The sequence below is a fragment of the Manihot esculenta genome, chromosome 2 (genome assembly GCF_001659605.2).
Source record: "Manihot esculenta cultivar AM560-2 chromosome 2, M.esculenta_v8, whole genome shotgun sequence".
NCBI lineage: Eukaryota > Viridiplantae > Streptophyta > Magnoliopsida > Malpighiales > Euphorbiaceae > Manihot > Manihot esculenta.
The window spans coordinates 14,404,480-14,473,549 of NC_035162.2; the positions used below are offsets into that span (position 1 = coordinate 14,404,480).

Genomic DNA, 69,070 nt, shown 5'->3' on the forward strand with positions numbered 1-69,070 from the left:
AAATTCGATAAATTTATTTTTCAAAAAAAAATTTATCTTTCAAAACCAAATATTTAGTCTATTAACCCATTAATTCTTCTATTTACTATCCAATGAACCAATCTCGATCTATTAATTTTCTCAAGATCTTCGGTTTAACTGTTTGAATCTGATATATCCACCGAATTTTGGTTCATCAAATAATAATAATAATAATAATAATAATAATAATAATAATAAATAGTCAAAATATGAATTGTGCCTTGGACTCCTATCAAACTATAAATAGCGTAACACAAAGTCTTTCAAAATTCACCTAGAACCTTTTGTCATTCTCATAAGATCTTAACTATGGCGGAAGAGAAGCACCAGCAACTGTGTCACTGCAGCCAAAAAGGCGAGAAAGTTGATGATTATAAGGGAGCAGAAGCTGATGTTGGCACCTGCGTCTTGGTATTCTTGAATTCTTCATCATTTTATTATAATATTAATTTTTTGGATTATATATTAAGAGAATAGATTTATTTAATTTGCTTGTCAACAGGAGAAGCACGTCGACATCCGTAAGGTACAAATGGAGATAACTGCGCAGGCTGCAATAGGAATTAAGGGATTTGCCTTCCAAAAGCATCATAAACAGAAAGAAGTCAAGAAAGAGGATGAAAAGAAGCACCAACACCTCTTTTTCCACAAGGAAAGTAGGGAAGCTATTGATTCCAAGCAGGAGAAGCACCCCAAGTATCTTGAGCACTTGGGTAAACTAGGCATTGATATTACTGGTGCTTGCGCCTTGGTATTCTTCAACTCTAGATCATCTTATAATATCCTTTTTTTTTAATTTTATATTATAAAATAACATTTATTTAATTTGCTTGTGTTAGAATGAGAAGTATAAGGAAAAGATAGGCTTAGCTCATGCCCATATCCACAATGTAAAAGCACAAATAGGTGAAGCAGCTGTGCGAGGAGCTGAGGAATTTATCTTCCAAAAGCATCTTGGGAAGAAAGAAGCCAAGAAAAATAAAGAATTGCATGAAAAGAAGCACCACCACCTCTTTTACCCCCACAAGAAAAGTCAAGAAGCTATTGACTACAAGGAGGAAGAGAAGAAGCACCACGAGCATCTTGAGTGCTTTGTTAAACTAGGTGCTGGTATTACTGGCACTTCTGCCTTGGTAATTTTGAACTCTTTGATCATCTTATAATAATAGTAATTAATACTTTTGAACTCTTGATCATCTTATAATAATGGTAATTATCTTTTTTGGATTGTATATTATAAAAATAACTTTATTTAATTTGCTTATATCAGAATGAGAAGCATAAGGAAGAGAAAGACTTAGAGCATGTCCAGATTCACAAGGCAAAAGTAGAGATAGCCGCAGCAACTGCTAAAGAAGTTGAGGCATTTACTTTCCAAGAGCATCATGAGGAGAAAGAAGCCAAGAAAAAGGATGAAGAAGTGCATGAAAAGAAGCACTGCCACCTCCTTTACCACGAGAAGGAAAGTGAGGAAAATATTGACTACAATGAGGAAGAGAAGCACCAAAAGCATCTTGAGGACTTGAGTAAACTAGATGTTGGAAATACTGGCGCTTGCACACTGGTATTGTCGAACTAATAATGATAATAATTGTTTTCTTTTGGATTCTATATTAAAAAAATAGTTTTTTTTTTAATTTACTTATGTCAACATGAGAAGCACGAGGAAAAGAAAATTTCAGAGAATGCCCACAGTCACAAGGTAAAAGCAGAGGTAGAAGCAGGAGCTGCAGCAGGAGCTACAGGATTTGCTTTTCATGAGCATCATGACAAAAAAGAAGCTAAGAAAGAGGATGAAGTATTGCTTGAAAAGAATCACTACTACCACTTGTATCACCACAAAGAAAGCGAGAATGTTGTTGATTACAAGGAGGAGGAGAAATACTACAAGCATTCTGAGAACTTGGGTAGGCTAGATGTTGCTGCTACTGGCGCTCACGCCTTGGTACTCTTAAATTCTTGATCATTTTATAAATATTTTTTTTGGATTACACATTATGAATATAAATTTAAATAATTGACCTATGTAAGCATGAGAAGCGCGAGGAAAGAAAAGACTCAGAGAGTGCCTATAGCCACAAGATAAAAGAGGAGATAGATGCAGCAGCTGCAATAGGAGCTGAGGGATTTGCCATCCACGAGCAGTATGAGAAGAAAGGAGGCGAGGATGTTATTGATTACAAGGAGAAGGAGCACTACAAGTATTTTGAGCAGTTGGGTGAAATGGATGCCAGTACTGCTAGAGCTCATGCCTTGGTACTCTTGTATTTTTGTCATCTTGTAATAATAATTTATTATTTTTCTATTACAGATTATCAAAATAGATTCGTTAATATGCTTATTTTATGTCAGCATGAGAAGCGTGAAGCAGAAAAAGCCCAAGAGCATGCTTATAACTGTGAGGGAAACGAGAAGATAGTTGCAATGTCTGCTATTGAAGCTAAGGGATTTACCTTCCATGAGCATCATGAAAAAAAAGAAGCCAAGAAAAAGGATGAAGAAGAGCATGAAAAGAATCATCGCCACCTCTTTTACCACCAGAAGGAAAGCAAGGAAAATATTGACTATAAAGAGGAAGAGAAACACCACAAGCTTCTTGAGCACTTGAGTAAACTAAGTGCTGGTGTTACCGGTGATTATGCATTGGTATTCTTGAACTCTTGATCATCTACTGATAGTAATAATTGTTTTTTGGATTATATATTAGAGAAATAATTTTATTAAATTTGCTTATACTAGCATGAGAAGAAAACGGAAAAGAAAGATTTAGAGCATGCCCACAATCATGAGATAAAAGCAGAGACAGTTGCAGTAGCTATAACAGAAGCTGAGGGATGTGCCTTCCATGAGCATCATAAGAAAAAAGAGGCCAAGAAAGAGGATGAAGTAGCCTATGAAAAGAAGCACTACTACCACAAAGAAGGCGAGATTGTTGTTGATTATGGGGAGGATAAGCACCACAAGTATTCTGAGAACTTGAGTAGGCCAGATGTTATTGCTGCTAGCGTTTATGCTTTGGTATTCTTGAATTCCTGATCATTTTATGATAATAACTATTTTCTTTGGATTGCACATTACAAATATAAATTTAATTAATTTACTTATTTTAGTATGAGAAGGGCAAGGAAAAGAAAGACTTAGAGCATGCCCACTGCCACAAGATACAAGAGAAGAAAACTGCAACAACTGTAGGAGGAGTTGAGGAATTTGCCCTTCATAAGCATCATGAGAAAAAGGAAGGTGAGGATGTTGTTGATTATGAGAAGGGGAAGAAGCACCACAAGCATTTTGAGCACTTGAGCGAAATGGGTTTCGTTTCTGCTAGCACTTATGCCTTGGTACCCTTGTATTTTTAATCATTTTATAATAATAATATATTATTATTTTTCTATTACATATAATCAAATTGAATTTCATTAATTTGCTTATTTTATGTCAGCATGATAAGAATGAAGCAAAAAAAGACCAAGAGCATGCTTCTAGCTATGAGGGAAAAGAGGAGACAGCTGCAATGTCTGCGGTTGGAGCTGAGAGATTTGCCTTCAATGAGTATCATGAAAAGAAAGAAGCCAAGAAAGAGATTGAAGAAATCCATGGAAAAAAGCCCCACTACCTCCTTTACCATTACAAGGAAAGCAATGAAGCTATTGATTACAAGGAAGAGGAGAAGCGCCTGAAGCATCTTGAGCATTTGGGTAAATTAGGGGTTAGTGCCGGTGTTGTTGTTGCTGGTGCTCATTCCTTGGTATTCTTGAATTTCTTGATCATCTTATAATAATAATTATTTTTGGTTATATATTTTGAAGAATAATTTTATATACTTTGCTTATGTCGACATGGGAAGCATGAGGAAAATAAGGACTTAGAGCATGCCCAGAGCCACAAGGTAAAAGTGAACATAGGTGCAGCAAGTGGTGAGAGATTTGCCTTTCTTGAGCATCATAAGCTAAAAGGAGCCAATCAAGAGAATAAAGAAGCACATGGAGAGAAGCATTACCGCCAGCTTTTCTACCGCAAGGAAGGCAATGATGTTGTTGATTACAAAGAAGAAGAGAAGCACAAGTATTTTTGAGCACTTCGGTAAGCTGGTGTTGTTGCCTTGGACTTGAATTTTTTTATTATATAATAACACATTATCAAAATATATTCATTAATTTGGTTATTTTTTGTCAGCATAAGAAGTATGAGGCAAAAAGAAACTAATTAAAGTTATAGTTACAAGGAAAAATAGGAGATAGCTACAGCAACTGCGATCGGAGCTAAGAGTTTTGCCAGACTTGAACATCATCAAAAGGAATAAACCAAGAGAAAATAGGATAAACAAACTCAGAGAAAGAAACTCCACCATCTTTATGTTTTTATGTATTTGTGAATGTTTTCATAAGTATTATATATATCCACAAGTTGGATCGAGTTTGGTGTCAAATTAAGCTTTTCAATTGTATTTCTCTTAATTTTGTACGCATTATTCGTGAATTCAGTCTATTATAAATTTAATAGATATTAAAGTAGATTTTATCTATTTATTTTATATAAAATCTATAAAAAAATTTAATACATGATAAATCAAATTCAGATAAATATTTCATATAATTTGATCATATCATAATCATATATTAAAAAAAATAAATTTAAAATAATTTATCTCTGAGAATTTCTATCCACCAATGTGGGTGGCGATATAGAAATTTTATTTAAGGTTCATTTAAAAAAAATTAAGGCATATTTTATTAATTAAGTAAAAATTTAAATATAATCATATCATAATTTATTGGTAAACTTTTTAATCTAAAATTGTAACGGATTGAAAATTTTTTATTTTATAATTCAATATTTGAAGTTTTTACTGCGAACATGAATTAACATAAAAATTAGACTTTTTTTCATCCAATGTAATGTTTAAAAATTATATATACTCTTAAAGGTAAAAATAAAAGGTCTTTCAGAATTTGTATTAAATTAAAAATAGTTAAATTATTATAAAAAAAAATAGAAATTATTGTGAAAATTTCTTTTGTTTTTATATTGATAAATCTGCTTATCAATTAAAATTGTGAGTATTAATATTTGTTTCAATTATTTTAAATTTAATATTAAAAAAATTAAAAGAAATATAGAAACAATATATCCAAATATATTAATTTTTTATTAACTCATTAATTAAATTATTAAATTTAGTAAATATTATAATGATTAAATAAGAGTGTATGCATCAAAATTGAGATTTTCTTATTCATTTGCCAAAAAAAAAAATCTAAGCTTTAAATTGAAATTTATAGCTCTCATGTATTACTCTATCATATGATTAGTGAAAATTTTTTTTTTTCAAATGAAAATTGGAGAATAGAATTTGAAATCTCTTAGATTTATTTAAATATATTTATTATTAAATTAAATCTGTACCATATGTGAGTACAGTCGAATATTAACTTTAAAAATAAATTTTTTTAATTTTTTAGTGTAAATTAAAAAATTAGTCAGAAGTGATAAAATTGAAAAAAGTTAGTTGTTATTTTTAATTAAAGTTAATTAATTTCTTACATGATATTATAATTACATGTCTACCTATAACTTCGATATCATCTTTCTTCAATTTGACCATATTTATATTTTTAAATATAAATTGTCGAAGCTCCTTAATTAAGATTTGATTAATAGGAGTTACCCACTTTCCTTGATTGATTAGTTAAAATGTTTTTTCTTCACTGTTATGGAAAATTCCAGCTAATATCCAAGATATAAATTAATTTTATGTCTAATCAATAATTTTTTAAAATAAATTAAGTTTTGTAATGGCCATATTCATATTTTAAACTAAATTAATAATATTATTATTATTTTAATCATGTGTCAATAATTAATTGAATGGATGTAACACATTCTGGTAAAAACAATAATTATATCAAAAATTGTATTTTTTTTATTTTATCATACATATTGCTTTAATTTTTTTTAAAGGTAAATTAGAAAAAGTGGGATTGATTTTAAATGAATCTTGATATTAAAAAAAATTATTTTTTAGTGGTGTAATGTAACTGGAAATAGATCAATATATAAAATAGAATACCTAATATATAAAATAGAATACGTGAGATAGTTGATGTTTATAAATAACAATTTTAATACTTAGATCAATCAAGTGAGAGAATAATTAATTATTTAGCATTTAGAATGAATGTAAATATATATATATATATTAATTTTTTATATATTAATTTTTATATTGTAAAAAGATAAGAGTTAATTATCGAATCTCTTAAAAATTCGATTAATATCGATTAGTGAATAAAAGTCTGTGATTATAAGAATATATTGAATTGTATCTAATAGTAATTTTTTATAAAATTACTTTCGATTCAAGACAAGACAAGTTTTAAAAAAAGTTATATATTATGAAATTTGAATCTTTCTTTTTATACAAATGTGACTCCATATTAAAACAACAACTTGTAATTTTTTCGATGATCATCACCGCCACATTAATATTAATTTTACTCGATCAGCATTATTAATACAAAAATTTTAATAATTTCTCTTTATTTTTTTATTTAGTTTTAAATATTAATAAATATAAATTTTTTAATGGAGAATTGATATGTGTGGAGCAAAGTTAGATTAAACAATAATAAATATGAATATATGTGATGAATAAAAGAAATGCATGCAGTTGCCAGATGTCCAAATGACAGAGGGAATTTGAATTTTTTTAATTTTTTTTTTTTTTGGCTTTTTGAACAAAACAAGCTTTTGATACTAACTATTATTAGTAGGTGCAACTGTGTTAAGTTCTCATTTCATTATCACTTGTATACTAAGTGATTTGACGTAAGGGGTAAACCAATCCAATTATTTAATATTTAATTTCATAAAATCTCGATTGAATTCGTTTCATTGATTAAATGTTTTAAATTTAAATTTAATTTTTAAATTTATTTATTAAATAAATTAAATAATATTTAATTTGTTAAAAATTACAAATTCAATTATTTTTAAAAATTACAAGAGATTTGAAGAGAACTCTTTCCTTTGCGGCTTTACCACCTCATTATTTTTAATCTTTATTTTATGAAATTGTAGTGAAACACACATTTTCATTATTGAATGCACGTGCGGAACACAAAATGGGCTGCCATGCCTATTATTAGATCCACTTAATTTTCTACCATTTCCTTTCAAATTAAATAAAGTCTCTTTTTTTTAAAAAAAAAAATATTTTATTTTCTCTCAAAGTCTATTAAACACTAATGCATTATGTAACAAATTTTAATTTAAGTAGACAAAAGACAGAAGTATGGCTTACATTCGGGTACCAGTATTCGGTTCAAATCGAAAAAATCGATCGAATTAAATTGATTTAAAATTTTAGTTCGATTTTTTATATATTTCGGTTCGATTCAGTTTTTAATTTTAGAAATTTTAGTTATTTCAGTTTGATTTAATTTTGATCAGAAAAAAAATTGAAAAAACTGAATCGATTAGTGATAATAATATATTTTTTCAATAATATAGAGAAATTAAATCATATTAAAATTAAAATATTTTAATTAAATTTTAAAATATTAAAAATAAAGTGTAAAAAATAAAAAAAATTATTAAAAATCGAAATCGATCAAACCGAATCGAATCAGACCGATTCGGTTCAGTTCGATTTCTAATCAAAATCAGTTCGGTTCGGTTTTTATAAATACTAAAATTTCAATTTATTCGGTTCGATTTGATTTTAAACCAAACCGACCGAATGCTCACCCCTAACTCCAATGGCTTTATCGCCGTCTGCAGTGGGACTTCATGGAGGAGATGGCAGCGTTAACTGTCTATTCTTTGTTTATCTAATCGGAGAGTTGGGTTTTCGGGTTTTGTACTGCAGTTTTCTCTTTCTGTTGGGTCCTAAAATATAATTATAACAAATTTTTAATATCAAGTTAATTTTTTATATAATATTTCATTAGTTATTATTTTTTTAAAATATTTAGTAAAATTTAATATTTTTATGACAGATATAATTAAAAAGTTAATAAAAAATTTTATTTTTTAATATGTGTGAAAAAAATAAAATTGAAAAAATATATATATAAAATGAGGAGAATAATATATATTAAATTTATTTTATTATATAAAATTTTATAATTAATAAATACTAAATAAATAATATAATTTAAATAAAAAATAATATTTTACTAATTATTTATTGTTAGAACTGATCGAAAAAGCCACTTATAAAATATTTATTGGCTACTTATTTAAATGACTTATCAATTATGAGAAAAATAAACCAATCACCCTCTTGCACTCTGTGTGGATAAAATGAAGGAGGGGAAGGAAAATAAAGGAGAGAATTTTATTTTCTTTACTTTCCCACTTTACTTTTTATCTTTTTAGTGAAAAATAAAAGAAAGCGAAAAAAAAATTAACTTGTTTGGAAAGAAGTCAATAAGTGAAAAATGTATGGAAATATCAAATTGTTATTTTTTATAAATTATATTTTACATAATATATCTAAAAAATTTTAAATATAACTAAATCAAATCATAGTTAATTTTTCTTGGAATTATTTTTTATTTTATAATAAATTAAAAAAGTATATTTTAATTTATATTAATTATAACTAAAAGATGATTAAATTATTTAATACACCTTCCACTTTTCCTTCAGAATTGTCCAATTTCTCTCCGTTTTGGAGGGATAAGTTTAAAGAGAAAATAACTATTTAAATTTTCTTTCCATTATCCAAACAGAAGAAAATATATTCCTATTATTTTCCTTTTTTTTCCTTATCCAAACACTGCATTAATGTTTGAAAAAGATATTGATATTGGTTGCTTAAATTTGCCCGCCACTTTTTCCCGCCATTTGTCTCGCACTCAATTTCTGTATAAAATCCCTCACCCTCACCGACCTTTTGGTCCCGAGAAACGTCTCCACTCCCAAAAAAACTCCATTTTCTAATAAAAATGCTCATTTTTAACTTTAATGACGTCATCTACTGAACCACAAATTTGGGGCAACTAGAGAACAACTCACACCCAGGCTAACCATTGTGAGCTTTAAAAAGTTAACTGCGTGGCTTTGTGTCTGCCAATAGATTAAATCACACCCAATCACCTCATGTCAATGATGTACACAATAGCCTCTTACTTTCGCAGCTGCCCTTGTCTTGGTTATATGACGTGGATCGCTTTCAACAGACCGGAACTAGTAAGTATTAGCAGCTGTATCTAACACGTGGAAGGCAAAGCATGTGGGACCGTGGCTTACGTGTATTACTGTCGTGGCATGTTTTCAGTACGATGATAAAAATTATTTGTCATAATTGCGTGATTAGTGTAAGTATTAATGCCATTTATCAAATCTAATCTACTTTATCTATCTATCTATCTATATATATATATATATATATATATATATATATATATATATATAAAAGATAGAATAGTTAAAATATTAATATTTTTCCCTTTGAAATTGTCATTTGATTATTGAATTAGTAATTAAACACCCGTCGGTCTTTGTTTTTGATCCGCGAAACAGTGGCCTTCGAGTTCTCACCATCCGCATGTTCTTTATTTGTATTTCTTCTATTTGTTCCTTTTTTTGTTAGTGCTTAGGTTTGAATTTTATTTTTTAATTTTCCTGTATCAATTTTTTAAGGATTTTGTGTATTGAGCTTTCTGTCTTCTTCTGAGGAGGGTATACTAACGTTTGACATTTTGAGACTACACCTTCTTTTTTGATCTGACAATTGTCCTTCTTAGAAATTTAAGTTCTTTGCTACAATTTGATTTGTTAGTTGTTGCATAAGTTCGACTATAACTAAATTTACTTCTGCTTGGTTTAGTTGTTCGTTTATTTGTAATATGCATGTTGTGCTTGCTCCTTTTGTGCTGTGATACTCTTTTTTTATTGCTTTTCTGGCTCAGTTCTAGTTGATTTTTTTCATTTGTTTCAGACTGTGGTGTCGATGGTCTGATTGGTGGTAGCGATGATCGATGGTTGAATTGAGTTAGATTGTTTTTCTGTTTGGGCTTGGGTTGAATTTTTTAGATAGACCTGTATCTTATATTGATCCACTGAAACTTGTAATGCATACGAATGCATGTTAAAAAAAAAATCAATGATGCAATTAAGATAGATAAACTAACTAAGAAGATATATATGCATTTGTTTTCCTTCATTTAAAAAATTGAAAAAATTACTATTAGTCTCTATATAATATGGTGTAACTCACTAGTTAGTGCCTCCATTTTAAAAAATGCATTAAAATATAAGTCTATTAATTTATTATTCCATCAATTTTTTTATTAAATATTTTACTATTTAATTCTTATAGTTTTGAAAAACTTATTATTTAGTCCCTCATATTTGTTTACTAATTAGTCCATTCGTATTATAGATATTTTAGACTTATTTATAATATTTAACAAGCGAAAAAGACTAATTAGTAGACTTTTTAAAACGTCAAAAATGTTTTAATATATTTATCAAAATCGGTAACCAACTAATAAGTTTATCCATACTATAATGACTAAATAGTAATTCTCCAAATATATATATATATATATATATATATATATATATATATATATATATATATATATATATATATATATATATATATATATATATATATATATATATATATATATATATAAAGAAAATAAGGAATTTTTGTTTTGCCAAACATAAAATTTCATTGCACAAAAAACAAATTATAGCAATAGAGAGAAGGACACTACATAGGCCCTAAAAATACCCGTTCTAAGATATACCCTTCTAATTCTAAGCTTTTTTAAGCCCGAACATAAACAAATCTAGCAACTAAAGCACTTATCGTATGAAGACCTACATATAAGAGAGCAAATCAACGGAGCAAGCGAGTCTTAATAAACTGGACCGACTAACCGATCTGAAACGTCTGAATTTTCTTTTATCTTGATGGAACCAAGAATCATTTAATCATACTTTTGTCATGTGGTATTTTTCTTTAAGTGTTAGTATATAACTTTATTTGAACGATTATTATGTAATATCAAAAATCTAATTACTTTGCTGATTTTGTTTTCGAATGTCAATATATAACTTTATTTGAACGGTTATTATGTAATATCAAATATTTAATAAATTTGCTTTTTTTTCCATGGCGGGGAACTCTTTTCCCCTTGAAGTATAAACTACTCTATACTCAAAGAAAAAATGTCAATCTGACTTTCGAAAGAAATGGGGCAATTATTTAGTGTTATTAACTTGTGAGTATTAAAATAAATTGATTAATATATTTTTTTCATAATTTTAGCATTTTTTTATTTGGTAATTTAAGTCTACATTTATTTGTAAAAAATAATTTGTATTACAGAAAATATTTTACATGAAAAATATTTTTAGTGAAATAATTTATTTTTATTATTTAATTTTAATTTAAAAAATAAAATTTATATATAGAAATATACCAAGAAAAGTAAGTGTTTTTCCTAAAATCACTTATTTTTTTATTAGAAAAATAGTTTTTATTGACTAAATGTTTGAAGTGTTCCAAACGACGCAAAAAATATTTTTCTGAAAATATTTTTTATAAAATAAATAGAGTCTAAATATTTTAACAGTTAGCAATTATTGTAGTCGTAGTTGACTAAATATTATAATTAAGAGAAGTTACATTTAGTCTCAATAGTATGATAAAATTCATTATTTAATTTTTTTATTAAAAAAAGATATATTAAAATATTTTTAAAGTTTTAAAACGTATATTAATGAGTCTCTCCATTAATATTTATTTTTAAATATTATAAAAAAATTTAAAATATACTTAATACGAAAAAATTAATTAATAAACTTTTTAAAAACTCGAAAGATAAACTAATAAATATTTTAAAAATATAAAAATTAAACAGTAAAATATTTAATGATTAAAATTAATAAAAAAATTAATTAATAAACTTTTTAAAATATCAAAAATATTTTAATATATTTTTTAAAATAAAATAATCAACTAATAAATTTTATCATATTACAGAAATTAAATAATCATTTTATCTGTAATTAATAACTTTTCATAATTCACTCATTAAATATTTAAAATATTAATATTTTAGTTGAATTAAAAATATTTAATTTTACTATAAATTTATTGCGGAACAAAAAATTGATTTATTTGTTAGATATTTATTTGATTCAATAATTAGTAAGTTTTCAAATCACAAATTAAATTCTTTAATTATGCTAATCAATTTAAATTTTAATAAATAATTATTAAATAACATAACTTTTTATAATCACATTATTATCTTATAAAGTGTACTTAGTAAAAAGATTTTGATTATTGTTCAATAATTGAATGTATAATAGTAATATCATATTAAGTTTATTAACAGCAATATTAAATAGGCTTTTTGAGTTTAAGTAAAAATATAATTTTATTTTATTTTTATTTTTATTTTATTATTGAGATGGTGCATTTTTATAAATTAATTAAATCATTCATTTTTCAAAAATGTACTTTGGACCCGTTTGTCAATGATTTCTTTATTGCGGGTTGAATGATCACGGGATGTAAAAGTCCCATGTGATATTGTAAGTGAAAAAACAAAAGTAAAAAAAAAAAGCATGGAGAATTTTTTGAGTTAATAATTATATTTAAATAATAAAATTATTATTTTTTTTTAAAAGAAGTTTTAAAGATTATCAATATAGGTAAGCAGTATTCGGTTCAAATCGAAAAAATCGATCAAATCGAATTAATTTAAAAATTTGATTCGATTTTTTATACATTTTGATTTGGTTCAGTTTTTAATTTCAAAAATTTTGATTATTTCGGTTCGGTTTTGATCAGAAAAAAACCGAAAAAACCGAACCGAACCGATTAGTGATAATAATATATTTTTTCAATAATATAGAGAAATTAAATTATATTAAGATTAAAATATTTTAATTAAATTTTAAAATATTAAAAATAAAGTGTAAAAAATAAAAAAATTATTAAAAATCGAAACCGATCAAACCGAACCGAATCGAACTGAATCAGACCGGTTCGGTTCGATTCGGTTTCTGATCAAAATCGATTCGGTTCGGTTTTCATAAACACTAAAATTTTGATTTTTGGTTTATTCGGTTCGGTTCGGTTTTAAACCGAACCGACCGAATGCTCACCCCTAACTATCATATGTTGGAGTAGACAGACGCCACATATCTAAGATGGTGCGTAAATTATAAAATATTTTATTTTATTTAAAAAAAAATTTTCAAAATTATATTTTTAAATATTTAATAAAATTTAATATCTTTAAAATTAATATAATTAAAAAGTTAATAAAAGTATTTTTTTAATACATATAAAAACAACATATATAATATATAAATATAAAAATGAAGTAACTAAAATGTCTAATGGAATGAAAACTTTAAAACTTTTTGGGTAATTTACGATTTAGTCCCTGGATATTACCATTATTAACAAGTCAGTCTCTGTATTTTTAGAAACCTATTAAAACGTCTTTATGTTTTATTTCCGTCAACGAAATAGTCATTCCGTCATATTTTCCGTTAAAATTAGATAAAGGAGAAGAGAGAAAATTTTTAAAATCCAATTTTACCCTCAAATAATAGTCCTTGTATATTACAATTATTAATAAGTTAGTCCTTACATTTTCAAAAATCTATTAAAATATTTTTATCTTTTTTCATATCTATTAAAACGTCCTTATCATTTTTTTATGTCAACTAAATAGTCCCTATCTTTTCTCAGATCTATTAAAACGTCCTTATCGTTTCTTTTTGTCAACGAAATAGTCCCTGTCTTTTCTTTCGTCGTCCTCCTCCTCCTCCTCCGAAAAAGAAGAAGAAGAAAAAGAAGAAGAAGAAAAAGAAGAAGAAGAAGAAGAGAAAGAAGAAGAAGAAGAAGAAGAAGAAGAAGGAGAAGAAGAAGAAGAAGAAGAAGAAGAAGAAGAAGAAGAGAAAGAAGAAGAAGAAGAAGAAGAAGAAGAAGAAGAAGAGAAAGAAGAAGAAGAAGAAGAAGAAGAAGAAGAGAAAGAAGAAAAAGAAGAAGAAGAAGAATGAGAAGAAGAAGAAGAAGAGAAAGAAGAAAAAGAAGCAAAAGAAGAAGAAGGAGAAGAAGCAGAAGAAGAAGGAGAAGAAGAATAATTGATGAAGAAGAAAATGAAGGAGGAGGAAAAGGAGAAAAATAATGGGGGGTAATATAGTCTTTTACTATATTTTTAACGGCAAAAATAGACAGAAGGACTATTTTGTTGACGGAGATAAAACATAAGAACGTTTTAATAGGTTTCTAAAAATATAGGGACTGACTTGTTAATAATGGTAATACTCAGGGACTAAATCGTAAATTACCCAAACTTTTTAACCAATTTATAAAAATATAAAAAAATAATTTATTAATAATAGTAAACTTAAAAATAAAATTATAATTCACCCGAGAAAAAAGACCATAGGTATAGAGAAGTATAGGAGAAGCTGAACTACAAATAATAAAAAAAAAAAATTACAATTTTATTAAAAACTCTAGAATATGACCAAAATTAAAACTTAAAAAAAAAGGGCAATTTAACCCAATCTATTAGACTAAAGACCCAATTATGAAATTTATATAATATACATAGTCCACCATCACATGGACGCGTAATTTATATGTTGGGGCGCTAAAATATTTAGCTAATAGTAAAATTAATATGTTAATTTTTTGCTGAAAATTTAAGAGGCTAAAGATATATAATAGTTTATTAAAAATAAATTCATATTCATCAATAAATATTAGATGGAGTGGTTTGGCATAGTTTTTTTTAAGTAAGATTTTAAAGTACTGAAATCATATTCAGTTTGAATGTGCAAAATGTGGATAGTGATTCTATTTCTGGTATATTTGGGTGTATCTTCCTTTAGGGAATAACAACTACTTGGAGTTGCCATCCCTATATTTTCTCTTTCATTAAGGATAAGGTTTCAAAATAATTGAATAGTTGAAACAACAGTTTTCTAACTATTGCAGGTAGAGAGATTTTGATTAAAGCTTTTTTTTTTTCAGGCTATACATATGTACTATATGAATGTGTTTTTGCTCCCTGTTGTTGCTTGTCATGAAATAAGTGATGATGAATAAATATTGGTGGGACGAAGGTAAAAAAAATTGCAGAGGCATTAACTGACTCTCGTGGGATCGCATGTGTTGTGTTAAAAATGATAGTGGTAGGGTTTTAGAGACTTGTAGAGTTTCAACACAGTTTTATTGGGGAAAAAAGATTGGAGACTTATGGTTACCAATAATACTCTTCTTTATCAGGTACTCAAAGCAAAATATTTCCCTAGGAAGGGCTTATTATCTGCTGAGTTGGGTTCCAATTATAGTTTTGTTTATAAGAGTATTATATCCTCAAAACAGTTGTTGTTACAGGGTGCAAGGGTGATGATAGAAATATTTATGTGAATAGGGACCATGGATCCCAAATGATGTTGGTTTCTTACCTGATGAAGGCCCTTCAGATTTAATGGTACTATGCGTGTTTGTGATTTATTTGTATTTGGAAAACGGCGGTAGCACGTGAATAAATTGATGCATTTATTAGTGTCAATGATTTGAGAGCCATTTTTCGAATTCCTTTGAGTTTGGTGGCTAAATCGAATGTCTTATTGTGGCAAATGACAGACATGGTTTATATACTATGAAATCTGCTTATCATGTCGCATTAAATTTATATAGAGGACAACAGACCTTGAATGGTTCTGTGGGTTGGAAATGGATTTAGAATTTGGATGTGCTCTCCAAGATTGAGGATTTTATTTAGAGAACTTGACGATGTGTCATACCATCTAAAGATAATCTAGTTAGGAGGGGGCGAATATGGATTCTAAGTGCTTGTTTTGTGATGAGAACGAAAATATTAATCATATTTTGCTAGATTATGTTTTTGCAAAGGAGTTATGGAGGTTGGCCGGTATTATTTCGCCTAACAATATTTCTTCATTTCAGGGCCTTTTTAATGATGTTTATGAGGGCTTGGGACGTGATAGAACTACACATATCTCTGTGCATACATGGAAATTATGGCAAGTCATAAATGATCTCTTATGGTCAAATGTTTTCTCTAATCGGCAGCAAGTTCATATTGTAACAAATAGATATTATCGTGAATACAAATAGTTCAAGCAAACTTGCCGAAATGTTGTCCAGTCTACTCTTTTGGTATCCAACAATCTAGCTATAACTTTAGTTACATCACCATCAACGAAATGGTTTGCATTTGCATATGGATTATTTTTGCATAATAAGTTTTTTTCTGGTTTGGGGTGCTGTTTAAGGATGTGGAGGGTGCTTTTACAAGGGCTATAATATGTTTTATAAAAGATGCTGGCAATCTGGCCATTTTGGAAGCGATGGCATTCAACAATGTCTTAATTATGCTAAAGATTGCTTTTCCTTACCTGGTTGTGTTTTCATTGACAACCAAACTCTTCTTTTTGCTTTAAATTCGAAACAATTAGATAATTTTGAATTTGGCGGGATTGTGTTTGATTATAAAGATTCTTTTAATGTAAGAACCGATATTATTTTGTATTGAATTAGACGTTTCAAGTAAAGTCAGTGTTAATTTGTTAGTTAGAGTATCAATTTATCATCAACGTTTTCAAATGTGGAGTAAGTTTTCTGGTCTGGTACTTGATTATTACTCTTTGAATATAATAAATTGTCTCTCAATTAAAAAAAAAAAAGTTAAATTCATGGCAAAACCCACACATACCATGTGCTCCAATACAACAATACCACACATACTTTTCTTCCCCATCAAGTAAACACATACAACAAGTAAAAAGCTAAGCAGCCTAACTCTGCTTTTTTACTATTTTTTTCTTTAAAAAATCCTTAGCTTTATTATTATTATTATTATTATTATCATTATTAAAGGAATCCACATAATAAGGTAGGTATAATTAATTTTTGGTCAATAAAGTGAGGGTTAGGTTTAAAGCATTTGTAAATTATGTTCAACATCATTCTCGACCGTTGCAAACCAAATTAACGTATACACCAAAAATAATGTGCAGAAACGTCTCCCATAAGTCTATAATGCTTATCCTTTTTTGGGTGATAATTAATGTTAAGGTAATTTATAGTATAGTTTTTAAAATTTGATCAAATTTATGTATTTTTACTTGTTTTAAAGTAAATAATTTTTATTTTTAAAATTTTATTTTATTACTAAAATAATAATTATATTAAATTTATCGCTAGTCAATTATAATTTAAAAATGTTAATTTAAATTAAAGAATTAAATTGTTACAAATATATTATAAAAATAAATTATTATACATATTAAAATTAAAGAATTTAAATTATTATAAAAACTAAATTGAATGATTAAATTATTGTAGTGTTATAGTGAGTTGTAATAAAAAGAACTATTTTGTTATCAGATTAAAATTTTAACATTAAATTGTATCTAAAAAAATAAAGTAAATTTTGTGAATTTTATCAAATTTATAGAATATTATAAATTACTCTTATATAAAATTAATAATTAATGGGTTTGTTATGGAGTAATAATTAATCTCTAAATAAATTTTATCTTATGATATTTATTAATATCGAAAATGAGATTAATTATTAATATCTTTTATATTTGATACAATAAAATAAAAAATAAAAAATTTAACTTATTTAACCTAATACAATGAATATTCAGTAATATATTCACCTCATGTTATAGGACTTTAGATTTTTTCATTTTCTATATCTCGTGATATTTGAAATTATCGGTTATCACTCTACTACCAAATATCGTTAAGGTAACTTTTTATATTTATATTCTAATTTTAAAATATTGAATAATAAAATTAATCATAATCTTAAAATTTTCATATTTGTTTTAATTTTAATAATTTATTTTAATTAATTTTGATAAAGAATTTATAGTGCATTCCATACAGATTTTGTCGGTGGTAAGTACATATAAATAAATTTGAGAGATTTCAGGTTCTACTCTCTTAATTCTCGATACCCATTATAAAAAAATCTAAATATTTACATTATTTTATATTTATATTTAAAATTTTAAATTTTAGATAATAAAATTAAACTTTTTTTAATTTATTATGATTATAACTAAAATAATTAAATTGAATCCGAGAAAATTAATGATAAATTATAATATAATCTCTAAGATTTTATATTAATAAATATATTATTTTTTAATTTAAATTTATATTTAAAATACATTTATTTTATATTTATCGTATATAATATTAAATAAATATTTATTATAAATAAATTTTTTATTATATAAAATATTACATATATTAAAGTATTTCATTAAAAATTTATACTCATCATTATAAATTATTATATATATATTTTTAATATATAAAAAATATATTTTATATTAATAATATAAAATAAAATAAAATATTATATGTTTTAGCATATAAAATTATTTCCATGTGATTTTTATAAAAATTTAAATATATTAATAACATCTATTATAAATTATTTAAAATATTCAATATTTTTATTTTGTTGATTTATATAGTAAATAAATTTATGATTTATATTAATTTATTGACTGATCCGATAAAAAATTATATTTTATATCAACATTTTATATTATAATTTTTTTATATTTTAAATTTTTATTAAATTATAATTTGTGTGTAAAAATAAAAATGAAAAATAAATAATGAAATTAATAAAAAAGGTATTATTGAAATAAAAATATATATTTTAAGTACTAGTTTACTAGTTAAATAAATTTTTAAGGATTATATTATAATTTTTAATAATTTTTCAGATTCAATTAAGTGCTTTAAATTATAATTAGATAAAATAAAAAAAATTTTAATTTTATATTTAAAATTTAAAATTTTGAATATAAATATAAATTAACATAAAATTTATTAGAAATATTTTTTTAAATTAGTCAAAAGAAAATATTTCTCTAATGAGAAATAATCTCTATTCAAAGGAGAAATTATTTTTCATACTTTTTAAAAATTTTATTAAAATTTTTTTATATATACTTATTAATATATTTTATATTTTAAATTAAAATAAAATAATGATAAATAAATTAAGCGGTTGAATTTTTCAAATAAATATTTTTTATAAAAAATATTTTATAAATAAATTATTTTCTGCAATAAATAAAATCTATTTTTTTAATATAAATCAAAGACAAAGTGCATCTGGGTTGGATTATAATTTGGATGAATTTGAATCAAATTCGTCATGGAGATAAACTTGATTAAGAGTATTAAATTATGGTTTCTCACAATTTCAATTTACTTTTGATTTTATTTTAAGAATCTTTCTAATTTTAATTTCCATTTTAGCCGGTTATAGTTCCCATCCAAATTGAATAATTCTAATAAATGAAATAATTTTGATTAAAAAAAAATAAATGAAATAATTATTATTTTTAATTTAGTAAGTTAATCTGATTTAAGAGGGAAGGAATTAAGACTGTCCATTTTATTTTTTTTAATTTTATTAAATCTGATTTAGTATTATAAATTTTGTTTAATATGTTTTAAATTTTTATAAATTAATAAATTTAAATGAGAATAATTTTATTATTTTATAAAAAATCGAGATGTAATCAATAAAATATAGTATTGATTTAGAGTAAAAGCAATTAGTGAAATTATTTTTTATTTTTTAAATAATCAATATGTACTTAATTTGTTATGAATTTTATAAATTTAAGTATTTAATAAATTATAATTATAATTAAATTGTTTAATATATTAATTTCATGAAAATATGTATTTAGCAAGTGTGTGTGCGAGTACACATGGAGATCAATGACACCGAGGTAACGCCACAGTCCTCTGATCTCTTCTCTTGTCCTTGTCTCAATCTCGTCTGTTCAGTGTTCATTTGAATTTTCTCAGATGCTCTCATTCTCTTCTTATTAAAATGAAAAACAGAAAAAGCTCTCTCTCTTATAAACAAAAATGTCTCTTCAATTTTCTGTTTTGACAGTCTCAAGTGGTGTCACAGATCGAGACAAACAGAGAAAGCCCCCCTCGTAGAAAGTTGGGACTTGGAAGAAAAGAATCAATCACCAATAAACACCAACAAAGACCCTTCCTTTTTGTAAAAAAACAAAAATTGTTTTTTTTTTTTTGGGTTTAATTTCCCTTCTTTATTATTATTTTATTGATCCTTCCATGTTTCTGCGTTTCTCTCTCTTTCTATGTCGCTGTCATTAACTCTATAATGTGATGTGACGTTGGTGGGTGTTTCTAGTAACAAGAGCCTGCAAGAGAGAGAGAGAGAGAGAGAGCGCTGCGGGCTTCAGGAGTAGGCTTTCATGGAAACCAGAGGAAGATAGGCTGATAGTATGAGCTGAGTTTCAAGGCTTTTGGTGTAAGCTTTCATGGAAACCAAAGGAAGACTCGTTGCTGGCTCTCACAAGAGAAATGAGTTTGTTCTCATCAATGCTGAGGACATTGCGAGAGTAAGTGGTTCTCGAATTTCTGCCTTCTTACTGTTTCGTGGCTTTTTAGATTTTCTTTGGATTCCACTTCTGCTGTTTTGAAGATAACCCGTTTCTCTCAGTCCTCAGTTGTTTATAAAGTGATAGCTGATTTTGTATGAAGTTCATTGATACCAGTTGATATCAAGTTTGCAATTACTGATTTTGATTTTTTTTAGAAAAAAAAACTACTTTTGCCCCATTAATCCAATGCCTTTTCAGATTATTTCTAAGTTTACTGCTTGTTCATAATTAGTGGTTTTCTTTTTATTTGGTAAACGATCACATTAATGCAAAATGCTGGTTAACTTTTGGAGTTTTGGTTATCCTTCTTGCCTTGATGTATTTTTCTCTACAGTTATCATCAATTAGTCCTTTTTCTTTTCTCCATCACCTATTAGTTTCTAGATTTCAGAGCCTGTCAATACAACTATTGCATGAAAGTTTGCAACTTTGATTCTGCATGAATAATCCGACTGCCAATCCTTGAGTGAAAGGAATAGTTAAATCCGCAAAAGCTTCAATTTTCTTCTATATGTTTTAGATTTTCTTATGCTTTTATAATATATGGCTGTAACCAATCCCAGGTGACTTCTGTTAAAGAACTGAGTGGGCAAATTTGCAAGATTTGTGGGGATGAAATAGAGGTTACAGTAGATAGGGAGCTATTTGTTGCTTGCAATGAATGTGCATTTCCAGTTTGTAGACCCTGCTATGAGTATGAAAGAAGAGAGGGAAACCAAGCCTGCCCACGATGCAAAACCAGATATAAGCGTATCAAAGGTTCGCCTCTTAACTACATCTGAGTAATTCTTTAAAGTAACTAAGAAATCTGAGCTATTGCAGGGAGCCCTAGAGTTGAAGGGGATGAGGAAGAGGAGGATACAGATGATTTAGAGAATGAGTTTGATATTTCTCATCATGACGGAAGTGACCCTCGGAACGTTGCTGAGGCTATGCTCTCTGCTCGCCTTAACATTGGCCTGGGTTCTCAAGCTAATGTTTCAGGGTTTGTTACACCATTTGAGTTGGATTCTGTTTCTGCAGCTCATGAGATTCCTCTCTTGACATATCATGAAGAGGTTAATTGATTTTGTGGAAACTTTTTTCCATTTTTGCTTCAGGCATTGAATATATTATAACTTCATGTTCATTTGTTGTTTTATTGTGGCTCTTTTGGAGTAGGATGTTGGGATTTCCTGTGATAAGCATGCTCTTATTATACCTCCATTTCGTGGAAAGCGGATTCACCCAATGCCATATTTTGACTCTTTAACGAATTGTAAGTTTGGATCTTAAGGAACGAAGTATTTCTGGAATTTGTTTATCTTAACATATGTTTATGACTTGGTGTGTGGTTATTTTGTGTTGATTCAGTACAACCAAGAGCAATGGATCCTAAGAAAGACTTGGCAGTGTATGGGTATGGAACAATTGCATGGAAGGAGAGAATGAAGGAGTGGAAGAAAAAGCAGAGTGAAAAACTTCAAATGGTTAAGCACCAAGGGGAAAAGGATGGCGGAGATGATGATAGAGATGAGTTTGATGATCCTGATTTGCCTATGTAAGTTCATTTTTTCAGCATTCTTATCTAAAAATCATATTGCATTGTCCTTCCTTGTTTACCGAATTACTTTTTTCCCCTCTTTAAAACAAGGAGTACACAAAGACTGTTCCTTGATATACATTAGGACTTGGCTGCTTGTAATAGTCCGATCTGGTAAATGTTGCCATGAACACTACTTTTATAATAATTTTTTATTATTAAAGTTTTTTTATAGTTGTCATCAACTTGGGGCTCGAAACCAGCCAACTGAGTAAGAAACTAGCCTCCAAAATAGTGGTTTATGATGGCATTCATGACAAGCAATCACTACTTTTTAGCCTATTTGGAAAAGAGGGTTGCTTTAAGTCAAAGTAGAACATTTATCACTATCAGTGGTATGATTTATGCATAATTGGACAAAATATCAATAGAAAAATTAATTAAAAGAAAGTGAAGCACTGGATGTAACCTGATGCCATTTGCTTTACTTATGTAACATCTGGGTATTGTGACTCAAGTAACAAGAGAATTATGATAAAATCATTAACGATTATAAAATCTTGGTTATATTATAGTATGATAATATTCTTATTGTAACTGCAACCAAAACTGAAGTGGAGTTACTGATTGAAATTTTTTAAGACTGGCTAAAGACCCTGAAAATGCCATATGAAGGTTACTCTGTAGTGTTTTTAATATCCCATTTCAACATATCAACATCAACAGGTAGCTTCATGTTATTTTCATAATTGCTTGGCAGAGACAAGATTGGAATTAACTAGTTTTAAATTTTGCAATCTGGAAGCAAATAAGAAAAAAAAATCTAAATAATAAGCTGCCCTGTGCACAAAGTTTTTTGTACATTTTGAATTTACCAGTTAACGTTATTTAATAGGCTTGCAGGAATCAATCCTGCATGCATTGTAGCTTCTTAAAGATTTATATATTTTTTCCCTCTAAAGCATACAATCAAGAAACATTTAATCTTTGTTAAGTAGCTTGAAATCTATGCAATATAAGCTATGCTCTATTGGCACAATGGTATAGCTTAAGATATTTGTGGTGAAGTGGTAATGTACTTGCAATGGTACTGGTAAAATAAAAGTATTTCCTTATGGCAAAGATTGCAATATTTTGTGTTCTGTAATACAGTTTCATTAAAAATGTCTGTTCTTGGACGTTTGTTATGAAGACATTTTAGGCATCAAATAAGTTCAATTAGACATGTGCTTTGGTATGTCTATGCAGGATTTCTAGCTTAAAGTCAATCAAAGTGTTTTACCTATCATAAGAAGCAATATACTCTATAGCCTGCATTGATGTTTTAATCTTTATTTTTGGTTAATTCTACCATCCCCTGTTTTGGTAGGATGGATGAAGGGAGGCAGCCTCTTTCTAGGAAGTTACCAATTCCTTCAAGCAGGATAAATCCATACAGATTGATAATTTTACTCCGGCTTGTGATTCTTGGCCTCTTTTTTCACTATAGAATTCTCCATCCTGTCAATGATGCTTATGGATTGTGGTTAACATCAATAATCTGTGAAATATGGTTTGCTGTATCATGGATATTTGATCAATTTCCAAAATGGTACCCAATTGAGCGTGAAACATATCTTGATCGATTATCACTGAGGTATACTCTCCCTTTTCTCTCTCTCATGGAAGTTATTAGCCTCGGAGATTTCACGTTTAATTTCTTCAACTTTGTTTATAGGTATGAGAAAGAGGGGAAGGCACCTGAGTTAGCTGCTGTAGACATATTTGTTAGTACAGTTGATCCATCGAAAGAACCTCCACTTATCACAGCAAACACAGTTCTTTCCATCCTTGCTGTAGATTATCCAGTTGACAAAGTTGCATGCTACGTCTCAGATGATGGTGCTGCCATGCTTACTTTTGAAGCACTATCTGAAACATCTGAATTTGCAAGAAAGTGGGTCCCTTTCTGCAAAAAGTTCAAAATTGAACCCCGGGCTCCAGAGTGGTACTTTGCCCAGAAGATTGACTATTTGAAAGATAAAGTAGATCCAGCATTTGTTAGGGAACGCCGGGCCATGAAGGTTCATAGCTTTTCCCATTAGTCTTTCTGTTATTTATTAAATCACTCTCCTGAGTTCTGATATCTGGAAGAAAGGGTGGCTTTGCTACTGCACAAAATATGACAGGTGTAGAAGCTTAGCTTGCAATTGGTTATTCGGACTTAGGGAGCTAAACTTGTTTGTTGTATTATAACCATCACAATGATTTACTGACCTTTCATGGTAGACAAGTTTTGGGTTGCTTCCCAATGATGTCATACTTAGGTTTCTTTTTCTTTCCCTTTTCTTTCTTTTTCATGTTGATACAGAGAGAATATGAAGAGTACAAAGTTAGAATAAATGGGCTGGTTGCAATGGCACAGAAGGTTCCTGAGGACGGTTGGACAATGCAGGATGGGACCCCATGGCCAGGGAATAATGTCAGCGATCATCCTGGAATGATTCAGGTAAGAAAAGTTACTTGTATAAATTAATGAGTATCATGCATGTCTCATGAGCATCCAGTCTTTTACTAAGCTGGTGACATTTGAGTAATCCGAAGCTCATTATCATAATCTTCCTTCAGGTTTTCTTGGGTCATAATGGTGTTCATGATATTGAAGGAAATGAATTGCCTCTTCTAGTTTATGTGTCTCGTGAGAAGAGACTAGGATTTGAGCACCACAAAAAGGCTGGGGCAATGAATGCTTTGGTAGAGATCTCTAACTTCTCTGGCATTTCTTATTGTGTTCCCTATCTAACTGTTTTGTTTTGGATGATTAATGAAGGTGAGGGTGTCTGCAATCATAACAAATGCCCCATATATATTGAATGTTGATTGTGATCACTATATAAACAACAGCAAGGCACTTCGTGAAGCCATGTGCTTCATGATGGATCCAATATCTGGAAAAAAAGTCTGTTATGTACAATTTCCTCAAAGGTTTGATGGGATTGATCATCATGATAGGTACTCCAATCGCAATGTTGTATTCTTTGATGTAAGGAAACTTCTCTGTATTTTGATGTGATAAGCAAGAGCACGCTTTTACTTGTTTTGAAAAAAAAAAAGTTGATTCCATTTTCTGTCTTTTCAGATCAACATGAAAGGATTGGATGGAATCCAAGGACCTATATATGTCGGTACTGGATGTGTCTTCAGGAGGCAGGCACTTTATGGATATGATGCTCCTGTCAAGAAGAAGCCACCGGGGAAGACATGTAATTGCTTGCCAAAATGGTTATTCTGGTGCTGCTGCAGATCTAGAAAGAAGAATAAGAAAGCAAAATCAAATGGGAAAAAGAAGAAGAAGGAAGCTTCCAAGCAAATTCATGCATTGGAAAATATTGAGGAGGGTATTGAAGGCAAGGACAACTCTAAGCTGACTGATGGAATTATTATGTCTGACATCTTAATTAACCTGACATAGTCACAAATAATCTCCTCTTCATACTTCTGCACCCTGTGAATTCTTGAATTTTCTTGACAGAATCACAACATTTAGTAGGTTATTACAGGCTCAGTTTTCTCTGCGGGTTTTTTTGCTTGTTTTCTTGCATGGAATTGTATGAAATCTGGATCATTTATGTAATTACTTCACTGTAAATGCAGGAATAGATAACTACAAATTGGAATCGATGACCCAAATAAAATTTGAGAAAAAATTTGGTCAGTCACCTGTTTTTATAGCTTCAACACTCGTGGAAGAGGGTGGACTTCCAAAAGAAGCAACTTCTGCATCACTTTTGAAAGAAGCCATTCATGTCATCAGCTGTGGTTATGAAGACAAAACTGAATGGGGGAAAGAGGTACACATGCCAGTATTCCACTTTCCAAACTAGACGTGTCATTTCCCCACAGTTCTTTTTTTTTTTTTTGCTTTTTGAAATGGCATCTCAGGCCTCTTATATAAATTTCAATTGTGTTCTAGGTTGGATGGATATATGGCTCTGTCACTGAGGATATATTGACTGGCTTTAAGATGCATTGTCATGGTTGGCGATCAGTTTATTGCATACCGAGCAGACCTGCATTTAAGGGTTCAGCTCCAATAAACCTTTCAGATCGTCTACACCAGGTTCTCCGTTGGGCCCTGGGATCCGTTGAGATTTTGTTGAGTAGACACTGTCCAATATGGTATGGGTACGGGTGTGGATTGAAACCATTGGAGCGATTTTCATATATAAACTCAGTTGTTTATCCATTGACATCCCTTCCCCTGGTTGCCTACTGTACCTTGCCAGCTATTTGTCTCCTCACGGGGAAATTCATTGTTCCTGAGGTATTCCCTTTGCACATTTTGTTCTGAAACAAGATTTAGTCTCAGTACGATCCTAATACAATTGTCAAAATCTACGTACAATTTTCCGTTGGTTGAGTTTTCTCACAATCTTTTCTACATATGATTACAGATCAGTAACTATGCAAGTCTCATTTTCATGGCGCTCTTCATATCCATAGCTGCAACCGGTGTCCTTGAAATGCAATGGGGAGGAGTTGGCACACACGACTGGTGGAGAAATGAGCAGTTTTGGGTGATCGGTGGCACCTCATCTCACCTGTTTGCTCTTTTCCAAGGTCTGCTCAAGGTATTAGCTGGTGTTAACACTAATTTCACAGTTACTTCCAAAGGAGGAGACGATGGAGAATTTTCAGAGCTCTACCTCTTCAAATGGACATCTTTATTGATCCCTCCCATGACCTTGCTCATCATAAACATAATTGGAATCATAGTTGGAGTTGCAGATGCCATCAATAATGGCTATGATTCATGGGGTCCACTCTTCGGTAAGCTATTCTTTGCGGTCTGGGTCATTGTCCATCTTTACCCATTCCTCAAGGGTTTAATGGCCAAACAAGACAGGCTTCCTACCATAATTGTTGTCTGGTCGATACTTATAGCTTCAGTTTTCTCACTGGTATGGGTACGAATCAACCCGTTTGTGTCAAGAGGGGGTATTGTGTTAGAAATTTGTGGGTTGGATTGTGATTGAAGGCAAATGACACAGAATGCTAATTTGGGTTAGATATAGAAAAGTACATTCTAGGAAATGCATTAGCAAGATTTTTTTTTAAACTGAAGATGATGACATCTCGTTGGACAAGAACGATTCTTCTGAATAAGTTCTGGAGGAGTACTATGATGGGGGTGTGTGTAGAATGTAAATATTAAGGGGTTTGACATATTGTCATCTGTTTTTGGCTAGTTTCTGAAGATTCTTTTGATACATGAGGAGTTCTTTGTTAGTTATTAGGTCTGTTTTGTACTCTGAAAGAACAAGCTTTATTAAATTATGTATTCCCTTCTCAATGAAGGACAATGCAAAAGTGCTTTTCATTATGGGAATTTTCCATTAAGAACTAGACTGGATTTTATATTTGCTCTAATTTATGCTCTGTTGTGCAGCCACACTTGCAATCTTCAGTTGCAAATACAATCAACATTAACAATTATTGCCAAGTATCAAATACAATCAACATAATCATAAACTTCTCAAGCATCATGAAATATGAACTTGAATAAATAAGTGGACTTGTTAAAATACTTAATAAATTAGCAATTCCAGTCATTTCACTACCCTAAAGATCCAATCATCTATTGCTTCTTCAGATCCTCTAGAGGACGTCTCTTTGGCAACGTTTTTGGGGCTGTCACTTCACCAACTCGCTGCCTCTTGGTGCTTGGGGCATTCTCTTTCATAACATTGGCGTCCAGAGCTTTTTGTGGTGTCCCTTGAATCAAACTAATTATGTTACTCTTCCTTGTCATCATTAATCGAACGCCATACACGTTAAGTTCATCTTCTTTTTCAGGATGCGAACTTGGCTTTAACGGTACTTGCAATTTCCTTTGAAGGCCATGGCCATCTACAGCAGTAATGTCTGCCACACAATGGAAATGAAGTCAAGAAAGTGTCTATGTGAACAGTCTCTCCTACCTAAATAAAAGTGCAAAAAAAAGAAATCACAATCTTTGGGTAATGCTTTATACCTTGACCAACCCCAGAAGTGGTGAATCCAGGAGATTTGTCTAGTGCTTCACCCATTTTTGGCATATCCTTGGTCGACTCTTTTGCCTCTCCCACATCTTCAACATTGAGATTGCCAATATTATCTGGTTTTAAGTTGCATGGATCAGACTTTAATGTTTGCTCCATTGTAGCAGCATCACAAAAAGCGGTTGCCTTAGCATCTTGCACGAAGATCTCATTTTGTGAGAAAACGTTAAAATGCTCAACATTCACAGATTCATTCTCTTGAAACTTACAAACAATGGAACCTTGGGTATCATCAGTCTTGGCAGGCATATTATCCTGCACCTTTGACTCTTCAGCAACCTCACTTGTCATTACCAAGGCTTCACTTTCTGTCATTTCAGGGGGTGGTAATTGTTAAAGATAGCAAACACAACAATTAACAACGTTAAATTCTCAACCTTTTCAATCCAGAATGACTTTAGCACCTACCATGATAAGGAGAAGAACAAACAGCAGAAATAGTTGAGCAATTAATTAGTAGCTCACTTTTGAATGCAGGAAGAGCGACAAGGTTTTCAAAGTCGACTGTTGTTTTAGGTTCAACAACACTGGGAACCTCATCATCAAGCTTGTGCAAGTGACGAGCTTCCCCAGCCTCTGAGGAATGGATCTTACTTTCATTTTCGCAGGAACGTTTGTTGAGAGTTGCATAATCAACATCATTCATGAAGTCTGATTCATTTACTGAATCATGAGGCACATTAAGTTGATCTTTAGCAACCTCCTGAGGGCAGCTTGATCTGTTTCCTAGACTTGAACCATCTATAGGATCATTTAGATCTCTACCAGACCTCTGAGCTGTGCCATATTCTCCTATTATGGTGTCATCTTTCTCCTTGACTTGTTCTTTGAACTCTTCTGTATACAGAAGATAGAGTCTGCTATAATGCCAAGTAATAATTCTAGTAGATGAAACACTATATCAACATCTCTAGCCTACTATTAATAAGACAGGCTTTTCTAGATAGATTTCAGCAAAATGTAACATATCTGATGTTGTGTGGTGAGAAATAACTTACCAGAAGATGCTTCTGCAATTGCATTCTGCTGTGTGAAAGAACTGCCCGAAGCAAATTCAGGTTTACCAAAACATGTATCAGCAAATAACAAATTTTCTGCAGGTTGGTAGTCTTCCCAGTTGCTGCAATTTGATATTATCGTTTGTAGCTCGCTCCTTGCCATTTCATGTGATTTTTTATCTGGACAATCTGATAGAACAGTCTCTCCAACTGCCACCTCTTTGGGTATGTCAATCTTCCCAGTGGTTGGTGTGCAAACTTCTTCGTCTTCTGCACATGCTCTATTTTCTGTATCTCCTTCAGAGCCAGAGTAGGAGATATTATTCTCAGGAGCACGATTTGCATTGCACTTAACTAAATCATCTCCTTTACCACTAACAGTAGCTTCTTCTGCCCAAACCTCCTCCTGTGCAGAAATCGAAAAATTCTCGACCTTCTCATCCTCACAGTTCTGGATATCAATAATCTCTTGGTTGATGAAAGATGCTTGATCAAGACCAAGGTCAACTGTGGGCTCTTTTCTGACAGAAGGGAGAGCCTCACTAAAATGCATTTCAGCAAATTGTGCAAGTTTTTGAATATTAGTAACATCTTTTATAAGCACAGTATGGCCAGAATCCTCATTAACCAAACTGTCTTCCGTAACTTCTTCAGATTTTTCAACTTGAGCTTCTTCTGCATGCATTACATGCCCGGAATCCTTGATCATGGAATTATTGTCCAAGAGATCCTCATCAGATATTATTTCTCGATTTTGTTCTCCATTCCCTTGAATCAAATTCACCTCCCAGTTAGTGACAATGGCAGATTCAACCTGAATATTTAAGGATGCAGTCTCTGTCAATTCAGAAAATGCAAATATTAGTTAGTACCCAGTTGAGAATATACAATGATTCTCTTGCTTAACATTATGAGAATAAACGAACACATGAAAGGGTAAGCAAATAACATGGATGTGCATCACTGAATTAGGGTATCAGAAATTCAATCATTTCAATGCAAACTAAACTGTTTCCATCAACATGTACGTGCGTCCGGAGTTCCAATCTAGCAACCACCCGAGAAGTTAATCATCTAGTTTTTCAAAAACTTCCTTGAATCCTATAATTTTGCATATGCAGTTCTTTTCTTATAAAAATACAAAGCCTAAATCATAAACATTATATTTAAATTGCCAAATCAAATATTAAAATTCCTGCAATTCTACTGTATGGAAAACAATGAAAAATCCAACTCTTTTAAAACCATAGAGAACCCAAGATCTTCAAAAAGACTGCAAGGACAAAAAGCTTCATTGACGCTAAAGGTTGAAAGGTTCGTTAAGTCCTATAACTGCTTCTTCGTAATAGTTTGAGGTCCAAGTATCCTGAATCTCTAAACAAGTCATAAAACAATTGACACAAGGAAAAGGAACTTCTTCTGGTAGCCGTAGATGAATCCTTCGCTGATTCCATGTCTCAACTCTAAAATAGTATCAAAGACAAGCACGCTAAGTGTTTAACACGTGAAAGGCGACAAGAAGGATGCGCAATTATACTGTATAACAACGATACGCAGTCTATGTAAGGGCTAATTGCACTCGGCACATGCTAATCCTTAGGTTCTAATATAAGCATCTCAGTTTTTTGTACCAAATAAAGTGCATTCATTTGAAAAGTAAACAACAAGTGTTACCATCACAAATTCACAGTTGTTAAGACAAGATGTTTGTATAAATAAAAAAATAAAAAACAGTCAATTGTTTTCAACTAAGTGGAGTATTAATGATATCAACAGAGTAATAATGATGATCTATTGAGAAATTTTATAACACTATGTCGTATGTATATAATAGCCATTGTTTATGGTGTAAATCTCATTAATGGTCAATATACAATCATTATATGTTGCATTGAATAATTTTTACTTTTTACGGCGTTTCAGTTGCCTTAGCTTTATGCAGTTTATTGAACACATTTAGATAAAGAGAGCAAGTAAAACAAAGGAACATTTTGAAGTTCAACCCTAGTCCTAAGTTTATAGTTTTAATATCGCAAAACACGGCCACAGAGAGAGGGTGGGATGGGGGAATATCTATTGTTTTTTAACCTATTCAGTATTCATAGCGCCATCATGTAACCAAAAGTCGTTCGTTTCCTTCTTTCTCAATCTCATTCATTTATCCAAAAATAAAAAGAACAAGATAAACTGCTAATTATTTCTGAACACCAAGTTTCAGGTAAAACGGGAATTTTTCTGACAAGATAAAAAAAAAATTAAATCTTTCAGACTTCTTAAGTAAAGATTCTAACCATGGGATGAGAAGACAATGTTGTCAGATTCCTGCTCAGCCTCACTATTGAAATCCTTGCCTTTCAAATTTCCATCCATGTTTTCAACTTTTTCATTTGCTTCAGCAGCTTTGACGTCTATGCCAAAGGCTATATGATCACTTATGTCCAACTCCGACCCACACTTCTCTTCGAGATTTTCAAGCTCAACAGCCTTTACTGTGGCCCCATCAGGCCTCTTATCAAGGCCTCCAAAATCAGTCGAGGCAACCTCAGACAAAGCAATTGCACCAGCATCATTAACTTTTAATAACTCATCTTCACAATCTAAAATTTCTTTGCCAGGCTCCATAGTCTCATTTTTCTGTAAAATCCCTCCACTCGGTGCCTCCTGCATCTCTATTGTCATCATGCACGTTTCGCTGGCATTTATTTCAGCATTTTCATAAATTATATCATGCACATCTGCAGCCTCGTCATCCATGTGATAACCATTAATTGTCACAGTAGTGTCAACAATGGAGTCACTCACTTTACATTTTACTTCTTTCTTCTCCATCCCGTCAACCCCTGTGATGCACTCGGGAAACTGGGATACATTCTCTCCTCCAAAATATTCCCTTTCTCGAAAAATGCTCTTAGTCAAACTTTCACTAAAATTGTCATTAACCTTGGTAGGAACTTCCTCCCCATCACCATTGTCAGAAAGCTTATCTACCCAAGCACCCTCTACATTACCCTCCCTTACAACCTGATCGCACTGTGCTGCATTCAACGGTTCCTCCACAAACTTACCATTGACCAGGTCCTCAGAATCCTTGGACTTCTTGTCATGCTGTTCAACCTCTGGCTTAGGCTCTCCATCCATACTTTGGTTACCTACCATATTTATAACTGCATCCCAATACTTGGTCATAGGCACATCCGTGACAGCATCAACACCGCAGTTGCTCTCTATAACCATCTCTTCATAATGGCGAAATTCATTAGAAGGCAGTTTTAGGACATCTAATGTTGATGGTGCTTCCGAAAAAAATGGTTTGCCACCATTACTATCAAAACTAGCTCCTTTCCCAGCCATGCAATCCCCAAAATTTTGCTCACGTAAAACTTCGTCATTGAAGTTCTTTGTCGTTGCAGGATTGCTCATGTTTCCCTCTTCCAGATTTTCAAAATAAAGTTTTGGCAAAGCATCGGGTACCATTCTTTCCAAAATACTCTTTGCATCCTCACAATTAGAATTAGGCGTTACTGTTTCATTACTTTCCTGGTACACATTTTTTATGCTCTTGGTAGCAATCTCTGCTCTGACTGCTGGTAACGATCTCCCAGTACCATCTCTTATATCATCCTGCTCTGTCCTTTCTAGACCAGAGACTCCATCCTCCTGAATAGCTATCCTATCAACTTCAGTTGAATTGCCACTGACACCATCACTATCATAGCATGCATCCTTGCTTGTTGACATTTGTTCTCTTGCCAGCCCTTTCTTCAATCCTGAGGTCTTGGATCTTTCACCTGCATCTAATTAAGAAGATAGAGTAAGTAAAAACAAAAAGCACTAAAAAGTTGTTCTTTAGTAGAAACTTAATCACCTTTAAAAGCATATTGATTTGATGATGAGAAGCCAACATATGGAGAAGTTACGTCACAAGCTATTGTTTTTACCAATTTAAGTGCAGTTGAATTATGATTATCTAAACTTGCCCAGATCTCCAGGGGCACTGATTGACATGATTGATCATCTATACCTCCCTTAGTATTTGAGAACAATTTCCCCAGGTCATGTGCCATAATAACGTTGTTATCATTAATAGCCTCAGGCTTCCTTACAGCCTTTGATGCTTCTACGTCTGTAGCAGCACTTGCCAACAGGAGTGGTGTTGAAGCCAAATTCTTCCTTAATTTTGATGCATTATCTCTCTCTTCCCCAATGCCAGAACGCAAAGCGAAAACATCCTCAGCTGGCTTACTTCTTTTTCCTCTAGTTTTAAATTTGGATTCCCCTTCCTTCTCAAAGCTTTTAAAAGCAACTTCTGGCATAGTCAATCCATTTTCTTCACTTAGTGGATTCTTGATATGCTTTGTTTCTTTCCCCTCAACAGATTTGCAAGGTGTAGAAAGCCCAACCGAATCACTTTCTAAGGCTTCTAATGTAGATCTTCTTGGAGGTTCTCTAACCAAGGATCCATCCAGAGAGGCTTCTGTCTCCCTAACTGCTTCATGTTTTCGTAACACTTCATCATTGGAGTTCTTTAGCATTGCAGTGTTGCTCATATTTCGATCTTCCAGATTCTCAAAATAAAATTGAGGCAAAGCATACGGTACCATTCGTACCAAAGCATTCTTTCCATCCCCACAATCAGAATTAGGCATTATTGTTTTATTACTTTCCAGGCACACATTATTGGTGCTCTTCGTAACAATCTCTGTACTGACAGCTGGTAACCATCTCCTGTTATAGGGAACCACATTGTGCTTAATCTCATCTTTTATACCATCCTGCTCAGTCCCTTGTAGACCACAAACTCCATTCTTTCCATCCCCACAATCAGAATTAGGAGTTACTGTTTTATTACTTTCCAGGCACACATTATTGGTGCTCTTCGTAACAATCTCTGCACTGACAGCTGGTAACCATTCCCTATTAGAGGGAACCACATTGTGCTTAATCTCATCTTTTATACCATCCTGCTCAGTCCCTTCTAGACCACAAACTCCATCCTTCTGAACAGATATCCCATCAACTTCAATTGAATTATTGCTGATACCATCACTAACAGCGCATGCATCCTTGTCTGTTGACATTTGTTCTCTTGCCAGTCCTTTCTCCAATCCTGAAAGATTGCAGCTTTCACCTGCATATGATTTAGCAGATTGTAAGTAAACAGAAAAAGAACTACACATGGTCCTCCAATGGAAACTCAGTTACCTGCCAAAGCAAATTGATTTGCAGATGAGAAGCCACCAGATGGAGAAGCCACATCACAAGCTTTTTCTTGAAATTTTGCCAACTCAAGTTCAGTTGAATTATCACTAGCTAAATTTGCGTAGATCTCCAAGGACTGACATGATTGGTCGTCTACACCTCCCTTGGTATCTGAGACCAGTTTCCCTATGTCATTTACCAGAACAACGTTGTTAGCATTAATAGCCTGAGAGTTCCCTACAACCAGTGACGCTTCTTCTGTATAAGAACTTGTTAACACAAGTGGTGTTGAAGCCAAATTCTCCTCTAAACTTGTCGCACTATCTATCTCTTCCCCAGTGCCAGAATACAAAGTCGAAACATCCAAAGTTGCAATGCTTCTTTTTCCTCTGGTTTTGATTTTGGATTCTCCTCTCTTCTCAAAAGATTTAAAAGCAGCTTCTGGCACAGTCAATCCATTGTCTTCACTTGGTGAAATATTAATGCAGTTGGCATTCTCGATATGCTCTGTTGCTTTTTCCTCAACAGATATGCAAGGTTCAGAAAGTCCAACAAAGCCACTTTCTGAGACTTGTGTAGACCCGCTTGGAGGTTCTCCATCTAAGGATCCATCTAGATAGGCTTTTGTCCCTTTAACTGCATCACGTTTTCGTTTCAGTTGCCCAACCTTTCCATTACTATCAGCAATTTCATTCATTTCATTAAAGGTAGGTACCAAAATTTGTCTAGAAGCATTCCCGGTAGAACTCTGCAGTTTATTAGACACTTCGGCATCTTTTCCTGAAACATTTTCAATTGATGATGCTTGTTCTGTAGCAGCACTTGCCAGCAAAACTGGTGTTGAAGCCAAATTCTTCTCAAACTTTGTTGCAGAATGCAAAGCCGAGACACCCACAGTAGCAATACATGTTTTTCCTCTGGCTTTGCTTTTGGATACTTTTCTCTTCTCAAAGGTTTTAAAGCCGGATTCTCCCGTGGTCAATCCATCCACTTCACTAAGCTGTGAAATAGTAATGTCATTGGCATTCTTCATATTCTCTGTTGCTTTCTCCTCAACAGATTTACAAGCTGCAGAAAGTCCAACCAAGCCACTCTTTAAGGCTTCTAGTGCAGATCTTCTTGGGGGTTCCCCAACCAAGGATCCATCCAGTGTGGCTTCTGTCTCCTTAATTGCTTCTCGTTTGCGTTTCAGTTGCCCAATATTTCCAACACTATCAGCGATTTCATTCATTTTATTGAAGTTAGCCACCGAACATTGTCTAGAAGCATTCCTGGTAGACCTCCGTAGTTCATTGGACACTTTGGCATCTTCACGTAAGACATTTTCATTTGATTTCTTAACCTTTCCAATAGATTCTCCGATTCCATGTTCATCAATGGCAGCAGTAGAGTTCACCACAGCAGCTTTGCGCCTGGACCTCCGTTGACCAGCAGCGGTTATAGAGACCTTCTCCGTGCGTTCTGTAGATGCTAAAGAAGCATTAACTTCATTAACATTTGCAAAATTTAAATTCATTGATTTCTTTCTGGCCTCCTTTAACACCTCCTGACCATAACTTTCTACCTCATCATTATGTTGTGCAACAGATTTCCGTCTAGAACCATTTCTACTTAAACCCTCTGATAATTTTTTAATCCGAACGGCCCCTTCACATTCTTTCGCAACGCCAAAAACTTCATTTTCACCTTTACCACCAACTGTAGAAGAATTCCCCGCAAACTGAGCTCCAGACCTTGTGATCCTACTAACCACATCAACTTTCATTATTTCCGAGTCTGTACATTTGGCCATATTTCTTTTTGATCTCCTGAAACCCTTTCTAGCTTCAACGCTATCCCTGGCAATGTTTTTGCTTGCTTCTCCCTCTTGAGATGCTCTAGATTTCTGCAACACAGAAAAGGTCTCATTATCAACCCTAGCCCGTGACCGAGTGATCCTACAATCACTTTCAATCTTCTCACTGCCCCTCTCCCTCTTCTTTCTAACAACATTCTCAGAAAGATTGCTTTGTCCCAATTCCTTGGACACAGGATTAACCAAAGTTGCCCTCCTTCTTCTCCCTTCTGGCTTTCGATATGCCGAAGGCACATATTCCCGGGTTTCGTTATCAGGTCTGAACCTAACTTTCTTCAACTTCTTCGGTGCATCCTTAGAATTTTTCTCATTACCTTCTTCAGAAGTGGCAATTCCATTTACCTAAGAACAATTTAGAAAGAGGAAAAAAAACCTACATTATAAATCTCTTTGCACTAAAATAAAGCATTGTTGGTTCGAGGCAAAATCTGCATACATAATTGCCATTGAATTTTGAAATATATATTAATGAAACCTACAATCTACTCGGCTTCTTAAAGAATATTGGAATTTAATTATGAATTCTGAGGTTTCCACCATTTACACCCTACTATCCAGATCCGTAACCAAATTATTTAAGAATATGACAACAAGAACAACAAACTCGTTAAACCAAAACTTCCAATCCTATTATCACTTCCATTTTCTAAGTGAACAAACAGAAAACAACACAACAGACAACATTACACTCAAAAAATTCCTGAATCTGCAAAAATCTTATATCCAGCGATAAAGCATAAAACATATACGTAAATGACAAGCATGAGAGAAAAACTGATAAAACCTTGAGCGAGGCAGTCAAACGCTCAGCCATTTCGAGGTTTGTTGTATTTGCAGGAATGCCATGCTTCTTGCAGAGGGCTTGGAGTTGCTTTCTTTTCAAGGAATAAAAATCCATCTCTGCTGCAACATCAGTCCATGAAGTTTCTTTAGAGTGAGGGAAGATGGATAGGCTTTTATTAGGAATTTGAATGTTGGTCTGTCGATTTAAATTCGAAACGGGTATTTTTCCCGCTTCTGGGCTTCGACGCTTACTTCAAGTGGATAAACCGCATTTTGATTGGTTGCCTTTATCCACCACGTGTCGGGGAATTTTCTTTATTTCCCCAACTAAACTTTTTAGGTTGACTACTATACTGAGCATTTTTTTTTTTTTAAATAAATACCGAGCAAGTTTTACTTCCTTGCGAAAAATTATTTTTAAATAAAAAATTACTTTCATTTTTCATATATATAATTTTTTTGACAATATAAAAAATAATTTATAATATATTCATAAAATTTAATCAAATCCACAACTTAATTACTTACTGTTATTTTAATGATACTCAATTTAATTCATAAAATTTTATTTTATTAATAAAATAATTTTTTAAATATCATGTTTAACTATCAATAAAGTATTTCAAATTTAATTTTTTATAATAATTTTATCCCTTCAGTTTTAATAATTTATATTTAATTTTATTTTTAATATTTATAATAATTTAATCTTTTTAATTTAAATTGATTTTATTAATTTACAATTAATTAATAATATATCTAATAAAATTAAAATTTAAAGATTAAATTATTTATTTTAAAAAATAAAAATAAAATTGTAAATTTTAATATTATAAATTACTTTGAAATAAATTATTTATTAAAGTAGATCCTTCTTTTGGAGGAAGTTTAATTCATTAATTACGAGAATAATAACATAAATTATTTAATTTTAATAAATTATTAGTAAAACAATATGTTAGAAATGGAAAAAAAAATAATAAATGACGAATCGGTGCCGATAGGATCAGGTTTCTTTGCCTTTGAGTGGAGGAGCCTTTCCTATTTGGTTTGTATAGTTTATTTTGTTTTTTATCTTTTATTTTCTTTGGTTTTTGTGTTTTAGTTGTTTGTTGCTCAATTTTGTTGGGTTTTTTTATGAACGATCGTGTTGATTGTTGGTGAGGAAGATGGCCGGTAATCTACTAGGCGCTGAAGTATTTTAGCTTCATTTGACTGCTTTATGATTATCTGAAGCTGAAGGTGTCATGAGCCGATTTATCTTTTCAGTAAACTGTGGCGATGTCCCTTGGAACTTATTATGGGCATTTGATGATAATTTCTGTGTATTTTTTATTGTTGATTAGGGTACCAAGGTTGTTCCATCTGTCCTTGTGTGCTGTTGTTTTTTATTTCTTTTTTGCTTTTCCTGCAGGTAAGGTGAATCTTGTTGTTGCACTTCTGGTTATCCTGGGGTTGTTTGCTCTCGGCTAGCGGTGTTGCAGTTCTGGTTTGTCAGCAATCTTGTCGATGAACGGTGGATGGTCTTTGCACAGCATCTGAATTGCACATGGGCTTGTTGGGCTTTCTGCTTGCAAGCTCTTTTCCCATGTGGATTAGACCATCTGTTTATTTATTTGTTTTTATGAATTATATACTGTATCCCATTGAACTTTTTAATGTAATTACATATGCATGATAAAAAAAAATTATCACTTTTAATTATAATATTTTTTAATTTAATTAAAAATACAATTAATAATAATAATTTAATTATGATAATAATAATAATTTATAATAGATGTATGTTAAGCAGCTAAATTAGTAGCAAAACCTTTTTTAAAGATAATTATTTTTAATAATATATTTAAATAAAAATTTTATTCACATGTCCAAAAGTATAGCTTAACAATAGCAGTATCTATATAATTTAGCATTTGGAGTTGAAGATATATGGAGTGATTTGGTTAATTCGGTTTAAAATTAAATTAAATTGAATAAATTAAAAATTAAAATTTTGATATTTATGAAAATTGAATTGATTTTAATTAGAAATTAAATCGAACCGAACTGATTTAATTTGATTTGATTTAATTCAATTTGATCAGTTTGAATTTTTAATAAATTTTTATTATTTTATCCTTTATTTTTAGTATTTTAAAATTTAGTTTGAATATTTTAACTTTAATATGATATAATCTCTCAATGTTATTAAAAATAATATACTATTATAACTCATCGGTTCGATTCAGTTTTTTCATTTTTTTCTGATCACAGTCAAATCGAATCAAAATAATCAAAAATTTTTAAATTAAAAATCAAATTGAACTTAAATGAATAAAAAATAAAACTAAAATTTCAAATTAATTCGGTTCGATCGATTTTTTCAATTTGAACTGAGTATTGTTCATTCATATTCACATCTTGATGCATACGTTAATAAACCCTTACTTAGCGACTTGAATTTTAAAATCTAAATTAGTTCAAATTAATAAATTAATATTCATCTTACCTCTCTTCTTTTATTTTTAAATATCATTCTTTGATATGTCCATCTATATATTAGAATTTTAATTTTTAATTTATTTAATTTAATTTAATTTTAAACTGAATTTATCAAATATGAGCTAAAATCGGTGCAATAATAAATAAAAAAAAGGTTTAGAAGTGTAAAGCCTGAAAACTTACAACTCAGGCAACCCAAACCCACCCGAAGATGCTCTACAGGCCCAGCCCAATCCATCCCATATTGGAAGCATTTGGACATCTCCACCTAGAAATTGTAGCACAGTTGTCATCGCCTGTCCGGACATCGCCAATCACCACCTATTACCCAACCCTAAGAAGCAAGTTAGGAAAGAAAGAGCACCTATAGAAAATGCACAAACTCCTCCAAAGAAGCACTAGAGGCACCACAAAACAGAGGAAGCCTACTTATCCTATGATTTAAAAATCTACAGAAGTACCAGTAAAAGAGCTTCGCTGGGATGATTGGGTCAAGCTCACTAACACTTTCTAAAAGCACGAGGGAAGCCAAATACTAACAGGTCTTATTTGGAAGAAAAACCTCCTACCATTTTTCTTTTGATCATACTTATAACAATTGAAATCTCTTACAAGGATAACCACTAGAGGAAAGGGGAGTGTGTGGCTTGATTACGGTCCTTGAATAAGATATAGAAATATTGTAGCTCCTAATTTTTTTTATATATAAAAAGCTAAATTTATCATTGGATTTTATAAAGAGGGCCAAAAATACCTAATTTTATTTTTTAATTTAAATTTATTTTAAATTATTATTAGAAAATCAAATAAATTTAAATAAATTCAAATAAATTGAGTAGACTCTAATTTATACCCTAAAATTTTAATTAGTGATGGTATTAATGTAAAGATAAATTTAGATGAAAACTAAAATTTAAAATTTTTATTTTTATTCTATAATTTAATAGTAAATTTAAGAGTTAATTGTTAAAAAAATTATATTTTTGATTTTGTTGGAATTATATGGTATACTTTTTTATCAATTAAGTAATGATCTTTTAAATTTAATTTAATTATATTCTATTGTTATCTATATCATTAAAAATTAATGAAATTATTATGTAACTTACCATGTTAATATCAGTATGTCATTTTAGTAAATTTTATAGTAAAATTGATAATTATTTAAAAATTTAGACTATAATTATAATAAAATTAAAAATATAGGATTATTTTGATAATTATCTATTTTATTAATAATTTTTTAAGAGATAGAGAAATGTAAACTGAATTTATAATTTCATATAAATTATTTTCAGCCACTTAACTAAATCAAATTAGATAATTAAATATCTAATTTATATATTATTAATTTTTTTAAAATTTATTCTAAATAATAATATAATTTAGAGAAAAATTGGTGGATTAACGTTATACTTAGACATAAAAAAATAATTTAAAAATATCCTAAAAAATTATTTTATTATTTTTATATTTTTAAATTAAATCATATTAAATATTATTTTAAATTATTTTTAATATTTTATTACTAATATATTTAATAAAATTATTTTTTTAATAATAATTTTAAAAGTAATGCTAAATAATAATTAATAAGCATATTAAACAATTAAAAAAATGGATCAATAATAATTTTAATTAAAATGAGATTAAAATAAATTATTATTATAAAATTATTAATAAAAATAAAAAATTGAATAATACTATAAATAATAATTTTTAAATATATTTAATAATAAAAAAGGCAAATTAATAAATTTATAATTCTTTAATTATATAAGCAAGCATTTAATTATATATATTAAAAGGATAGGATTTAATTAATAAAAAATAAAAATATAAAGTAAAATTATAATAAAAAAAATATATAATTTTTTTCCAGTTAATTCTAAACTTTATTGATGGGTGGTAATATAGTGTTTACATGGTCGTTGAACAACACAGTGTTTACATGATCGCTGAACAATATAATAATTTCATTAATTTTTTAATTATATAAAAAATGACAGATAATGGTGTTGGATTGGATGTAATTTTAAAAAATTAAAATTTAATTAAAAAAATATAAGATATAATTATAATATAATAAAAAATATAATTTTTTTTAAAATTAACTCTAAATTTAACATTTTTCATTTTCTTAGTCCGAACGATAGTAACATCAAACGTTGTCATTTCCAAAAGGAAAAAGAGATAATAGAAGATAAAAGGGTCCCATCCTCACCTATTTTGGCGAGGATTGTGTTTTTTTACTTAAATGCATACAAGGCTTATTTCCCATTTCCCATTATTTAAGAAATAGTTCATATTTAATTATTCATATTTAAAAAAAAAAAAAAAAGAAGAAGATAGGGTAAAACAGCTTGGAACGGGAACAACATGCGTAGCAGTCGATCTCATCTCTGATCTTCTCCTCCTCTCTCTCCGTCTCTCTGAGTTCATACTATCTCCTTTCTCTCTCTCTCGCTCATTCTCTCTCTCAGGCAGGTTCTCTATCTCTCTTCGGTTTCTGTTTGGTCATTGAGAAAATCTAAGAGAATAAAGTTTGTTAGCTTGGAATATCATAGCTGTTAGCAACTCTTTAGCTTCAATATTTTTCTTTTTGACCTTTTTCCCCTGTTACCTCGCAGCTTTCTGAACAGGCCTAGGGTTTTGAGTTTTGCATACTCTAATGACCTTTGTCTCTGTTTTTTTTTCTCCTTTTGGTTACTGTGATTTAGTGTTTTTACTCATTTGTTTGTTCGTTTTCTGGATTTGGATAATTAGGTTCTTAAATACGCTTTCTGAAATGCTTTTATTTTATGCATGGATTGTAGGAAATGAGAGCGATTACCTAATATGTATAATTTGTTTTAGCTGTTTAAAAGAGCAATTTGTGAGCTTGGTTTTTTTTGTTATGCTACTTTCAAGTCTTTAATGTTTAATATGAACGTTGTCCTTAATTTGAGTACTGGATGGGCGTTATGTAGTGTACTGTTTATGAATGGAGGGAGCAAGTTTATTTAGTTGCTTCCATTTTCATGCTTTTGATACTGGAAATGTTATGATGGGATAGTTGTATTTTGTTTTTGTTTTTTCAGGGGGGTTTAAAATGACAGAACCTTCCAAAGTTATCCACGTACGCAATGTTGGACATGAAATTTCTGAAGTATACATTCTCTCTCTCTCTCTCTCTCTCTCTCTCTCTCTCATGCGCGTCTGCCTACACACACACAGCCCACACACTGGTGCAAGAACACGTAAAAATAAGCTCAAAATTATTCAATCTGGAGTCATAGTATAAGCATTTGACATGTTCTTAATATTTATCCAAATTCACCCTTCAATTAAAAAGATGTTCTATATTTTTTTTTTCTTTTCACTAGTAGAAATAAAGTTAAAATGTAGTCTCCTTTTCTGCAAATTTGAATGAAAGAAATTCAATGTACTCCAAATATAAAATATGTGAGAATAGTAATCATCATTATACCATTTCTTCAGTTGTTCACATTGTTAGTTTAAACTTGCAAAAGTTCAATCATTAATTGGAAATCATCTAAATGGAAATGGTGAAATCCCTATATGCAGTAGGATGAGAATATGAAAATTGTGATGGATAAGAATACAACCAATGGAAGAATTCAAAACTGGAGTTGTTGTTTATTATTGCCGTATGAAGATGAAAATGAATCTTTTTCTATGAAACCTGAACAGATTTGAAACATGAGATAAGCTGCCAATTTGATTCCTTGTAAAAAATGTTGCTGCCGAGCTGATCATAATCCACTCTGAGGCAGAAGTACTATGATGATACTTATTTCTACTTTCTGTTAAATGAGTATAAAAGTATGATGTTAAAGGGCAAAAGGTCCATTTTGGCCTTGAAAGTATCACCCAAAGTCATTTTGGCCCTTGAACTAAACTTAAATTCAAAGTTTTTAAAATGGGCCATATCACCCAATTTTTCCAACATCACCTATATGGCCCATTGTAAAACCTAAGGGTTCAATTTCACTGCAAGTTTAATTCAGAGGTCAAAATGACTAATATGCAGTACTTTAAGGGTGAATATAAGCACTCTGCCTAAATAAAAGGTCTATTTGTTTAACTGAGTCTCAGTTGATCTTATAAATGCTATGGTTTGTTTTAACAATAGAATGCCATTAACTAGGAAATTTGTTGGAGGAATTGGGAATTGTTTGCAAATTGCTCAAAAGCACATCTCCACATTTCTTAGATAGAACATAGAAGGCGCTGCAGCGACTTTCTTTTCTCCTCCTGCCATTTTGTCTTGAGAAATCTATCAGATTTGTGGAATAGTATCTTTGCATTGGCTGACATATTTTTCTCTGATACAACATGCAATATTCCTTTTAGAATGATTTGCTTCAGCTATTCCAGCCATTTGGAGTCATAACAAAGCTTGTTATGCTTCGTTCTAAAAATCAGGTTTTTATTTTCCTTTATTTATGGAGCTTCAACAAAATGCACCAGAACATGCTATGTTATCTCTATCATATTGCAGGCTCTCCTGCAAATGCAAGATATTCCTTCAGCCATCAACGCATTGCAATTCTACTCAAATGTCCAGCCGACCATTAGGTGTGCCAATTTCCTTATGCTTTTTATTGGGAACCTTGCATTGAGGATATTTCATTTTGTTTCTGTATCTAACAAGCTACTCAAATGCTTTCTCATCACAAAGATTCAACTGTAATATGTGTTATGTATTTTCTTTTGCTCCCTTAGGGGTAGAAATGTTTATGTCCAATTCTCATCACATCAGGAACTAACCACAATGGATCAAAATTCTCAAGGACTAGGAGATGAGGTTGGTGCTTTGTAGTTAGTGTGCTAAAAATGTAATGCAGTTGTGTGTTTTACAATTATGCATAAAGCATTTTAAATGACTGTAATTCCTTCTCAATTGCTACCTAATGTTGGCATTGCCTTGAAACACTGAGGATTATTTTCCAAAGGGGCTTGTTTGTTTTCAGGAACCAAAAGGCCTTGGTTCTTTGGAAAATTTGAAGGGCCTATTTAGACCTCGAAAGAAACAGCTTATTTGACTATTGAGCCAAATTTTAAGGGCCTAAATAGGCCTTTTACCCCCCCTTTTTTAACCTAAGTTGGGAAATTTTTGTCTCCAAACTGCTGGCTTGTATATGAACATGCTTATGCTACTCATAGCTTTCTTTTTTTGGTGGGTAAGGGGTAATATCAATCATTTAATTTGCAACAGTAGTGCTTTAATCATTAGGATTTGATGATGAAAAGCATTTGTACTCTGTAATGGTCAATGACCACTAACACTTAGTTTTTCTGACTTCCTGCTTGGACCTTGCCTTTCTCATTTACTTGTTTGTCAACTATCATCATGTATTAAATGTTTTTGATAGGTTTAAGTATTACTTGCTTATTTTTGTTTGTTCTTGTTTTCTCTAACTGAAGTTCTGCTACATATCTCTCTTCTCCCTTTCTATGCATCTCTATTTATTCTCTTCTCTCTCTTCTGTCAATATGGTGGTTTGATATCGGGGACTCTGGGATGCTCAGCCGAATCGCATTCTTTTAGTTACAATCCATCACATGCTATATCCTATTACTGTGGAAGTGCTGCATCAAGTTTTTTCTCCTCATGGGTTTGTGGAGAAGATCGTCACATTTCAAAAGTCAGCTGGTCAGCTTCTTCAAGTTTTCTTCTCTCTCCCTCTCACTGTCTTTTCTTCTTTTTTGTTTTCTTTTTCTTTTTAATTCCCATCTTGATCAGATTTAACATTTATTTTTTTAAGGTCTTTTTGTATGCTTATGCTTTCATTATCAGCATTCTAATGGTTCTACCGAATGTGTAGTTGTGAATCATCTTTCTCTTTTCCTAACTCTTTCCTTTTAGTGCTGTTGAATTCTCTTATGATTTTCAGTGAGTAACAGAGGCATAGTGATTTCAATGGAGTTGTAATAAAGAGCTTTCCATGGTTTTTAATAGTTCTTTCCCTCTACTATCCCTACTCACTGTTCAGGTTTCCAAGCCCTTATTCAGTATCAGTTATGCCAGAGTGCTGTTGCAGCAAGGACTGCTCTTCAGGTATTATTCTATCCTTTAATCCCAATGTGACATTCATCTAGGACATTGTTCAGGGTCTTGCAAGTGGCTTCTTTTTGGATTAGTTTTGATGCTTGGCTATGATTGTAGGGACGTAATATTTATGATGGTTGCTGTCAGCTGGACATTCAGTTTTCAAAGTACGTGATGCATTTAGCAATTTTATTACACTCCTTCCTCTCCCCACAAAAAAAAAAGGAAAAAGAAAATCCCAATGCCATCTGTGGCTGTGTCTTTTTCTTTAGGCATCTGTCTGACCATCCATACTGCATCTGTGTAACTCCTTGATATTTTCAATACCATAGACAAGCAAAGCAAAACGACTTCTAAGTCTTTTCATCCTCCTGATATTAATTCATTCTTCATATGTTCCCTTCAGCTTGGATGAATTGCAAGTGAACTACAATAATGATCGATCAAGGTTTGTGATTTGTTGCATGAATTCCCAGTGTAACTCTCTTTTATCATTATGACATTTTTCTTTCAGTTTTAGTAATATTATCACCTATCATTGCACAGGGATTTCACTAATCCTCATCTGCCTTCTGAACAGAAAGGCAGAACTTCACAAGTATGCTCTGTTCTGTATTTATATTTTTCTTGAGTTCACATGCTTATTAATTAATAGGTAGTTGAAATCATTAAATTCCTCTCTGTTTCCTTGTGTAGCCAGCTGGATATGGTGATGTAGGAGGTATGTATGCCCTTGAAGCTCCTGAAGCTAGGGTAGTTGTTGAATTGGGAAGCTATGGAGTGTAGCTTGTGTTTTCAATGCCATGCTTAAACATTAAACAACTCTTTTTTGCTTTTCTTTGTTGCAGTTGCATATCCACAGGTGGGTAGTGATCAGGTCATGGTACAAATGCTAATCATTGCATATGGCATTTCGCGGATTATTATCAATTTTTTGCCTTTTCTTTTTCTCCCTTTCTGTTGGACGTTACATTTGTGTACTTGTACAATGATTTTCTAATTGCTTCAACTATTCTGTTATGTTACTAGCTTTATATATTTAGTTTAAGACTTGGAATCAACACTCATTTGTACAGCATTCCTTGCTGTATTTCTCCTCATAGTTTTGGAATGATACTGGGAATTCGTTGTTAGCGGAAAAATTGTAGCATCTGAGGCATTTGTAATTTTTACATCCATATTCCAAAAGTTTTAAGTAGAAACCTTGTGCCGCGTATTTGCTATTCTGTTGTTGCCTATCTTCAGCGTTCAGCCTGCTTTGTTTCTCAATGTGGAAATTGAAAGAAACAGAGTTGCAAAGCGCGAAATGGTGCCTCAGACATTTTTATTCTTTGTAGAATCTAGTTTTCATGTTATCTGCCGCGGATTTCATGAATACTGCTTGGCATTATGTAATAGCTGGATCATTTGCGATGTGGCTCTGATCAAGATAATCGATAAATGCTTCTTTAGTTTTTAGAATTTGTTTTAGTATACACTATTTATAGTACAATTGTTTTATTTGATCATCTTTGATTAGATGGCCAATGCAACTGCAATTGCTGCTGCCTTTGGTGGAGGTTTGCCTCCTGGAATCAGTGGGACAAATGATAGGTGTACAGTGCTCGTATCAAATTTAAATCTTGATGTAAGTTACATATGTTGTTTCACTTCTTCTGTGGATCATTTAGTTTTTTTTGTTGACTTATCTGGCATTCACAATGAAAATTTTTCCTGTTCTCAGCGAGTAGATGAGGATAAGCTTTTTAACCTGTTTTCACTCTATGGAAACATTGTGAGGATTAAGTTTCTCCGCAATAAACCAGATCATGCTCTTGTTCAGATGGGAGATGGTTTTCAGGCTGAATTAGCAGTGCATTTTTTGAAGGTCTATTCCTAAAATCTGCTCGCACTACATTACTTTGATTATCTTGAGCAATATTTTATATAATAATGATGTTCTCTATTTTTTATACTTCTGAAATAATGTTATGCTTAAATTTAGTTCCATGGGTAATTTTAATTCTACATTCTTAGCATTTTAACAAGTGTTGACAACATATATCTCATCTGAAATGAAGCTGTATGTTTCTGTCAGTTGAAGTGATAATGTGATAAATCATAAATCTCTAGGATTCAGAGCACTTCATTTGGAAAAGATGAATTGTGCTTTCGTTCATGTTTTTATTTTCATTTTGACTGTCTCAATTCTCCTTGCATTTTTTGAGGGGTCAACTCCTATATCATTGATCTTCTGTGGTTCAGCAGTCCTGTTATTTTAAGGTGTAAACCCTATCCAGGCGTTTGATGGGTCTAGAAAACTTGGTTTTCTATCATTTAAATATATCAAATAAGAATGATTTAAAAGAGAGATTTTAAGTTTCTAACTGTTGGTTGAACAACAATGCCTGTCCCTTTGGGGGGAAATTTGTGCTTCTCCCTACTGCTGTAGTTTCAAATAATCTATGGATTAGGAAATCAAACTATGTTTTTGGTATCTTCTTTTCCTCTTTATTTTATCACTTGCTTGCATAACAATGTGCTAATTGTCGTTTAGTTGGTCATTTTTTCTTATATTTTGGTCTTTTAAATATCGAAACTCAATAATTCTAATGGTTTTCAAATGTGGAACAGGGTGCCATGCTTTTTGGGAAGCGATTGGAGGTCAACTTTTCAAAGCATCCGAACATAACTCAAGGTGCTGACACGCACGAGTATAGCAACTCTAATCTCAATCGCTTCAACCGTAATGCTGCAAAGAACTATAGATACTGCTGCTCACCAACAAAGATGATCCACCTTTCCACTTTACCACAAGACATTTCCGAAGAGGAAATAGTAAGCCATTTAGAGGAGCATGGCACCATTGTCAACACCAAACTCTTTGAGATGAATGGGAAGAAGCAGGCCCTCGTTCTGTTTGAAACCGAGGAGCAAGCCACTGAAGCCGTCGTGTGCAAGCACGCAAGCTCACTTGCTGGGTCAATAATTCGGATTTCCTTTTCTCAGCTGCAATCAATAAGAGAAACTTCATAAAAGGATTAATGGGGGGTCAATGATTTGCAATGGAAGTAGACTTTTAAGGACACTTAATACTCAGCAAGGTTATTTAATGTGTTGGTGGTGGCGTTTTGCATTGCTTCTCTCCTCTTTGTAACAGTTCACTGCTTTGATGCTGATTTTTCTTCTTTTTTTTTTTTTTCCGTTTGTTAAATTCATCATCCTTAATCACACCTCTAATATTTGTACCAATTATTTATTAGGTTTGTTCAATGACGAAGGTTGAGTAGATTCCTTGTTTGCCGCAGATGTGCTCAGTTTTGAAGAATAGGAAGGAAAGAAGAATGTATTAAATCCTTTTTCTCTTTACTATAAGAGGGACATGTTTTGTATCATTGTTCATATACTGCTCTTGTTCATAGGAGTTTGGTAACTTTCATTGAAGGTCTCAACAGTCGTCTGTGTCTGGCATACGTACCATAATTGTGAAACTCCGAACGAATTGGCCAGTTCAACTGGAAAGCTCGAAAATCAGACCAATGGCGGTTTACTTCTAAAACCTCAAATTCTGTTAATCTGTCAAAGCTGGCCAAATTCCGCCAAGCCGATTAATAGGTTACGTGCCACATGGGTTAATTACATTTTAATCTTATGTTTTGCTGATTTGTTTTATAAAATACTTTTATATACTTGACAGCCTTTTATTAATATCTTATACTTTAGGAAATAACTGTAACATCTATTATTGATTGGGGGGGGCAATCATTATTCTTGACTAGTTTAATTGGATTAAAAAATTAATTATGAGCAAAATAAAAACATTACCCCAAAATTAAGTGGTAAAAATGAAATTTCTTCCGTTATTCAAACTTTTCCATATTTCGTAGTACTCAAATATTGTATCAAACCATTCGAAATGAGACACCTTCGTGAGAGAGCACCTTAGTTGCTTTAGATTTGTTTTGGAGTTCCATTTTTTTTATTTTATTGTTGTTTGCAGCCGAGAAGGATTATCGAGAGTGCTTTTAAGATTAAGTACCTCCTAAAGACATTCCCTGTCCCTCTCGTCCTAGGCTCCCAGCCTCTCAGGAGCCAAAAGTACTTTAAGAGCTCTGCTCCATTCAGTGTTCCACTTAGCTTAGATCTTACTTCTTCCATGGCTAGCGCTGTTGGGACCTTTCTCATGTTTTTTTCCCTACCTAGGATGCTTTTGTTGGAGCTCAGTAGACTTTTGACTGTTTTCTTCTCTCATTATGCAAAATTTGGTTTGCATACCTCTGACTGACTTTGCTTGAAGACCGGCCAACAGTTAGAGGGGGTGGTTTTGTTCTTCAATCATTGTTACAGCTTCAATCGGGTCAGGTCTCTTTTTGGACTCTTGGGTTTGCTGAACTCGGCGTTTGAGAACGTTTTCTTAAGGCTTGGAAGATGTATCTTCAGATCGGTCTTGATCTACCTTTTCTTATTTCTTAGTAGCCTATATGTACTATTGTTCCGCCCAACTTTTTCGAGCAATGAAATCTATTTTAGACTGAAAAAGAATAAAATTTTGGATCATAAAATGGAAGTATGAAAACACTTCCATTTGTAGTTTGGACCATTACTATTATTGTCATAGGTAGCCCATTATAACAGCAAGATTACATTATTCATCGTCACAAAATTGGTCTCCAGTACATGATTTCTAACATCATTTCATGGGTGTAGCGTTAGTGAAAGAACGGAGAGCACAATCATCTGGTAACACTTGAACGCCTTACTTCCTAATATCTGGTCGTATCATCGGTTCAAGATTCGAATAAAAGCCTTCAATAAAGAAATCAGGTATGGTACGTAATTTAGCACGAAAAGTCGCCATAGAAAATATAGAGTGGTGAATCCTTATGCAAAATAAATGAAAAGTTTCGAATTTTTTGTGAACCTTTGTACAGAATGGAAAGTGGATATTTATTTGGCACATTCTAGGATGACTGGGGAACCCAGCACGTTCTTTACACTAGCAAACTGTAAAGACGAAATATACATGTATTGTCATACCCAATCTACATGGTTTCACCTTTCCATAATGTGAGCTGTATTCTCTGAGCAACTACATATCTGAAAAAAAGAAATTGATCTGGCCAAGGAAACACAACGTGACTTTCTTTGTCGCATTGGATTGTCAACCATTCCTGACAGATATACTTCATTGCATAAGATGAACTTAAACAAGAAAACATCAGTTAATTCCCTTGATTTAATTACAAATTACAGCTGTCCTGGGTACCTTCATATAATTCTGCTTAGAGGGATCCTATTGCTCTGATGAGGAATCCTTTCTATAGAAGTTATCACTTGTGGCATAGTCATACCAACTGAAACAATGATCTCTGTATCACAAAGGAAAGCATCAGGGGGTCAACAAAATTCAATCCCGCAAAACTAGCTCAATCAATTAAGCACAAAAAAATTGGGATTCCCTAGCATGCCATACTGGCATGAAGACCGCACCAAATCAGGCCAGTTTAACTAATTGAGCCAGACACCTGAAGCCATCAGCAGAACAACTCTAAATAGAACAAATACACGCGTAATTTGTTTTGATAGGAAAAGTATCACTTTGAGAGTTGCATGTCTATGGTTCAGAATATACTAGTCTCTGCTTTTTATGTTCATTCCTTGTATGTATATCTGATGTGTAGGAGATACATTCCTTTAAGAAACTATAATTTGCTTTTAATCTCTTGCATTAGCAAATTAGCAGCAAGTGATTAGTTTACTTGTTAACTCATTCTGAAAGAATATACTTATCATATGTTGCCATATGAGCTTCTTTAGTAACTATTGTTCTTGGTTATGGGGTAACATTCACCAGTGATCACTGAACCCATCACTGAAGTTTTACAGGTAGTGAAAATTTTTATTTGTCCAAACTATAGCACTAAGCATCAATCAAATGTTAACAGAACCTGACAAGTCTTAATGGAGAGCTATTTGTGGCATCTCAATCACTGTTGGTGCAAATCTCATGAAAAGGATTAGAAAAATGTAGTTAAACCAGTAATCCTCAATAAAAGTAACACCAAAAAGAAACAAGCAAAGCGATATAGAGAAAGCGAAAAGGATGACAACCCATATCCGACCATTAACAGTAACAATAGCAAATTGGATCATCAACACCAAATAAATTAAGAAGAAAATAAAAAATTCACCAGAATAATACACACAACTTTCACTATTGTATCATCAATGACACGCTTATCTTAAAGAACTCTAGCAAAGATGGAATCTTCAGCAAAGCAAAGCTAAGACCAAAGCATTTGAAACTGCAAGTTGCTCTCTCTCTAACAACCCCAATTTACCAAAGGTTGTCACATTGAGAAACATATCATTTAAAACTCCCCTGTACAGAGGCATCCTAAGCAATCCAACCAATGAAATGCACAGTTTGTTCTGAATTGGAAAGCTTTCTAAATTTTGAGGACTTTATTACTCGAGTATTTTGGGGTTTGCAATTTGATGAAGAAGGAAGTTAGAGGCTGTGATTGTGAGGACAACGAAAACAGAGTTTTTGGTTACTGAGACAGCAAAGAAAGAAAAGGAAGGGTTTAGATTTTTGGATGATTGACAAAGAAGTGATGAGAGAGTGATTAGGTTGCAATAGAAAGAATATTTGAAAACCTTTTCTTTTTCTCAAATGCATTATAAAGGATAATCGAAAATTCCACTTGCACATGTAAAGTGTGAGCCAATTTTAAAAGAATCTGGACCTAATTCCTCCTAAATCCAAGAGGCTCATTTTCCTTATCAGCCAGGGTTCAATTCTCCAGCAAATTATATTGTAGTAGTCATAAGACATATATACTTATCATTTTAATCAAATGCGTCATCAAGAGACAAATGGAATAGAAAGCTAAAACACAGCTCACAACAATGGAGTTAAAGTTAGAAAGAATAACCAGACCTATGCCTTCCCGAATGGACAAGTTTGGTCTTATGATCTCATCAGTATTGACCAGAAATATGTCACCAATATACAGATGGTTTGTTGGGACGTAAACACTGCATAACTCTTCATCTCCATCTTCTCTCTGAAACGAGACCAATCATAACACATCAATAAGAAAGAAGCTCAAAGAGAACTGCAGCTATGTGGTGCACCAACAGTCATTCAGACTTGGTCAATACAATGAAACAGCATCAGGTGTTCTCAAACTTAAGATTTGAAATTACAATTTCCGAGGGCCAGTCCAGTTACTTTTATTTAGTTTAGTTATTTGCAACAGATTTTTAGAAAGAGATTAGAATTTTCCTGAGATTTCCCAGCCAAAACTGTGGATAAGTTATGTTGTCACTGGCTGAGCATCAGAATAAGTTTCAGTAGCAAGCCAGTGGACCTGACAATATTCGCACAGAAGTGATATTTCAATTTGTTTTTTACTTTGTCACGTTCTCATTCTACCAGTTTTGTCTTTCATCCATATAATCATCAAGGCAAAAATTGTATGCTTCAAGTGTGAATAATTCTTCAAAGTGGTGAAGAATCCAAGTAGCCATGACAGTCAACTTTCAAGTTTCATTTATGAAAAACATAATTTCTCCAAAATATTATCCCTGAAAGAATATACTAAGCTGCTGTTATCTTTATTACTTATGATTCAGTAGGAAAGGCAGCTTCCTACTTCCAAGAAGATGGCTCTAGGAATGGAAGATGGAACCATCTTTTTTCTGGCAATTTTTTTTTAAAAAGAAAAAAACAAAGCATTTAGAGAATAATGCAATAAGAGACTTCTTTAGTTAGTTCCTTTTTGTTCCTACTTTTCATCTGTTAGATGAGCAAATATAATTTTAATGCACTTCAGGTGATTCTGGCCACATCAGTAAACAATTACCATGTAGAGATCAGCATAGATAAATTAGATAAAGTAAGATTACCTGAAGGACAACAGATGATGTGATGAAACCAAATGCATATTCACCATGTCGAGGATGACGAATTATTGCGACCTCTTTAAAAGCAGTAGTATTTTGGTCTGCAAGAGAAGAAGGAATTATTATAGAGTTAAGCGGAGTACTTGGTTTCAATTATAACTTGCAGATTTATTGTGTGCCACTGATGAAATGCACCTAGATGGAGCATCCGAAAATAATGTACATGATCTAAAAATTTGATCACAGTTGATTTTTCCCAGAAAACTTAATCAATTTTACAATAATATCTAAGTCTAAATAAGGTTAATTGTGTTGGACACTTAAAAGATCCATGTCACAGCAAGTCTCATCTCATTTTTCAAGCCTCTGCACACAACAGTTACGAACAAATTTCAAGTTCTCAGTAAATCAATATCAATCAAATGAAGCTCAGTCAAACAAAACATCAGCAATTTTTAGGAAAGCTGCAGGATATAATTTGAATATATCCTGTTTACTTCCAACAACTGAAAAAGATAGGACTATCTTGATTATTGATTCAAACACACTTCTAAGCCACTATCTCTCCTTGAGAAATGTGAACTATAAAACTAAATCCATCTTCAACCATGGGTTCTTACAAGCTGAGATTTCTTAAAATGTTCTTACAAGCTGAGATTTCTTAAAATCTAACAGATATAAGTATTAGGAGGACCACATGGAAATTCATATGCAACCGTGGTCATCATACTTTATTCAGCAAAGACTGAAAACCTCCCATTTCATTGAAAGAATAAGATTATAGACATCAGAGGTGACATGGAAAATTCTTCTAAATCCCAGTTCATTGCATCGTCAATTCTTTACAATTAGTCTTCTGGAGAGGATATGAAATTGCATTTGCATAATAATGTAACATGAGTAGGTTAAAGCAACTGGTCATCTTTCCTGTAAAAACATTTACTGTGATAATAATCTGCTGGAAAATTTTAGTGATAATGATATGAACTAGCAAAGGATAGGAATTGAAGACATAAATAGCTTTCAGTTCTGGAAAACATAATAATTACAAGTATAATCTTATTGTTCTTTTTTCCACCTCATGATACCAACAATTTTTAGAGGACAATTTTTGTGATAGAACATAACTAACCCAAGCAGAGAAAAACAAAATACCAGGAGAAATAGCAGCACTAATTTGCTTGGAGGCTGAATATATGTGCTTCATAAATGGCATTCGCTTGATAAACCATTCTCCAAGCCAGAAAACAGTGGAACCCGTCCATGACGAAACAAATATTCCAACAAAGAATATAAAAAGCAGTGAAGTAACAAACCCAAGTCCTGTTTCAAACAATATATATAAAGAATCATCAGCGATAAATATACCGTGAAAATGACAATTATAAAGGCTGAATCACATGATAAAGCAACCACCATCATGCTACAATTTAGTGAAGCAATCATCCTATAAACAAATCAGTGGCTTGAAGACTTACCAAATATGTCAATGCCAAGTTGAGCATAAAGTGGGCTGAAGAAACCATCAACAAATTGGATAAACCACCAAGTAACTAAAAAGGTAACAGCAACTGGAAAGAGAACCACACTGCAATTTCACCATTTCCAGCCATGTTATACCAAAAGGAAAATAAATTTGATAAAATAAAAAGAGAAATGCAAAAAAAAAAAAAGAAGAAGAAAAGCTTTCTAAGCTCATTACCATCCAGTCATGAACTTCTTCGAAACCCAACTCTGAAGAACAGCATAGCAAGCCTGATCAGTCAAAACAGAGATCTATCAGCCTCAGCGATTTGTTCAGCCACAATAGGGATTCAAGAGCAAAAACGAATTTTACCTTGCGAGTAGAGGAATTAGGGGAGCTAGGTGGAGACTTGGGGATATCGTCTGGATCCGAGTCACGGCGAGTCAATCCTTGACTCAGTGAAGTCGACGTCGACTCCTTGTCCTCTGCCATTTCATCCACTTGCTTCTTCCGTCGACAGGTCGGTCAATTCAGCTGTAGACGTTTCTCATATTTTTTCGTTGGTTGGTTTTGCTGGATTGCCGGTGTTTGTAGAAGATTTTCGAAACGGGACCTTGTTTGGCTGTGGTGATAACTATATTCAAGTTTGGAGTAGGACTATCCTAATCCTAACAAGGTGAAAAAAATTATTGACTTGAGCCTTAGTTAAATTAACTAAGTTAATTTTTATAATTTTTAAAGGTAATTAAATTGCTCCCATTATTTTAAAATATCATTATTTAGCCAACAAGGTATTATAATTATTTATATTAATTTGATTGGGTGAAATTTATTATTATTGGCTTAAAATTTAATTTCTGTTTGAATTTGAAATATGAAAATAATTTTTATATGCAATTATTAAATTTTAATATTTATTTCATTACGGTTATTAAATTTAATTTTGTTTTATAAAATCACTCGACATTGGAATTTGAAGAAATTTATGGTTGATTGTCTACATACTCTCTTTTACTTGGATTAAATTAAAAAAAAAATCTTTGCTATATCATATTATAAAAGCCTATAAATATCTCCTTAATTTATATAGCAAAGAATTTTTTTAATTTAATTTATGTAGAAAAAGCCACATACATATTCGATTAAAATTTTATCAAATTTTATTTAAATGTATTTAATATCAGATTAAGTCATTACGAGAGATTAAAATTGACAGAGACAAACAGAATATGTTATTAATGTCTAATTGAAGGATGAAATTATTATAATTTAGGATAATTAAAGATGTTTTTAATTGTCTCTAAAAATAATGGGGACTAATTAGTTAATTCTTTTAAAAATCAGGGACCCTATAGTAGTTTGTCCAAACTGATAACATAAAAAACCCGTTTAAGCCTGTGGTCTGCTAAAACCCTAGCGATACACAGAGGCTTAAGCTGCCAAGCTTCGCTTCAGCGCCTTCCCATGGCAGACCAACACCAACAGAACACCACCCTGTCCAAAATCTTCCCTGTAAAACCCAAACTAAAGCCCAAATCCAGAACCCCATCAAAATCCCCAGAATCCAAATACTGGTCCTCCTTCAAGTCCCATGAAATCCAGAACCTAATTTCTTCAATACCTTCCATCTCCTTCTCTCCTGTATCATCTTCGCATCTCTTCGCCGCCGCCAATTCTACCTCCCTGACTTTATTCTCCTCTCAATCCTTCTCTCCTACCTCCTCCATTTCCTCCTTCTCTGACGTCGTTACTTGCTGCTCCTTCCGTTCCGATGGTTCTCTTATTGCCGCTTGCGATCTCTCCGGTCTTGTACAGGTGTTTGATGTCAAGACCCGGACCCCACTTCGTCGCCTCCGCTCTCATACTCGTCCTGCCCGGTTCGTTAAGTACCCAGCTCTCGACAAGCTACATTTGGTATCTGGTGGCGATGATACGGTTGTTAAGTATTGGGATGTTGCTGGAGAGAGTGTGGTTTTGGATTTGCTGGGTCATAAGGATTATGTAAGGTGTGGAGATTGCTCTCCAGTCAATGCAGAGATGTTTGTCACTGGGTCTTATGATCACACCGTGAAGTTGTGGGATGTGAGAGTAGAGAGTAAAAAATCAGTAATGGAAGTGAATCATGGGAAGCCTATTGAAGACGTGATGTTTTTGCCTTCTGGTGGAATGATTGCTACTGCAGGAGGCAACACTGTGAAGATATGGGATTTGATTGGAGGAGGGAAGATGGTTTATTCCTTGGAGAGTCATAACAAGACTGTTACATCTATATGTGTGGGGAAAATAATGGGGCAAGAGAATGGAGAAGAGACAATGCAGAATAGGATTATGAGTGTGGGTTTGGATGGGTATATGAAAGTGTTTGATTATGCCAAAATGAAGGTTACTCATTCAATGAGGTTTCCTGCCCCCCTTATGTCAATTGGGTTTTCGCAGGATTGTATGGCAAGGGCAATTGGAACTTCGAATGGGATTATATTTGGTGGGAAGAGGAAGATGAAGGAAAAAGAAGAAAAGACTGAATTAGGGGATTTCTTGGGGCTAGGGAGCGTGGAGGAGCCGCAGAGGCGGATTCTGAAGCCTACCTATTTTAGGTACTTCCACAGGAGCCAAGGAGAGAAGCCAAATGAGGGTGATTATTTGATAATGAGATCAAAGAAGGTGAAATTGGCGGAGCATGATAAGTTGTTAAAGAAGTTCAGGCATAAGGAAGCTTTGGTTTCAGCATTGACAGGGAAGAATCCAGAGAATGTGGTGGCTGTAATGGAAGAACTGGTTGCAAGGAGGAAGTTGCTGAAATGTGTGTCGAATTTAGACAAGGAAGAGCTTGGATTATTGTTGGGTTTCTTACACAAGTACTCAACTATGCCAAGACACTCCGGGTTGCTAATGGGGCTCACAAGAAAGGTAATTGAGATGCGAGCTGATGATATTAGAGGTTCTGATGCGTTGAAAGATCATATCAGAAATCTAAAGCGTTCAGTTGAGGAGGAGATCAGAATACAACAGTCACTGCAGGAGATACAGGGCATAATTTCTCCTTTACTAAGGATTGCTGGAAGAAGATAAAGATGGTAGCTTGCTTTTGTTTTGTAAGGTACTCTGCGATATTTTTGCAATTTTGTCTCGCTAGAAAGCAAATTATGTTTTATTTTTGAAGTTCTGCAACGTTTCTGATTCTTTTGCGAATTTGAAAAACCAATTTCTCTGTAGTTGTATTTGGCCAAGGTGATTATATATGAGAGTTGAAAGAAGCTGAATTTGAGGAATGTAGCTGTGTTTGCTATCCTCATCCTTGAGTTTCTTTGTTTCTTTCTTTTTGATATGCTTGGTTCAGCAATTTGTGGGTAGCTGTGGGCCAAAACCCATAAGTTAGTACCTATTTAAAGTTTGTGTAACAATTAAATCCATAATTTTTAAATCCATTTAACTAATTGCTCCTTTTGTTAAAAAGAGACTAATTTACGTTTAATTAATTTTTTTTTATGACAATAATAGCCTTAACAATATTGTGGAATTGGGGAATGGTGCAAGTAGATGGAGTTTCGGTTCTATAAAGGTGAGGCTCTGTTTCAATTGTTTTAGAAGGCTAGATGTGGTTTAATTGAGAAATTTGAGATGTTAGGGAAGAAGAGAAAAATAGAGGCTGGTTTTCAATGACTAAAGGTGCAGAGCTGGCTGATGGTCATTTGTGGAGGATGTTGAACAGGCTCTATTTTTGTTAGGAGTGGGTGAAGTTGGTTGTCTTTGTGTGTTGGGGTTTAGATAAGGATGAGAGTGACTGTCTAGTGGGAGGAGATGTGAAATGGGTTATGGAGTGAGAGATGACCGCTACAGTTCTGTGGGATTGGTTTCTGGAGGAGATGGGTCGATTAGAACTGCGTTCTACAATGGAAGAGAAAGTACCGAGGGTCATTGCTTCAGATTTGAAGCTAGGTGTTGATGGAGAGTAATTTTATTTTCAAGAGCTCTTTAACTTTCTGATTTTTTTGAAGACAAACCAATCATAAATTTGAACCTCAATCATAATTTAATCAATGAATCGAACCAAAAAAAAAACATGAAACCATCATAAAAACAAGCTATTCTTTATCTTTTGCAGGTCACTTCTCATGGAAAAGAAGATACAAAGCAAAAGCCTTTTTGATTTAAAAGAGGAGAAGCCAGTTGTTTAGTTCCCTTGGTGGGAGTGGATTAGGCATGGCAGTGTAAACAAAGCTTCACCTTCATAGAGCCGAAACCCCATTTACACGCACCATTCCCCAATATTCTCAAGGGTATTGCTGTCATAAAAAAGTTTAATTAATAGTAAATTAGTCTTTAGTTTTAATAGAAGGAGCAATTTGTTAAACATATTTAAAACTTAAGGATTTAATTGTTACATAAACTTTAAATAGGGATTAAATTGTGGATTTTACTAAGATTATTTAATTATTACATAAACTTTAAATAGGAATTAAATTGTAGGTTTTACTAAAACTTAGAAACTTGATTGTAAATTACCCTTTTAAATAACCACAAAAGGTGAAATAGTTGCAGCAACAATATTTGATGGTGGCATTGCAGGAGGTGTGATAGTAAGTGTGGTGTGGAGGCTCGAGGGGAGAGGTGTTGGAGGCATCGATAGTTGGATGGTGGTGGTGGTGGCAGCAACGGCAGCGAGAGATATTGTTGGTGATTGAAGTGACAAGATATTGCTAGTGGCAGTTTGATGCGTTAGTTGAGTGGCAGGAGGGATGGTGGGAGTGGGTGGTGGCAACAACGACAAGAGCGTCAGCGGTTGGAACCCATGATAAAGTCAATGGAGGCGGTGGTGGTGGTGGTGCTTAGAGGGTTTTGGTGGATGGTCGGCTGTGGTGGCAGCAACAATGAAGGTGCATTGTTAGTCAAATAAGGGATCAATTCAATGGTGTATGGAAAGAGAGAGTAGGAGAAAAGAGATAAGTGTATAGAAAAAAGAAAAAAGTTGATTATTAGTGATATTTAAATTTTTAGAGGTATTAAGTGATAATTGATTATAAGGAGTTTTATATTAAATAAAAATAAAAATTATGAAATTTTATTTATAAAATTATTATAATCTATTAATAGGTGAGTGTACGAATCTAAAACTTTTTATATTTATTCAGATATATTTATTATCAGTCTAAATGTGAGTAATAATAATATGTAAGTGTTATTAATATATCAGTCTAAATGTGAGTAATAATAATATGTGAGTGTTATTAATATGTGAGTGTTATTACGTATACTCTTAGAATTTTTAATTTTAAACTAAATAAATGAATCAATTAATTTAGTATAAAAAATCAAGAATTTTAATTTTATTTTTAAATTAAAATTTAACTATTAAGTTAATTACTAATATGTTTGGATAGAGGAAAAAGTAAAAGCCTTTGTTTAGAAAGTGAAGGAAATAAGCAAGGAGGAAAAATAAAATTTATTTTATCTTGACTATTTTTCTTTAAATTAAATAAAAATTAAAGTGAAACATCATTTCAATTTTAATTACATTTGTACTTTGAATTTTTCAACTTTATTTATAAATAAAAAATAAATTAATAATTTAAAAAACAATATCTTTTTTTTTTCAAGCAAAATAAATTTATATTTTTTTCTTTTTAATTTTTTATCATCCGAACGTGATAAACAAATAAATAGTATAAAATCAAAAAATATTTTCATCTTATAAATTTTAAACTAATTTATATATATAAATAAAAATAAACTATTTTTAAAAAATTAAATTAACTTTTGGTGTATTCGTTATTATTGCGATTTTCTTATTTTTTATTTCACAGAAAATATAAAATTTTGTTCATATTTAAGTGTTATGTTTTTATTTTTATTATTTGTTAGAAAATATTTTTTAAATTAAAAATATTGATTTTCTTAATAACATATTCTACTAAACCATTTTTTTTTTACAATTTTTATTAAATTATTATTAAAAATTTTAAAATTTTATCTCTATTAATTAAATTTATATTTTAAAATACATACTTATTTAATTAATTTATAAAATATATTTTATTTTATTATCACGAGAGAAATTTATTATTTAATTATTAATTTATTAATTTTAAAAAATAAATTAAAAAATTATTTAAATTTTAAAAATATATTAATTAATCCCTTTATAAATTTTACTATTAAATTTTTTACTATTTAATTTATGTAATATAAAAAACTCATTAATTAATTATTTAATTTTATAAAAATACCTACTCATAACTTTTATATTAAAAATGTTTTAAATTTTTTTATAAAAAAAAAATTATTATTTAATTTTTATAAAATAAAAAAATTCATTAGCCTTTTTATTTTAAAAAATATATATTAAACTATCATTAAAGTATTAAAATATATTAATTAATTTTTTATTAATTTTAACTATTAAATATTTTATTATTTAATCCTTAAAAAAATTTATTAGTTAGTCATTTAATTTTATAAAAATATATACTAATTAATTTATTTAAAATTAAAAACATTTGAAATTTTTTTACAATAATTAAAAGTTAAAATTAATGGAGAAATTAATTAGTATATATTTTTAATTTTAAAAATATTTTAATATATTTTTTAAAATTAATAAATTAATTAATAAATTTTTTATATTATATAAATTAAATAATAATTTTTATTTTTATAATAATTAATAGTTAAAATTAATATAAGAATTAATCAATAATTTTTTTTTAAACAAAACTATAAATTGTATTAATAAAATTTTATCAAACAAATACGGATATCATTCCAAATAGAGAAAGATATCATCCTAAACAAAGAAAGATATCATCTCAAATAGATAGTGATATCATCCCTTAACAGAGAGATGATTATGTCTGATAGATTCTCTAGTCCAAATATGATCAGTTATAGTAACGTTACGACGAACCCATCTAATAAAAATATCAGTTATAGAGTCTAACAAAGATTTACGATCGTTCAAAATCAAACATCTGCATAAGATAATTTGGTAAATATGCCTCTCCTTCTTTCTCATCTCTCGAGTATAAATCATTAAAGTTTCCTGAACAAAGCTACGGAATAGAGCTTCTACGAGATAAACCTCGAATAAAGTTTCAAGACTGACATCGTCGTTGCGATTCCGAAAATACATAATAACCAGTAAACCTCCATTGAACATTACCTTCCGAAACAATCGAATCAATAAAATTTAAAGAAGAGTCAATTACAGAAACAGACACATGACTCTTCCACATTAACGAAAGGTTTCTTCCCAGACCTTGTCTATTGACTGAGAAGCAACCATCAAAATGTAAAAAATTACGAAAAAAATTCTATAAATGAATTAAGAGCTTTTGTTTCCATCAAAAATAAAATTTACGGCTTGTAACTAGTAACCAAATCCTTCAATGCATTAACTGTCCGAGAATTGCCGAGTTCTCGGCAATTCCAACATAGGACGATCATTGCTTTCGGCTATCCCGACCTTTGACGGGATGAACCGCTTCACTGTTGCTTGTCAAATTAACATTCGCAGGGGTGTTGTTAGAGGCATCTTGTTGAGAGGAAGGAAAACCTGTAACAACGTTATATTTAGTGTTTCTTAACCTTTTTTTAGCATCATATTTTATTTGGGCTGCAATATTCTCATCAAGTTTATCAAAACTGCCTTGGCCCACATAATTTTTATCCATGTCCATAATATGGTCCTCTGTCTCCTTATTTACAATGGGTTGACTTTTGCCAAATAAGGAGAATTGCCTATTATGTGCTGCTAAATTAGTGTTTTCAAAATTGCTAGTTGATGCTAATCCTGCCACAAATCCCGGCGGAGTAGAATTGTCAGAATCACGCAGCCACAGACTTGTCGGTCTCTGGTTTCGACGAACAGGTGCTCTGAGAAAATCACCCGAACCAAACTTGATATCTTCTTCTTCAACCTAAGCCGCAAGTCACAGAAAGTCTCCACATGACCCAGTTTTCCACATAAATAGCAAAAAATAGTCAGTTTTTCGTATTGAAACTTCACAGTAAACACAGTAAACACAGTACCATCCTCTCCAACAAACTTCTTCCGCCATTTCAAAGGTTGCCGAATGTCCAAACAAACTTTAACTCTCATAGGGACCGGCAACATAGCTGAAGCATTTTTCATATCATACTCTTTATAGTGGCTAACAAAATTCTCGACCAATTTAGCTAACGTCTCGTTATAATAACAAGAAGAAAGGTCTTTAATCAGAACCCAAAAATTAGAATGAGTTAGAGGGATATGGAGATGATTTTCATATTTTGTATCTCCTTCTAAACAAGAAGGAATCAATTGTACTACCAAAGACCCTGTTTCACTATATTTTCAAAATCAACATTATTAAAAAATCGAAACAGATATATTTTTGCCTCTAATTCCATAATAGATACCCTCCATAAATCTGCCAAAGAGATCTGCATATTCTGAAAATTGATTGGATTGTATGTGAGAAACATCTCTATCGTACAAAAATCATAAGTCTATAGTTCTTATTAGGGACAATAATATATTCTTTTTCGTTAATAGTCAATTGATGCAAATCGTCTTCTATAAGAAGGTGGAAGAAGAAGTTAGGTCTAAGGAAAAGAAAAATGCGAGAGTATTGAGTCACAAAGGGATCACAAATGGACTACAGAGAAAAACTTGCGTCAAAAGAGTTTCTCTGGTTTAATCAGTAAATTTTTTAAAATTTTAAAAATATTTTAATATCTTAAAATTAAGAGATTAACTAATTAAATTTTTTATATCATAAAAATTAAATAATAATTTTTTATTATAATATTATATTAAATATAATTTATTATTATTTTCATATATAATCATTTATAAAATTATTAATATTTTTATTTATTATTAAAAAGTATATTTTAAAAAATTATATAAAATTTATACTTATTTTTATACAAATAGTTTTTAAAAAACTGTTTTAAAAATTAAACAAATAAACGCAATCAAAATTTGACATTCTAATAAAGTGAAATTAAACATTTTAACTTCATATTTCCATTAGTCACCACCAAGCGGCGAGTGGGGAAGGCGCTCCAAATCCCCAACCTCCACGTACCAACAAATAGGCGCGAAAATTAAAATATCGCAGAAACTAACAAAAGACAAGAAATTTTACTTTAAATATATATAAAATTCATTCAAATTCAAACCCTTTCACTTGCCTTTGGCTTCTCTAGCACTCTTCTCCTCTTCTTCCTCTTGTTTCTCTATATAAGCACAAATCATAAACCTCCTACTACCTGTTCGATAAAAATCCTCATTACCCTTTCAAACTGTTTCCAAATTCCATAAACTTTCTTACTCAATCAGGCCATGTACGTGATAAAGCGAGATGGGCGCCAAGAACCCGTCCATTTCGACAAGATAACGGCTCGGTTGAATAAACTGAGTTATGGGCTGAACAGTGAACACTGTGACCCTGTGCTCGTTGCTCAGAAGGTTTGTGCTGGGATCTACAAGGGTGTCTCTACAATCGAGCTTGATCAGTTAGCCGCTGAGACAGCCGCTTCTATGACTGCCAACCACCCTGATTATGCTCTGGTGAGGCGGTTTATCTAATTATGGTATCTGGCTTTATGTGAATTTGCTATTTTGTAGGTGATATGTTTGCACAACATTCTTACACTTTTGGAGTAACTGTTATTTGTAAATGATTATATATGTGGTTCATGGTTGAGTTCAGTTTAAGTGATCAATCGAGAATAGTTGTTTATGTGGTTGCTTGTTTTGCTTGAATTTTGATTTGTTTGATTTGATTTTTTTTTAATTGACTAATAACGTGGTGCAGTTGGCTGCGAGAATTGCACTTAGTAACCTGCATAAGAATACAAAGAAGTCCTTTTCAGAAACGTAAGATCTTCGGTTTGCTTGAGCATCATTACCTTTGTTTTCATTTTGGGGTTTTTCTTGGTAAGAATGTGTTTTGGCATGGATGGGTAATGCAGGATCAAAATAATGTATAACTATGTTGATAAGAGGTCTGGACAAAAGGCTTCACTTATTGCGGATGATGTTTATGAAATAATCATGAAGGTAATGTTCGTAAGTGATTTTATTTCATTGTTTTCAACCTACAGCTATTGTAAATAAAATTGTCCAGAATATAATATAAAATCAGGATCAGGAACCTAACTTTTGAATCACCACTTGGCTCTCACTGGAGGTATGAACTAATCAAATCTTTCTTAGAACTATCAGCCATGCTATGACTAGACTCCTTTTGTCAATACTCTGTATATCTTTCCAATGTGACTTCTATTCGACTAAGAGTCTCCAAGTAAGTATTTCCTTGACTAAAAGTGTGTTCGAGGATCGATGATCAGATTAAAAACTTGGGTTTTGAATAATGCTTGATGAATATATTTAATAATTTGTGTCCTCTTGCCATCAGAATGCTGCCCTTCTAGACAGTGAGATCATCTATGACAGAGATTTTGACTATGATTACTTTGGCTTCAAAACTCTTGAGAGGTCCTACCTTTTAAAGGTTGATGGGAAAATTGTGGAAAGACCACAGCACATGTTGATGAGGGTTGCTGTCGGTATTCACAAAGAGGACATTGACTCTGCTGTCAAAACATACCACTTGATGTCTCAGCGCTGGTTCATACATGCAACCCCTACTCTTTTCAATGCTGGAACCCCCCAGCCACAAGTATGTTTATTGCATATAATTATCCAACATATTTTCAGATGCCCTTTTTTTGAATTTCTTAAATTGTCTTATTCCTTTCTCCCAACCCTCTCCCTCCCTTGTCCTTTGGTTGGTATGGCAGTTGAGTAGCTGCTTTCTTGCGTGCATGAAAGATGATAGCATTGAGGGCATATTTGATACTTTGAAGGAGTGTGCTGTTATAAGCAAGGTAGCTGGAGGAATTGGTCTTTCTGTGCATAATATCCGTGCAACAGGCAGTTACATTCGGGGGACAAATGGGAGTTCCAATGGCCTTGTTCCTATGCTTCGAGTGTTTAATGACACTGCTCGCTATGTTGATCAAGGAGGAGGTAGGAGGAAAGGTAAATTCACAAATCTTACCCTCATAATTGTTATGTCTAGATCACACGTACACACTCATGCGCTCACACATGTAATAATATATGTGGAATCATGAAAAGTTCTTGTTTTGTTTTAGGTGCTTTTGCCATATATTTGGAGCCATGGCATGCAGATATCTTTGAGTTTCTAGACCTTAAGAAAAACCATGGAAAGGTATAATATGGATTTTGGATTAACGGGTTAAATTGTTGTTCAGGTCAATGATATTGTCATTTTATGTTGAACATGGACACTAATCAAGGCTGTGAATTCTTCCATATGATGCTCTAGCACCAAGATAATCCTTTACCTTTAGGGAATTTTAGTTTGTACCTTTCTTTACTTTTTTTTCCCCTAATATTTTTTCTTATGTATTCTATTTTCAATGCCTTCTTTGCAGGAAGAACATCGAGCTAGAGATTTATTCTATGCTCTCTGGATTCCTGATCTCTTTATGGAAAGAGTCCGAGGTGATGGCAGCTGGTCTTTGTTTTGCCCCAATGAGGTTCCTGGTTTGGCTGATTGTTGGGGGGAAGAATTTGAAAATTTGTACACCATTTATGAAAATGAGGTCTTGTATAAATTCTGTAGAAATATAATATTTGTTATTATCTCACAATAGAGATTACAATCTATTGATACATGAGAGACAGTATCTAAACAGGAAGGAAAATCAAGCCTATGATTATACAATCCCTAAGATTAAGCAACTGACCCATCTATCAATATTTACTTCCTATATTAACATATTTACTTTCTATAACTTATAACAAATTCCTTCTAATTTTGATGCATTAACCAATAGTAATGTTATTAGTCTTTAGAGAGTTAACAATAGGTAACATGTTTTGTGCATACAGGGTAAGGCAAAGAAGGTTCTTTCTGCTAGGAAACTCTGGTTTGAGATTTTAAATTCCCAGATTGAAACTGGAACTCCTTACATGCTTTATAAGGTAATTGGAAATTTAAGATTTCTTTCATTGGTTCACATCTTTTGGGGTGGTTCTTAAATATTTTCTCCAGGATTCTTGCAATAGGAAAAGCAACCAGAAGAATCTGGGCACTATAAAGTCCTCAAACCTGTGCACTGAGATCATTGAGTTCACAAGTCCCACAGAAACTGCAGTGTGCAATCTAGCTTCCATTGCTCTACCGCGACATGTCAGGGAAAGGGTGGGATTTTGGAATCTGAATCATTGATCATAGCTAATGTCCATTTTGCCTTTGATGTCCCTGTTCATCATTAATTGTTGGTTATTGCAGGGGGTACCAATTGAGGCTAACTCACCTAAGCTGGTTGGAAGTACAGATTCAAAGAGCAGATATTTTGATTTTGCAAAACTAGCAGAGGTTTGCCACGGTTATAATGTTAAAATATCTAAACAAAGTTTCGGTTTTTGTTTTTTCCTTAGAGTAGCAAGCAAGTACACGTAGTGCATTATTGTACATTACTTTATTCTACAGTTGTGGTTGAAAACATGTATTGTGTTACCTATATATCTGGCTAGACATCCATTGGAGGTAGAATTGTGTCTATATCTGACTCTGAAAATTTGAAACTTCTACCCTGAGGCTTGGATTTATGTGAATTTCATTGATATGATAGGTTACTGCAACAATTACTGCAAATCTTAACAAGATAATTGATACTAACTACTATCCCGTTGAAACTGCAAGAAGATCAAATTTAAGACACAGGCCAATTGGTATTGGAGTTCAGGGACTTGCTGATACTTTTATCCTGCTTGGCATGCCTTTTGATTCACCAGAGGTATTAATTTGCTCCTGTTGGATAAGGTTTGCTTTCGATGGTTTAGCTTGGTTGAGTGCTTGGTCCATTTCTTACAGGCTCAACAGCTAAACAGAGACATATTTGAGACTATATACTACCATGCATTGAAATCTTCTTCTGAGTTGGCTGCAAAAGATGGCCCATATGAGACATATCATGGGAGCCCAGTGAGCAAGGTATGGTCTCTGAGCTTTTCAATTTGCATGAATTATGCCCAAGGAATTTGCAAAAGATGGAATGTCTTAGTGTCATATTGTCAATGCTTAGCTATGCTCCTCATTGAGAAATTTTATGGAGAAAGGATGTAGCCTGACATTTCTTTCCCCTCTCATAAGGTTTTCTTAATGCAAATAATGTAAAGAAACTGTATATGACATGTCCTTATAAAAGTTTTACCTGTTAAATTCTGTTAAATGTATTTATATGCCTTCAGAGAAGATATATATATGAGAAACAAGACAACATACTGTCTAGATCTTTAGCAATATTTCTTCTTATCTTTAGGGAATTCTTCAGATGGACATGTGGGGTGTGATGCCTTCAGACAGATGGGATTGGGACGCTCTTAGAGAACTGATCTCGAAGAATGGACTAAGAAATTCCCTTCTTGTGGCACCAATGCCGACTGCTTCAACAAGCCAGATTCTTGGCAACAATGAGTGTTTTGAGCCTTACACATCCAATATCTATAGTCGCAGAGTTTTAAGGTTGCTTTTATATATTAACCTAGTTACTTTGAAGTGTAACTGCTGCCATCTAATTCTTCTCATTTGCAGTGGTGAATTTGTTGTGGTGAACAAACACCTCCTCCATGACTTAACAGAGATTGGTCTTTGGTCGCATTCTCTTAAAAACAAGATAATTTATGAGAATGGTTCTGTTGCGAAAATTCCCGAGATACCTGAGCTGCTGAAAGCTATCTACAAGTCTGTCTTTTCCCTGTATTCTTATATCTTATTATGGTTTTATATTATCAAACTAAGGTAGTAGGACTATGTCATGTCAGGACAGTGTGGGAAATCAAGCAAAAGACATTGGTTGATATGGCTGTTAGCCGGAGTTGCTACATAGACCAGAGTCAAAGTCTGAATATTCACATGGAGCAACCTGATCTTGGGAAACTAACTTCATTGCATTTCTATGCTTGGTCGAAGGTATCATTTCATTTGTTTATGATGTTTCCAGAAGCAACCTGATCTTGGGAAACTAACTTCATTGCATTTCTATGCTTGGTCGAAGGTATCATTTCATTTGTTTATGATGTTTCCAGAAGCAAAACCACTATTTCGAAGGTATCATTTCATTTGTTTATGATGTTTCCAGAAGCAAAACCACTATTTATTCATTGTACGATACAGTTTCTGCTTTCTGATGTTTCCATA

The 69,070-nt window shown here is 31.9% G+C and overlaps 7 protein-coding genes and 1 long non-coding RNA gene across 32 annotated transcripts in view; 6 read left to right on the forward strand and 2 right to left on the reverse strand.

Moving 5' to 3' along the window:
- Nucleotides 1-273: 273 nt before the first annotated feature.
- Nucleotides 274-4,443, forward strand: LOC110603184. Of its 6 annotated transcripts, none has more exons than XM_021740895.2 (12): nt 274-432; nt 524-772; nt 861-1,154; nt 1,292-1,585; nt 1,682-1,966; nt 2,053-2,277; nt 2,374-2,667; nt 2,761-3,039; nt 3,132-3,359; nt 3,461-3,766; nt 3,866-4,103; nt 4,191-4,443. In XM_021740895.2, the coding sequence occupies exons 1-11, from the start codon at nt 331-333 to the stop codon at nt 4,091-4,093; spliced, it is 2,784 nt and encodes a 927-aa protein (XP_021596587.1). In that variant the 5' UTR covers nt 274-330; the 3' UTR covers nt 4,094-4,103; nt 4,191-4,443. The 6 variants fall into 6 exon arrangements, with proteins under 6 accessions (XP_021596587.1, XP_021596594.1, XP_021596580.1 ...); XM_021740902.2 differs by having other exon boundaries at nt 3,866-4,101; nt 4,195-4,443; XM_021740888.2 differs by having other exon boundaries at nt 3,866-4,083; nt 4,195-4,443.
- Nucleotides 4,444-19,843: 15,400 nt separating this feature from the next.
- LOC110609642 (cellulose synthase A catalytic subunit 2 [UDP-forming]) lies at nt 19,844-27,401 on the forward strand. 2 transcript variants are annotated; one of them, XM_043954318.1, is made up of 14 exons: nt 19,844-20,475; nt 21,081-21,276; nt 21,340-21,575; nt 21,679-21,775; nt 21,871-22,057; nt 23,409-23,675; nt 23,757-24,102; nt 24,390-24,527; nt 24,647-24,772; nt 24,849-25,061; nt 25,158-25,469; nt 25,687-25,869; nt 25,992-26,342; nt 26,473-27,401. In XM_043954318.1, the coding sequence occupies exons 1-14, from the start codon at nt 20,395-20,397 to the stop codon at nt 27,052-27,054; spliced, it is 3,315 nt and encodes a 1,104-aa protein (XP_043810253.1). In that variant the 5' UTR covers nt 19,844-20,394; the 3' UTR covers nt 27,055-27,401. The 2 variants fall into 2 exon arrangements, with proteins under 2 accessions (XP_043810253.1, XP_021605077.1); XM_021749385.2 differs by having other exon boundaries at nt 19,846-20,475; nt 25,158-25,425; nt 25,673-25,869.
- An 80-nt stretch (nt 27,402-27,481) lies between these two features.
- LOC110609641 lies at nt 27,482-37,144 on the reverse strand. 6 transcript variants are annotated; one of them, XM_043954316.1, is made up of 9 exons: nt 36,956-37,144; nt 34,320-36,513; nt 32,983-34,245; nt 31,409-32,911; nt 29,118-29,954; nt 28,906-28,956; nt 28,528-28,869; nt 28,053-28,427; nt 27,482-27,943 (listed from the first exon to the last, which is right to left on the reverse strand). In XM_043954316.1, the coding sequence occupies exons 1-9, from the start codon at nt 37,067-37,069 to the stop codon at nt 27,657-27,659; spliced, it is 6,966 nt and encodes a 2,321-aa protein (XP_043810251.1). In that variant the 5' UTR covers nt 37,070-37,144; the 3' UTR covers nt 27,482-27,656. The 6 variants fall into 6 exon arrangements, with proteins under 6 accessions (XP_043810251.1, XP_043810252.1, XP_021605074.1 ...); XM_043954317.1 differs by having other exon boundaries at nt 28,053-28,253; nt 28,329-28,427; nt 28,585-28,956; nt 36,956-37,143; XM_021749382.2 differs by having other exon boundaries at nt 28,053-28,253; nt 28,329-28,427; nt 28,528-28,956; nt 36,956-37,143.
- Nucleotides 37,145-37,990: 846 nt separating this feature from the next.
- Nucleotides 37,991-38,655, forward strand: LOC110609818. Its single transcript, XR_002487084.2, has 2 exons — nt 37,991-38,130; nt 38,369-38,655. It is a non-coding gene; the product is annotated as an uncharacterized LOC110609818 (long non-coding RNA).
- Nucleotides 38,656-41,758: 3,103 nt separating this feature from the next.
- Nucleotides 41,759-48,911, forward strand: LOC110609068 (polypyrimidine tract-binding protein homolog 3). Of its 5 annotated transcripts, none has more exons than XR_002486958.2 (16): nt 41,759-41,921; nt 42,519-42,586; nt 43,795-43,866; nt 43,943-44,019; nt 44,167-44,248; nt 44,974-45,097; nt 45,438-45,502; nt 45,611-45,660; nt 45,900-45,941; nt 46,040-46,091; nt 46,190-46,214; nt 46,342-46,355; nt 47,013-47,120; nt 47,217-47,360; nt 48,107-48,625; nt 48,736-48,911. XR_002486958.2 is itself a non-coding variant. In XM_021748391.2 (15 exons), the coding sequence occupies exons 2-15, from the start codon at nt 42,530-42,532 to the stop codon at nt 48,506-48,508; spliced, it is 1,314 nt and encodes a 437-aa protein (XP_021604083.1). In that variant the 5' UTR covers nt 41,759-41,921; nt 42,519-42,529; the 3' UTR covers nt 48,509-48,911. The 5 variants fall into 5 exon arrangements, 3 of the variants coding, with proteins under 3 accessions (XP_021604083.1, XP_021604084.1, XP_043810254.1); XR_002486959.2 differs by having other exon boundaries at nt 48,107-48,576; XM_021748391.2 differs by having other exon boundaries at nt 48,107-48,911.
- Nucleotides 48,912-50,402: 1,491 nt separating this feature from the next.
- On the reverse strand, nt 50,403-55,422 carry LOC110608448 (protein LIKE COV 2). 2 transcript variants are annotated; one of them, XM_021747667.2, is made up of 8 exons: nt 55,221-55,422; nt 55,086-55,138; nt 54,862-54,971; nt 54,539-54,706; nt 53,387-53,484; nt 52,416-52,542; nt 50,739-50,841; nt 50,403-50,643 (listed from the first exon to the last, which is right to left on the reverse strand). In XM_021747667.2, exons 1-7 carry the CDS (start codon nt 55,338-55,340, stop codon nt 50,741-50,743), a joined length of 777 nt encoding a protein of 258 aa, XP_021603359.1. In that variant the 5' UTR covers nt 55,341-55,422; the 3' UTR covers nt 50,403-50,643; nt 50,739-50,740. The 2 variants fall into 2 exon arrangements, with proteins under 2 accessions (XP_021603359.1, XP_021603358.1); XM_021747666.2 differs by having other exon boundaries at nt 50,403-50,841.
- Nucleotides 55,423-56,242: 820 nt separating this feature from the next.
- Nucleotides 56,243-59,922, forward strand: LOC110608447 (protein SLOW WALKER 1). 2 transcript variants are annotated; one of them, XM_021747663.2, is made up of 2 exons: nt 56,243-57,945; nt 59,415-59,922. In XM_021747663.2, exon 1 carries the CDS (start codon nt 56,313-56,315, stop codon nt 57,915-57,917), a length of 1,605 nt encoding a protein of 534 aa, XP_021603355.1. In that variant the 5' UTR covers nt 56,243-56,312; the 3' UTR covers nt 57,918-57,945; nt 59,415-59,922. The 2 variants fall into 2 exon arrangements, with proteins under 2 accessions (XP_021603355.1, XP_021603357.1); XM_021747665.2 differs by lacking the exon at nt 59,415-59,922 and adding an exon at nt 58,951-59,209.
- A 3,955-nt stretch (nt 59,923-63,877) lies between these two features.
- Nucleotides 63,878-69,070, forward strand: part of LOC110607134 (ribonucleoside-diphosphate reductase large subunit) — a 6,524-nt gene continuing 1,331 nt past the window's right edge. For 2 of the 8 annotated variants that reach the window (XR_002486666.2, XM_021746213.2), the window contains exons 1-15: nt 63,880-64,401; nt 64,649-64,710; nt 64,806-64,893; nt 65,252-65,515; nt 65,637-65,877; nt 65,994-66,070; nt 66,297-66,467; nt 66,757-66,849; nt 66,920-67,069; nt 67,160-67,246; nt 67,503-67,667; nt 67,745-67,864; nt 68,193-68,395; nt 68,465-68,614; nt 68,695-68,842. Coding sequence is in view for 6 of the 8 variants with exons in the window: in XM_021746213.2 (XP_021601905.1) it covers nt 64,174-64,401; nt 64,649-64,710; nt 64,806-64,893; nt 65,252-65,515; nt 65,637-65,877; nt 65,994-66,070; nt 66,297-66,467; nt 66,757-66,849; nt 66,920-67,069; nt 67,160-67,246; nt 67,503-67,667; nt 67,745-67,864; nt 68,193-68,395; nt 68,465-68,614; nt 68,695-68,842 (2,247 nt within the window). In the remaining 2 variants the exon portion in view is untranslated. Of the gene's footprint in view, nt 64,402-64,648; nt 64,711-64,805; nt 65,138-65,251; nt 65,516-65,636; nt 65,878-65,993; nt 66,071-66,296; nt 66,468-66,756; nt 66,850-66,919; nt 67,070-67,159; nt 67,247-67,502; nt 67,668-67,744; nt 67,865-68,192; nt 68,396-68,464; nt 68,615-68,694; nt 68,843-69,070 lie in introns of those variants that run through there. The other 6 variants (XR_006348818.1, XM_021746224.2, XM_043951433.1 and 3 more) reach the window with 6 other exon arrangements.

What these genes read in the sequence shown, in the direction of transcription:
- LOC110609642 (XM_043954318.1), top strand. Translation starts at nt 20,395, where the DNA reads ATGGAAACCAAAGGAAGACTCGTTGCTGGCTCTCACAAGAGAAATGAG. An exon ending in CAGATATAAGCGTATCAAAG is followed by an intron (nt 21,277 to 21,339) that starts GTTCGCCTCTTA and finishes GAGCTATTGCAG; the next exon opens with GGAGCCCTAGAGTTGAAGGG. An exon ending in GCAATGTTGTATTCTTTGAT is followed by an intron (nt 25,062 to 25,157) that starts GTAAGGAAACTT and finishes CTGTCTTTTCAG; the next exon opens with ATCAACATGAAAGGATTGGA.
- LOC110608448 (XM_021747667.2), bottom strand. Translation starts at nt 55,340, where the DNA reads ATGGCAGAGGACAAGGAGTCGACGTCGACTTCACTGAGTCAAGGATTG. An exon ending in ACTTGGCATTGACATATTTG is followed by an intron (nt 54,707 to 54,861) that starts GTAAGTCTTCAA and finishes TGTTTGAAACAG; the next exon opens with GACTTGGGTTTGTTACTTCA. An exon ending in TAGTGCTGCTATTTCTCCTG is followed by an intron (nt 53,485 to 54,538) that starts GTATTTTGTTTT and finishes CTTCTCTTGCAG; the next exon opens with ACCAAAATACTACTGCTTTT.
- LOC110603184 (XM_021740888.2), top strand. Translation starts at nt 331, where the DNA reads ATGGCGGAAGAGAAGCACCAGCAACTGTGTCACTGCAGCCAAAAAGGC. An exon ending in ATGTTGGCACCTGCGTCTTG is followed by an intron (nt 433 to 523) that starts GTATTCTTGAAT and finishes GCTTGTCAACAG; the next exon opens with GAGAAGCACGTCGACATCCG. An exon ending in TTACTGGCACTTCTGCCTTG is followed by an intron (nt 1,155 to 1,291) that starts GTAATTTTGAAC and finishes TGCTTATATCAG; the next exon opens with AATGAGAAGCATAAGGAAGA.
- LOC110609641 (XM_021749378.2), bottom strand. Translation starts at nt 37,069, where the DNA reads ATGGATTTTTATTCCTTGAAAAGAAAGCAACTCCAAGCCCTCTGCAAG. An exon ending in GTTTGACTGCCTCGCTCAAG is followed by an intron (nt 36,514 to 36,955) that starts GTTTTATCAGTT and finishes AATTGTTCTTAG; the next exon opens with GTAAATGGAATTGCCACTTC. An exon ending in CACTTCTGGGGTTGGTCAAG is followed by an intron (nt 27,944 to 28,052) that starts GTATAAAGCATT and finishes ATTGTGTGGCAG; the next exon opens with ACATTACTGCTGTAGATGGC.
- LOC110609068 (XM_021748391.2), top strand. Translation starts at nt 42,530, where the DNA reads ATGACAGAACCTTCCAAAGTTATCCACGTACGCAATGTTGGACATGAA. An exon ending in CTCAAGGACTAGGAGATGAG is followed by an intron (nt 44,249 to 44,973) that starts GTTGGTGCTTTG and finishes TGGGATGCTCAG; the next exon opens with CCGAATCGCATTCTTTTAGT. An exon ending in CAGCAAGGACTGCTCTTCAG is followed by an intron (nt 45,503 to 45,610) that starts GTATTATTCTAT and finishes CTATGATTGTAG; the next exon opens with GGACGTAATATTTATGATGG.
- LOC110608447 (XM_021747663.2), top strand. Translation starts at nt 56,313, where the DNA reads ATGGCAGACCAACACCAACAGAACACCACCCTGTCCAAAATCTTCCCT.